The following is a 72,089-nucleotide window of genomic DNA, read 5'->3' on the forward strand; positions in this document are numbered from 1 at the left end:
GACCGAACTGGAGCAGTGCGAGAATAGGCCATGTAGATCACACCAGCCAGATCTTACCCTGGGAGTTGGAAGGCTTTTTGTTTACCAATGTCAAAGCAGGATGCCGAAGCCAGTGAGGGTCCCTCTAACTTTGATGCCTCTTTATTGAGGTCATGTTAAAACTTTTCAGGTTTGATGCCAAAAGCTCTGAGCAGGTCATAGCACAAGTACACAGTTGCCAAACTTTGTTTGCATCTAGGGTAGATTTTCCCTTGGACTTTCTCACTTTTTTAGTTTTCAGATGGAATCTTTAGCTGAGCAGGGGTTGTGGCAAAACATATTTGAACAAGATGAACCAGGATAACTTGTTCATTCAGCATGTATCCTCTAGTATGGAATATTCGGCGTGCATTGTCCCACAAAGTTTCTTGTTAGTTGGAGGTTTTCTCCTGGTTACGCCGACAGTGCTCACATACCGGGTCTCTCTCTAGCCAGGCTCTCTCAAGATCCAATCGACAGTGGCCTTCTTCACTTTAGGAAGCCCTTACCTCTTCGTATCCCTGTAGCTGCAACAGGAGGCCAACTTGCCACCCCTGGAAAACAGTTCCCAACCCTTGATGCCAGTAGGAGTTAGGTTCTTCTTTCCCTGGCAATTAGATAAAGTATTATTATTTCCTGATATTTCTTTCCAGGTCATTGAATGTTATAAGAAAGTGGTAGAGGGGAGCCACGTGTATGTTGTGTAGTAACCATTGATGGGAGAATTAACTAAATCCACCCCTGGCCACTTTGCCATCAAACCACACCTCCTTTTTGAGCTATTTCTCAGTTTACTGTAAACCTTCAAATTGTCCCTCATGCAAGAAGGCCCCTATCCTCCCTTGATCCCTGACACAAAGTTTAGGGTGGTTCTGGGTATGGATGGACAGTTTTAGTTTGTTAGATTTATAATTCCCTTTCCCGTGATGCCTCTGCCGTTCTGTTTTAGATTAGCAGTGTGTGGCTAAAATACATGCATTTGTATTCACGTTATGCAACCTACTGAGTTATCCTCACAGCATGTAAGCTTTAGTTAGCCAGTGTGCATCCATTTTGTATTTTGCAATCCATATTAGACTGTGCCTGGGCTAGGCCTCAGTGCTCATATTGCTTGCCTCAGCAGAACACTGTTTTGGTATTATTTCTTCTGCTGTCCAAGGCAATTTCCTTGACTTGCTAATGAATAAGGTATTCTGCCATCACATGACTAGCTGAATGTGTAGCTTCTTCCCCCACCTTAAGAGATGCAGTGTACCCAGCACTGTGGCCTTGTATCCCTGATAACATCTTGCCATCTGGCATGTGTTAGCCCATCTCTCTGTGATCCATTGTTCACGTCCGGCTCAAGCCAGTACTTTTCCACGGTGGGCAGGGTTTGGGATGGCTGGAAAGCCCTTTTTCCCTTCAGTAACCTGTTGGGAAGTCAGTTTTCTCAGTGTCCATCTTAGGGTGTAGGTCTGATCGGGGCTCTCTCTGCAGAGATTTACTAATAAAGCCTGTTCATATTCTCTACTGTCAGACCGATCCTTCACTTGGTAAGGCATAGCAGGTGGTTGTACTTATAACCTGCGGGGTCCTAGGGGGACCGTCCTCCAGATGGCGCCCGGACAGGGACCCCACGAAGTGTGGCCCCCTCGCCCATAAGCAGGACGCAGGGGCCGGAGTGGTGTCTGGTCGGTAGGCCGGACCTGGGCCCCACATCTACAAGACCGAGCTTGGTTCTCACAGCTGCCCTGCCCTTCTGATCGGGCAGATCCTTGTCTAGTGGTCACAGGCTGGGGTCCCGGGAAGGCAAACCTCGACAGTGGAGAATAGCTTGACTTAAACATGAGTGCACCAGATGAGTGATTTGATTCTTGGAAAAAGGCGCCTTGCTTGCACGACACAAGCCTGTGGGCCGTGCCTGGTACAGTCTGCGGACTGTCTTGTCTGTCTTGTCTTGGACTTGGTGGGTCTGCGGACCCTTGAGAAACACAGAGCACTTGTGAGCTGTCTAGCAATTACCAGTTGGCCCGGTAGACTGCCTGTCCTTGAAAAGGTGCGGGACTGTTCACAGGTAATTTGCCAGACCAATTGGTAATTGGATTTGCTCTTGAATAGGCCTGGGGATGAGGCCTATCCTCTTGTAGTGGTACTGTCTTTGGACTGTCTTGGGTGCAGTTTACGGACTGCCATTTTTGGATGACACCGGCCTGCAGGCGGTGCCTTGGTACAGTCTTCAGACTGTCTTGGACGACACCAGCTGACGAGCTGTGTCTTGTTGCGGTCTTTCGGGCCGTCTTGATTTGTACTTGGTGGGTTTGCGGACCCCTAGGAAAGACACAGAGTGTTCATGAACAGCCTGCCGGCCACTTGGTAATTTGGCTCGCGCTCTGAAAGGTCTGGGGCTGTTTGCAGGCAATATGCCAGGCCAATTGGTAATTCGGTCTATGCTTGAAAAGGTCTGGGGCTAGAGCCTGTCTACTTGAACTTGGTACAGTCTCTTGGCTGTCTACTTGTCTTGATGCAGCTTTGACTGTGGTGTTTGGGTGCTATGAGGTGTGTGGACTGATGCCGGTGGTGGTGCTTGTGAATTGCTTGTTTGAGTGAGTAGCGACTGTGCTCTTCATGTGGAGGTAAGGATGCCTTGCCTCAGCAAGCTGTGTTGTGTGTTTATACTACTTAATGGCGGCTGCTGCAGGGCAGGCGAACAAGACCACTGACTCATTGTCAGTAAAATTGCTCTCCCCCCTCGCAGCTCCACCATCAAGTGTGGCCTTCCTCTGAGCCCCTGCACTCTTAATTGCTGGTGTTTGAGGAACTTCTCCTACCGCAGGTTCTACCAGCGCCTCATCCCTGGTAGTCCAGTAGACCTCTATCTCCTTTCTCTCGCTCTGCTCTTTCTCTCCATTTTCACTTGTTTTTCACTGATTTCAATCTTCCCCTTTTACTCTCCTTCTGTATCTTTCCTCTGTTTTCTTACGTTTTTTATGATTTCAATCTCCCCCTTTCACTCCCCTCTCTGTGTCTCTCCTCCGTTGTCACTATATTTTTTACAGATTTCAATCTCCCCCTGTCAATCCCCCTCTGTGTCTTTCCTCTGTTTAAACTCGTTTTTTACTGATTTCAATCTCTCCCTTTCACTCCCCCTCTGTCTTTGCTCTGTTTCCACTTGTTTTTCACTGATTTAATCTTCTCCTCTAACTCTCCTTCTGTGTCTTTCCCCCACTTTTCTTGCACCTTTCACTGCCTCATTTCCACACTTTCTTCTCTTTTGCTTTTCTGCCTGTTTTTTTTCCTGCTGCTGCTGTCCTTGCAACCCTCCCCCCAGCAGGACCAACATGACCGGCCCAATCCAGCTCCCCTCCCCGCTCCCGCCTCCCAACTGTCCAGCCCTCCCCGACCCCTACTTATTGGCGGCCGCTGGCAGCGGGCGTGCCGCTGGTAAGCCGAAGGTGTGCCAAAGGCAAGCCCGTCTGCGCCCGACCTCGACCAGCAGCATGAAACCTGGACCTTCTCAACACCAACGCTACGACCCAGCGGCACTCCACGCTCTCAACCCAGGATACAACAACAACTGGAAGCTAGCTTCACCAACGGACACCCACGGACCCTTCAGATGTCACCGCTGCCGGCACACCAGCAGCACCGCCAAGACCATGGACCCAGCGCAACCCGCCCGCAAGACCACAACCCAACCAAAGACCCTGCAATGCATCCTCCTCAAGGTCCTCAACATCTTATCCCTCCACAAACACACCACCCAAATCTTGGACCTCTCCGACAGCACCACCCCGGATGTAGCGTTCTGCACAGAAACATGGACCAACACCACTCATGACCGGACATTGGCATCGCCATTCCCCAAGGATACAAGATCTCCAGGAAGGACCGCCCCACCTGCCCGGGAGGAGGAATCGACATTGTCCACAAATCCAAACTCTGCCTGAGCACACTCCCTGACGAGCCCACAGACCTGATGGAACACCTTCACTTCAAGATACTGGCCAGCCCTACCACCACCCTCCGAGGAACCCTCATCTACTGACCCCCTGCACCCCACAGAATTATTGTCAACTCCATCACGGACATCAACTTCCACCTCGACAACCAACTGGACCCCAGCACCACATCCCTCCTGGACAACCTCCACAACATTGGACTCCACCAGATCCCATGGACTGGCCATTAATGCGTCCACTTCACCCTCAGAAAACCCACCATCCACAGACACCTGCACCTGCTCCCACGAAGAAACTGGACCAGAATCACCGACAACCAGCTAACCTCATCACTTAGCAACTCTACCCCAACCATCGTGGAACACGACAACCCCAACACCGCAGCCAGAACCCTGCACAGATGGATCTCCGACTGCACCAACATCATAGCCCCCTCAAAAAAAACAACAACACCAACACCAAGAAAGCCAGATGGTTTACCATCGAACTTCGAGAGTCCAGACGCACTTGCCGCCGCCTCAAAAAGGCCTGGAGGAACACCACAGAAGCCTACAACAACTTCAGAGCCACCACCAACGCCCACCACCAACTTGTCAGAAAAATGAGGAAAAAAGCGATTGAAACAGAATCTCCACTCATGCGTACAACAGCAAAGAACTCTTCCACATCATCAAGGAGCTCGCCCAACCCACCAGCGAGTCCACCAACATCCCTCCCTCACAAGACCTCTGCGACAAACTCAGCACCTTTTTCCACCACCAAATCAAGAGCATCTATGACAACTTCGATGAAGACAACCAACAGACTGAGCCCTCACCAACCACCCCGACACCCTGAAGAAACCCTTGGCGGACCCCATCTCCCTGCTCCCGTTCCCAGCGGAAGTCATTGAGAAAGCCATCAACAGCCAACTCGCCACATTAATTGAAGAGCACAACATCCTTGACTCCTCCCAATCCAGCTTCAGAAAAAAACACAATACGGAAACCGCCCTCCTCGCTGCAATAGACGGCATAAGCACCCTACTGGACAAAGGAGAAACGGCAGCCCTCATCCTCCTCGACCTCTCAGCGGCATTCAACACAGTCTCTCACCGCAACCTAATACACAGGCTCCAAGACGCAGGGATCCAAGACAAGGCCCTCAACTGGATCTGCTCCTTTCTCTCCAGCAGAATGCAGTGGGTCAGACTCCCCCTTTCCTCTCCGACCCTACTTCTACCACCTGCCGAGTCCCCCAGTGGTTCTCCCTCAGCCCTACACTGTATATGGCTCCGCTTGCCCCTATCATCAGAACCTATAGACTCAACATTGTGTCATACGCAGATGACACCCAACTCATCCTCTCCCTATCCAACGTACCCAATACCGCCAGACACAATTTTCAAGAAGGCATGGATGAAAAACAGCTGACTACAACTAAATACCAACAAAACAGAAGTACTCTTCAGGGGCCCAAACACCAACGCATGGAACTACACCTAGTGGCCCCCGCCCTCACAAGCCCACCCACCCCCATGGACAATTCACACAACCTGGGAATCATCATGACTCCGAGCTCCAAATGGACCGCCAGATCAACCCCCGTCTCCTCCTCCTGCTTCCACACCCTCCGCCTCCTATGAAAGACCTTCAAATGGATCCCTCTCGAACACAGAAAGATCTTCACTCACGCCCTGGTCACCAGCAGACTTGACTACGCTGGAATAAACAAAAACCTCACCCTCAAGCAACAGAACATCCAGAACGCTGCCGCAAGACTGGTCCTCGGCCTGCCAAGACACTGCCACATCTCCCAGCATCTGTGCACACTCCACTAGCTCCCCATCAAAGCTAGTGTCACCTTCAAGATGCTCACCTACGCCCACAGGGCCCTCCATGACACCGGACCAGCATACCTAAACAGCCGACTCAAATTCCACGCACCCCAGAAGACCCTACGATCTGCCCAGCTGTCCTACGCTGTGGTCCCCTGCACCAGAAAGACCAGATCGGGAGGCTGCTCCTTCTCCTTCCTCGCAGTCCAAGCCTGGAAAGTACTGTTGCTCCACCTCAGACAGAAACCTGGCTTTTCGACAGACCCCTCCCCCTCTTGATGGACTGGAGCCTGATGGACTGAAACCCCTCCCAGCACCTTGAGTCCCTTACGGGAGAATAGGCACGCTTAACAAATGCCTGATTGATTGATTGATTGATTTATTGGTTGATTTTTTATGAGTGAGGCCCCTTCTTGAAAATGTCTGGAATGAGCTTCATTTGGTCTTTTGTTCTCATTGTGTTCTGCAGATGCCCATTTGAAGGATAACACTTTAAATTTTGAAGAATATAAAAAAATAATAATAGTACACAAATAAAAATATGGTTTGATCAGATATACTAGCAAGAATGTACATTTGTTTTAACATAGGAAGAGTGCAAAATGAGAAAAATGTAAAAAAGGGATGCAGATTTAAATTGAGACAGTGCTGTGAGGATTCACAGTAATGTATCTTTGTGAGACAAGAGAGATGAAATACACGCTCTATTTAGCTTTGCGATAGGAATGTGTTCTGTCTCTCCACGATAGGAGGGGGAAGGGGAGTTCTGGAAAGGGAATAGTGTGTTTGTGTTTAGAGCTTTCCAGCTTCAGACATGAACTGCTAAGTGGGAGTGTTGCAATGGAACGTGTATTAATTTGGAAAAAGTATTTCAAGCTCTGGGCTGTGAGTGTTTAGCTGAATAAAAAGGACTTTCAAAGTTGAAAGATATAGCATGTGAATTCAGTTTGTGGCTGGCTTGCCATGACCTTGTGATAAGGAAGGCATTCCGAAAGAGGGGGCTCATCGTGCAGGAGGACTGAAAGCAGCAGACAGGACAGGAGAGAGGCTGGGAAGAGTGCTCTTGTGAAGGGAGGGCTCATTCAATGAGCAGCTTCTGTGTTCTTCTGAAGGGAGGGCTCATTCAAGGAGCAGCTCCTGTGTCAGACAGGCTAAGCTGCATAGCGCAGAGCCAAGTTTTTTGTCTGAAAGGCAGAATGCCAGTAAAAGATGTTAATGGGGAATGGACTACAGGAACAACACAGGAGCTAAACGATTTGGTTCATGAGTCTTGTGAAAGTGTGTATGAAGTGTTCCCACATCATGAGAGTCTTTGTGCATTGGATTAATGCTTTCTGATCAGACTCGTGTGCACCTACAGTAAATATTGGTTTGTTTTCAAGAGGTATTCTGAAGGAATGAAGCAGAAAATAGTTTAAAGGAAAGCTATGATGGTATAGAGATGGTTTGCACAGAAAAAGTTTTCAGAATAAGTTGTTTGCACAGACAGAAAGTGATTTGCAAGGTGTTGTTTCACAGGATGGAAGTAAAGGTGTTTTGGTTTGTGCAAATTCAGGTATGGATGCTGCACTGCTGGAAAAAGTGCCCCTTTGCATCCTTATAACAGATTTCAGCATTGGAAGAAGAAATGTAGATTTAAAATGGATACATCAAATAGAAATGCGCAAACACAGAAAGAAATGCAGGTGCAAACTGTCCCAGTTCAGCAAATGCTAATATCAATTCAGAAACAGGTACCACTGACAGGAGTTTTTCAAGCCCAGATGCTCCCACAAAACATGGAAAATGCTAGAATTAATTTAAGTAAGTTGTCCAGAGCAAATGACAGGAGTTTGTCAAGCCCAGATGCTCCCTCAAAACATGGAAGTGCTAAAATTAAATTAAGTAAGTTGTCCAGAGCAAATGTGAATTATTTCCAGAAACAAAATAAGAACTCATTTCAACAGGTTACTATATTTGAAAATGAGCATTTTAACACTAACAATTCTTTACTTACCAAGTCCATTGTAGAAAAGGTGGAGACACCAGACTTTGTTGTAGGACTTTTAAACAGAGAAATTACAAACACAGTTTTAGAGGAAGTGGCAGCAGAAATAGGCCCATTTGAGAAAAAGTTGACAATTTGTTGTTTGTGATACAGGCCTAGCAGGAAAACAATTAGTTTGCAAATCAAACAGCACATATTACCGTACACCAGATGATGTTAATTATCAGATTCCTGATTAAGATGCACATTTTAAAATGGCCCAGCCTGAGATAGCTGTGGCAGTGTTTTCAGAAAAGTCAATTTGCAAATTCAGTTCTTTCTTTCTGCTGTCGTTCTGGTTGTTGCTGGCAGAAGAAAGATGAGGGAGCGAAAGTGTCATTTAGATATTAGTGGGCAGGACTTGTGTCTCAAAAGAGGAATTTTGTGTGTTTGCAAAAGCGACTTGGCTGTAGATATTGGGAAGTGATTGGTCTGTATTGTTTCCTTCTGTATTGTATTAGATATAGTACAGTGCTATGTGTGTAATGGTGGGTGTTTCACACACATTAGTTTAGCACATGTTTTATGCTCTCTTGCTCGGATAATTGGATTTTTTATTGTCAATTTTTCATTTCAGTTAATGCCTTGTTGTGGTAAGCATGCAATGAGTTTACTATTCTGTTATCCCTGTTCCCAGGCAGGTGAACGTTATGATAGGCTTTGATGTAAGGTGTTGGTGAGATGAAGGCTGGTACATTATAATAGTCCCGCTATTTTGATTGTGTTCAAAATATGTGACTGACCTGTGTGCAGTTCACAGGAAAAATAGCATGTGGTACTCCAGTTGTACGTTGCTCTGGCTATTTTTATGTTTCTCCTTCTATCGCTGATCTAAATGTGCATTCTTCTGCAGTATTGCTTGTAGAATATATGTTAGGTTTTTGTTTGGAATAGCATTGGCTGGTAAGAGATATAGGCTCTGCTGACTTTTTTAGGACCATGCAGAATGGCAGGGCATCTACCCACTGTTTTAAAATACAAGGTAGTTACTTGCTCATCGTTTGAGATATCGCAAACATTGCAGGGCAGTACAGTCAAATAGTATTAAACATGGCATCCTTGCTGTGGTTTCCCCTGACTTTTTACCTCCACCCCCTGAATGTTGGTGTTGTGCTGGTTTTTGTGTTTTTTTGCTACGTTCTGATGCTTTGGGTATTTTGCCACTGCAGATCAATGTCACAGTGCAAGTGCTTTCTTTGTAAATTGATATTGATATTGTGCTAGGTCCTCCCTGATTGGCATAGTGATTTTACTAGTAGATCCCTAGTGAAGTGCACAGATTGTGCCAGAGCTGTTAAATAAATAGCTACTAGTAGACTAGCAGTGTTGATTGTGCCACCCACAGTGGCCCGAAAAATATATATAAGTATATACCAAGAATTCAGTGCCTTCGTGCAGTTTGTCTATAGAACATCCATGAGGTGGGTCCAGGGCCAACCCGCTGGGTGGGGTGCAGTATGTGTATTCTGAGCTGATGTGCTCTTGTGTGTGCTGATGTGTGCTGGTGTGTTTGGCGTGTCCTGGTGGTGAAAGCTGCTATTTTTCCTTTTTCCCTATTGCGGGGCTGTGCTGCTGATAAGATAGAATGGGGTAAGTATATCCTTCATGGGGATAACATAGAAAATAGGAATGAGCTCAAAATTTGCTAATACATCTTTTTAGTGAGGATGGGTTTTAAAGTATGTGTTTGCAGAAGGCACTTTTAGTAAGTGGCTAGCTTCTTGTCCAACATTTCTGTGCGTTTGTGTCCTTTTGTGGATTCAATAGTCTTGTTTCACTGTGATAGAGGAAGAGGATGTCAATTTGGTGTAGTGTCCTGTGGTGTTCTCTTCACTGTGTTATTATCAGTATTGGTACATGTCTGCTTGTGCCCAGCTGCTAAAAGGGGTAAGTATTGTCGACATGAGGTCACCTGCCTAGGTCACCTACTGTCGAAGGGGAGGAAGGAGACTAGCTCCTGGGCAAATTAAGTGCATTAACAACGCATGTGATATATGACGTACATGAAAAAGGCTTCTTGAGCAACTAACACACTGCGTTCTTCTTTGGCTTCTGTGCTTGGTACGCATATTGCTGTGTTCTGTTTGTTTTCCTTGACTTATATGCTTATTATGTGTATTGTTGTTTGCTATTTTGCGTGGTAAGTACGCAAGACAGTTTGTTGTTGCATGCTTTTTCTCTCTTTTGAGTCTACCGAGCTGTCTAGGAATGGTCATGCAGGTGGCCATTTCCATAAGACAATTGGTTGGCCTCGCTTTAGTTACTCATTTCACAGGATGCTGTGAACATGCCCTTGAATAAACAGAGACACAGCACCTCAGCCGTGCATGTCTAACTGGCTATAAAAAAATAAAAAATACACTGTTTGCAAAATTGTCATGATTAGAAAAATGTGTCACCTTGAAGTTGGCCATGTTACTGCCCCTCCCTTCTGTAAATTGATGGAATAGGAATTGAAGAGGAGATGAAAGGACGGGTAGACTACACTGATATTCCCTTATCTGACACTTAAAGGGAACTATAAGTCAGTGTTTTTTGCTTAAATTCAGAGGTGGCAGCACCACTATTGTTCATGTTATCGCAACACTACATACAGTCGCAGAGGCATCACGAGTCCCTTATCAGTTAGCCTGTGTAATTGAGCTGACAGCCCTTATTAGAGCTGGTGAATCTGTTTTTCCTCTGAATATGATGCAACATGGTCCAGATCGAGTTCTGTGTGAAGCATGCGCAGCACACATTTTTAGTGGTTAGCAGTTTTTGAAGACAATATAGCTCCTCAGGAGTTTGTTTGCAACAAAAAGTTTTGCTGGAGATGTCATGTAATTTCTACACTATGCTTAATTTGTCAGTTATTTATATAATAAGGATCTCTGTTAAACTAGCCGTTTATATGACATGAGAACATGGTCATAACCGCAATATTTCTGTTGGCTTTCTGGAGACAAAATGTATTTCTATAGGTGTCGGGAGTCCTGCACAGTAGCAAAGGTTCACAAAGTAGAAGTGTTGTGATCTCTATGACTTATTGTACACAAGCTTGCTAAGACAAGAAACACAGAGCAGTTGCTTTGAAATTCCTTTTCTGAGGTTCTTCAGATAAATGATGTATGGATATGCAAACACAATGATTCAGAGTATGTTTGTATCATTTTTATTTTTTCTCTCAGAGCTTAGTAAAGAAATAAAGGCCTATCTGGCTCCTTGGGATTGGGAGAGAAAAATAAATTGTGTAACGTTTTACCTTGCCAGTTCACTAAAAGTTCATTTCATACTCAATAGGTCCGGGATGCCCATCAGCCATTGGGATAGAGAGGGGTCGGACGTGATGCACAGCCTGCATGTTCTTTATGGAACACCTATGAATATGACCAAGGCAGAGCTACAGAGCAAAGACGTGCTGGACGAGGCAGTACCTCCGAGAAGGAAAAAGAGAAAGACGGGCTATCTAGGAGCCTCAACCTGTTGGTCTGCTTGTGCCTCAGTCCCAGCCCACTGAGAAGAGCCAGCGGGCTCACCTGTGTGTGAGCCTCTGCCCTTTGGTCCATCTTCATTCTGACCCCCTTCTTCCTTTGATCCCGTTTGTGTAGGGTATGACATCTGTCCTACGGGGGAACAGTGCACCGAGGTAGAATAGGGTTAGTAGGGATGGACTTCATGGATGAAGAATAGGGTGTGAGTACCCTGTCTAAGGTACCAGAGATAGAGTTGAGGAAGAGAGTGTGGTGCATTGTTTGGGCAGTCATCGAACGGGGCAAAGGGACTGTGATAGAGATACCTTGCCCTGAAACGTGGGATCTGGATACGACCTGGACGCACAGCTCCACCGCCTGTGCTCAATAAAGCCTACGCTAGATGAATAATGGGAGCCTACCAGTGATGGCTCTCTGAAAAGACACTGGACAGAAGAGTTTTGCCCATCCTCTCGTCCCTGGTTACCAATTCCATTCTGTTGTGTTTCTCGTCCAATCAAAATGTATTTGTTTTGCGGCCCAGTTGACAAGGAAAGAGCTTTTCTTTGCCTCTCCCTTGTCAGAGCAAAGTTAGTACATAGAAATATCAGTTGCATCCATAGTTGTTATTGTGTTGATAATAGCATAGGAATATCATGCCCTGGACGAAAAGTATCCTGTGTATTCCAAGGATTATACAACACTAGTTGCCCTTCTGAACATGCTTATTACTTTGGCTCGTCACACAGGAGACCATTGGAGGACACAACGTGATAATATAGGTGCTCAGATTGGTGTACTTTCGATTCAGTTCTCCAGTCCTCAATAATGCATTTGGTGATTCATACCATAAAAAAGAATGTGTATATTAGGCAGAGACCTTCCATGATAGTTAGGTTAATTTTGTATCCCACTGTATTTGCTGCCTTATCTACGAATGTGCCCATCCTCAGTTATAATATAAAATATGTGACACGACAAATAGACCTTTGTATACAACATCTTCTAGTTTATTACATTTCTTGCATAAAGTACATGAACTGCTAAGGAAAGGGGAAAAATTACAGTATTGGTGTTGAGATCATGTTGCAGAAAGAGATAGAAGAATTGTTGAGCGTGGCATCGATCTATCTTAGGTCAATATGTCTTTTATAGTTTCCCTGCTTCATAATAATGAACATCTGAAGAGTTTTTGATACAGTCTGACTATTACACAGTGTTGAAGAACATAGTAGTACACCAAAGGAATACACCTAGAACCGCTGAAAAGGAGGGTGTCTTATATCCAGTAGATTATATGCAGGTTGATATACCTGTGCTGTCTTGTTTCCCTTTTCGATTTGAGTGACCATGTGTTTTATTTCTCCCCACTTAGAATTGTAAAGACCCTGCTGGATAGGAATGAAGGCTTTAGCCAACACTGCTAAAAGGAGGGTATGTTAGATTTATAATTCTCTTTACTATGATGCCTCTGCTGTTTTAGGATGGGAGTGTGTGGCTAAAATACATGCTTTTGTGCGCATGTTATGCAACCCACTGACTTATCCTCACAGCATGTAAGCTTTAGTTAGCCAGTGTGCATCCATTTTGTATTTTGCAATCCATATTAGACTGTGCATGGGTTAGGCCCCAGGGCTCATATAGCTTGCCATAGGAGAACACTGTGTTTTGTTATTATTTCTTCTGCTGTCCAAGGCTATTTCCTTGACTTGCTAATGAATAAGGTATTCTGCCATCACATGAACAGCTGAATGTGTTGCTTCTGCCCACACCTTAGGAGATGTGGAGTACCCAGCACTGTGGCCTTCAATTCCTGATAACATGTTCCCATCTGGCATGTGTTAGCTCATTTCTCTGTGCTCCGTTGTTCATGTCCAGTTCAGCCAGTACTTTTCCAGGGTGGGTGGGGTTGGAGATGGCTGGGAAGCTCTTTTATCCTACAGTAGCCTGTTAGGAAGTTGGTCCCCTCAGCATCCATCTTAGGGTGTAGGTCTGACCGGGGCTCTCTCAGCAGAGATTTACTAATAAAGCCTGTTCATATTCTCTACTGTCTCACCGTCTCTTCACTTGGGAAGGCATAGCAGGTGGTTGTATGTATAACCCGCAGGGCTCTAGGGGCCCATCCTCCAAGTTCCAGAGATCTTGGTTTGGGATCTGCACTTTAAAAGGAATAACTGTCTAGGCTCTCCTATCTATTGCCATCTGTTCCTGTTCCCCTCCCAGAAGACAGATCCCACAGTTGACATCACTTCAGTCATTCTGCTCACATGGGCAGCCCTTTGTCCTCCAGGAAGACAGTTGTTAACAGGCAGTCCGACATGTATATTCAAATCTCCCGAGCATGGTGAGTGAGCATCCCAGGTCTTAAGCAATTTGCTCCAGGCAGCAAACAATGCAGGTTTTATAGTTGCCCTTCGGCTTAACTTATGCAGAAGCTACTTTCTCCTGGAAATCTTCAATTGTTTTTATTGAGCTTGGTCCCGTATGAAGATGGAAGAAAGGCATACTGCAGCATATATATGAGATTTATCTTTCGCCCCTGATCAAATTCCGGCAAAAAATTACCATAGCCTCTCTTATAAATTAATTTGGTGAAACAAATTTACCCTTTGAAGCAGATGTATATTATGTCACACAAGTGATGCAAAGTGTTGCAAACTGTTGATTTGAGAATTACATTTCAGCATTACATTTTATTTGCACTGGAAAGTGTCCCATAAAGTAACACAAAGTGGCACTACCAATGCTTTGTGTTACTTTGCTTCAAAGGGTTGTACAATCCGTAGGATATTTCCAGGCATCCACCCATAGATTTTGAGCCCTAACGACTAATCGTTAGGGCTTTGCTCAACAAATGATGCCCCTTTGAGGCAAATGTTAACTTGAACATATGTTTTTATTTCTCCAAACTTCTCCAATTTTGCTTCTGTGCTGCAATGCACTGTATTCATACAAAGTTGAAAAAGTGTTTAACTATATCTGAGTATAGCATATTGTACTGGAATTGTACCCTTATTATTTAACCTAATTGAAAAATTTAAACCTGTGTTTGTATTAGGTACTCACATTTGAACTATGATGCAAGGATGTGTGTGTTGTCACATGGTAGCCTAAGTGTAGCAGCTCTAACAGAGAGAAACACAGCACCATATCTTAATAGATATGGGGCTGTTCTGCTCTCACTCTTTCACACAAAGCAGCATAGAAACTTTGGTTGATGTGCTGCTTCGTATGAAAAGTTAGTAAATGTGCCCCAAAATGTCTTAGGGGAAAACCACATGAGCCTTGACACTGTTTGCTATTGTCATACCACAAAAAATCTGTAAGCCAGTAAAAGAAAACAGGAAAAAGTGTCTGGGGCACTACAACCACTACCTAATGTGATATTGCCCCCAAAGTATTAGGGTCACAACCTAGAGATTACCCAAGACCCAAAAGGAAACTGTGACTTTGTCAGGAGAATAGGAAAACTGGCAGGTATCTCTCCCACCTCTCCTACCGAGTTATTCCTGAATTAGTGGGCGTGATTGTTGTCAGACAGAGAATCTCCCATTTGCAGGTGGTATGGATGGAGCCACACCTTGTACCCTGAAATCAATACATACAAAAAATGATTGTTATCTAAACGTATATGATTATATGTTATATGCTATCCATCTACAAATTGTGTGCATTAGAGTGATTGTGATTATAAACAATGCAGCAAATACAAAGGTTGGTTTGCACCCAACCATATTTTATCACACATCTCCATCCTAATAGTTCAAAAATGGTCTAAATTATCATCAGCTGTAGAACAACGTGGCTATGTTTGCTTTTTACAATATGCCAATCCGTGTAAAACCTCCCGGAGTTCAATATTGATCCTTCATGCACGAAATAGGAACTTCATATTTCATGATCTCCTCTTTGGACCATTGGCCATATGTATCAACAAAAAGGAGTTTTGCAATTCTTAAATTGCGATTTTTACCGAATCGCAATTAGAGAATTGCAAAATACAAGTATGTAGGATTTGCTAACAATTTTGCAAATACTACAAATTCCTTATTTGCGAATTGCAAATTGAGAGTCGCAAATAAGGAATACCTTCCAATTCAGTCCTACGGGCTAGAAGGCCCATAGGAATGAATGGGAAGACATTCTCAATTTGCAATTACCAATTAGAGAATCGCAAATTGAAAATGCAATTTCAAGGTTGCAAGGGGGCCAAAAGGACACCCTGTTGCACCCCTGAAATATGCATATGCTCACATTTTGCGCACATACATGCCCTGAGGGTGTGTATTTGCAACATATGGCATTTTAAAAAAATCTAAAAAGTGCCTTTTTAATGGAAAACGGAAATTACCACCAACTTGAAGTTGGTGGTAATTTGCTATTCCTTAAGGCCAAATAGCAAATTTCTGGTGCTTCCTGAATTGCATTTAAGGAATCGCAATTTGCAATTCCTTAATTGCATTCGCAAAATAGAGAATCACAAATTTTGCAATTCTTTATTTTGCCATTGCCTTTTGAGATTATACATCCCAAAACGCTTTTTCCAATTCGCAAACGAGCCGATTTTGAGAATCTGCCCATTTGCAAATGGGAAAAAGGCAAGATACATATGGCCCCTAGTCTCTAATTTTGCCCTAAACTGCTATTTTATATACTTTAGTTATTCATGTTGTTCTGTGGAGAGATGAGTGGTTATGACATACTCAACTCCAATGTCATTACATGGGATATTGAGCAATGCATCTTGTTCAAAATATAGTAATACACAGAAGCCTACTGATACTTTTCTTCCTTTTTCTTACAAGCAGAACACAGAAGGTAATTTTTCCTTATAACCATAGTTCAGCTGCTGTGCTCATGCACAATGTGTGCATTAGAGAATGGAAGTTTCTGTTCTATGCTATAATAGTGTTCATTTTAATAAAACACAGAGCTGAAGAGAAAATCACAGCAATCAAGAGCCATGATTTTACAGCTAGTACCATTCAAACGATTTAGACTGCTTTTAGGCCCTGCACTTGCTCCTCGCACTCTAGCAGTTAAACACTCATTAATAAAGCATATAGAAGCCTTGCCACACACATTATTAATTCATGAAAAAACAATGGCTGAACATAAGGTGAAAGAAACTTTCACGGTCACCATCCAAATTCTAAAAGACATAAGGAGTGATTTAAAATGTATGCGAGCAGGGTATTCCATCGCAAACACGTCAGAGTACTCTGTCTGGCGAGTCCACGGTCCGTCTGCCCACTTTAGAGTTGAGCAGATAGTCAGTACTCTGTGGATGGAGCCCCAGTCGACTACGCTGATGGATACATTCTCTGAAGATCCGGCAAAGTCTGTGCCATTGGAGGAAACAAATAATACTGTCTGCAACATGTAAGGTGGACAGTGCTATGTGCATTTGTTTCTGTCACCACCAGGTAAAAAATATAATAATGACACCGACATCCTTCAACTCCAGGAGTTCGTTTTTGAAAAACAAAAAACTTCTGGTAAAGTTTGACGTTACTGTCCATCAACATTTTCCTACATTGAGAGGAAATGCCATGACGGCTAACTCGTAAATGTTGAGAGATATTCGTGGAGCTGATAGATATCTCTAAATTTGGTGGATGAGATATCCATCAAGGTGACAGTGTAAAGTATTCTTTTACCCTGACACACATTAAGCCTCTAAATGTGGCCCAAAATAAACAATTTATCAGCTTGCATTCTCGGGATCCTCCCATCTCAGCAAAACTAAAGCAAACTATTTGCACTATTTGACAGTTGCAAATTGCCCACAACATTTTAATCATCTTTACGCTATTCATGCATTAATCACCAATGGTACTTCCACCAATCTATTCCATTCCAAAATTTAATAAAAACTGTCACCAACAAACAACCTCAATAGTATCAATGGACTTTGAAAGCAAAGAGCTTAAATTGATGAAAACAGTCAACCTCAAAACTGAACACACAGTGATGTGACTTTTTTTAATGGTGGTTGCTTGACAGAATTTGGAATGGCTCAAACTCTAATCAAAATACTCATAAGACCCTGACCTTGCTTTCCAAAGAAAACTCATGTTTCTTAGCTTTTTTACCTCTAGTACATACAAGTTGCTTTCACTAATCTGCAAAAAATACCTACTTCTCAAACAACTACCCTTAAGTAAGCCCCTTGTGCAATACATTGAAAACACTAGATTGGATTCTACACAAAATCTGGAATTCCACATCCAAGTGTTGCACCTGCCAGCCTTAGAGTGGGCTTCCCCCAAACATTTTGCTTCACCTCATACATTTTGCTGAACCTATGTTTATTGGCCTTAGAACTCTGTGCACTTTACTACTGCTAACCATTGCTAAAGTGCTTGTGATCACTCTTCTAAAACATGGTGAGATTGGATTATACCTAATTTGCACATTTAATTTACTTATACGTCCCTTGTAGAATGATACACCATATACTCTGGGCATGTAAATTAAATGACACCAGTGGGTCTGTAGAGCCTAATGAGTCACCCACTTACAAAACATGTCCCAGGCCTACCATTGCAGCCTGAATGCAGTGTTAAACTGCCATGTCGATTTGGCATTTAAACCACCTTGCCAAGCCTTAAACTCCGCTTTTATTATATTTAAGTCACATCTTATGTGGGCCGTAGGTAGACCATAGGCCAGGATGCTGTGTAATTACAAGGTTGGATATGTATTTTAAGGTTAGATGTCCTGGTAGTTTAAAACTCCCAAACTCGTTTTTCAGTACTAGGAGGCCTACCTCTCCCATGGGATTACATTGGATTTATCTTATTAGATAATATAAGTGGAAATTCCAGATGGGACCAGGTAATCATTTCATGTTTGCTGTCTCTGGAATTGGAATTTAAAATTCTAATTTATGGTAAAGTCAGATTTTAAATTACAATTTTGAAAATGCAACTTTTAGATAGTTGACATTTTCCTGCCTATTTGTGCCTCTGTCTTGGGTCACATGAATGGATGTAAGACAGACTTTGTGAATTCCTCCCAGAGAGTCACACAATTGAGGGACTAGATTTTCCTGGATGGACCATCTGCTGACAGGATGGAGGGGCTACGCTGAGCACAGTCCCACTTAAAACTGAATAGCCTGTGCTCTTCTTTCACACAAATGGCCTAATAACCTCAAATAGTTACTGCAGCCAGCTTGGAGCCGGACAGGGGAAGCAGGGAATTCCATGTACTTTAGGGCCACTTTCTAAAAGCTTCTCCCACCTTCCACATTCAGGGCACCAGGCTATACACCAGCACTTCAGTACACTTCTGGGCCTGAGGATACTCTGCCAGGAAGGACTGTTGTGCTGGCACAGGGACTCCCAGTCTGCTGGGCTGCTGCTCTGAAGGAACTGCTGCTCTGCTGTGCTTACCTGCTGACCGTTTTCCCGGGTGAGAATGACTGGACTTGAATCTCTTGAACCCAGGACACAGAGTACCTTCAAGGGCTTTTTTGATCTCAAGCCTCAGGGACATAACAGGCTTCCAACAACCTTGCACCTGCACCTGGACTCTGCCATCTGTGAGTCTACCTTGTCAAGTTGTGCCACTCTAGTCCTGGACCCTTAGAAGTGGGCTCAAAGTACTCTACCAGCCTCTAGCAAAACTGACAAATCTCCTCTGCTGTGCACCACAAACCCGAGCAGAACTGATGTATCTCCACTACTGCATGGATCAAACCCGTCACAAAGATCTGCATCGTAGTTCTTAAGGAACTGCTGCATTGCCCTGCCTGTTAAACGCATCCTTGATGCAGGCCCTCGTCAACTGCAGTTTCGATGACGATGCCGGACTCTGCATCACAGCTTTGCAGCTCCTCTGAACCTACACTTCGCCCTGACTGTGCGCTGCATCCACAGCGCAAGCCCTGTTGACAGGATCCTTTGCAACAATCCAGGCCCTCGCATGGTTGTTTCTCTGCACCTTGGAACCAACACATCGCTTTGTCTGCATGACATTAGATGAGGATGCAAGCAAAGCTCCGCACACCAGGATTTAAGGTACTTTCTTCAGGGGGCCTAGCTCAGTCCATGTAGCCAGTCTGCGTTTTATCAAGATCTGCCTGAATGTGAGACTGTGTCCTGGTCCTGCACGACCAGATTTCCACAGCTAGATCTTTTTGACGCTATTTTGACCTAAATCTTTAAAATGTAATATCTCCAATACTACTATTTGTATTTTTGCCATTTTTGTTTTAGTTATATTTATTAAAAGAAGTTCTATTTTCCTAGCTTGGTGTGGGATCCTTTTTGTGAGGTGTTTCACTGTACTCATGTTTGAAGTGAGGCACAAATACTTTACACATTGCCTCTTAGTTAAGCCTGACTGCTCTGTGTCAAGCTAACAGAGGGATGAGCAAAGGTTAATTTAGGGTTGGCTTGTACCTCACCCTGGCCAAGATTGTATTGGCTGCTTGACCATGGCTTACATGGCAGTCAATGAACAACCCAATTTCTCTCCCTTGAAGTTTGGACACAAGACTAATGGAACTGCTGACGGAAACACCAAAAACAAACAAGAAACATGAAGAGTGTCATAACATAACGTGTTTAGAAAGTCAAAACCCAAATTCATTTTAATGTATACAAACCCTCAAACAAGACTAAGCCGTTCAAGAAATTAAAATAACACAGAGCCCATTGGGAGAACACAAATTGTGCTGCAGGAAAAATAATCTAAAAGAAAAAGTGAATACCAGACATTGTATACTTTCAAGCCTTTGCAATCCAAATGGAATTATAATGCTACTAAGAACACATACTACAAATTAAACGAATTTTCTGGAATACAGAAGCCAAGCATCAAAATGATTCAATATGTCATTCCCAAAAAAAGGCTTGCAGCCAAAAAACAAAGAAAAACGATTGTGAAGCATCTCCAACAAATTTCTCAGACCCACCTAAGAAACTCTAGCATCGCCGAGCTGTAGCTCCCCACCGAAGCTCCGGGGCTTGGGATCACAATTTTGTGAAAATCCCTGTCCATGACCCACACTCCATCATCTTGCTCGACAGCCCTACTCAGATGAAGCCCTCCGCTACGCAACGCAACTATCCTCTACTATCAGAGATTTTGCAACCTGCTGTAAACGACTCTGAGACCGAGCTGCAGCCCCTTTTTGAGAGCAACACCATCGGGCTAAAATGGCTAACGCAAGCCTTTTTCAACTGCCGTGCCTTCTCCTGCTGAGCCTAATCCTAATAACTCACTCTCACCATAAAAACCTGGCGATCTACAGCCTGAGCCCTGCAAGCAACAACCGCCCTCCAAGCCAAGTGCCTTGTGACTCGGTACCAGTGCTTACCTGCCTGACGAGCTGCGCTCCTCTGGTTTCGCGGCGCACAAAAGCCTACCGCCACTGCTCCTGTTCCTGGGGGGGGAGCCGGTCCGCACTATACCCGAGTTGAGAACTCACCAGCGGATCGTGGAAATCGACCTTCTGCAGCCGCGACGAGAGTGCAATCATCCGGACCCGGACCTTTACAGTGCTGCTCCCGCTCCTACCGCACCATGAATACCTAAATCCCTGATGCCAAGTCAGCGTGATCGAGCAATCCAGGTCAAATTGGTCTCCTAGATATGAGGTAAAATGTATCTAAAATTTTCCTCTGTTAAGGTAAAATCCTGTTTGCAGTAGTTCAAACAATCCCTGAAGTTGCGAGGGAAGTTATCATTGCAGCCAGACCTTAAGATGGCGGCCGTTTGGCGGAATACTGCAAACGCCTCAACCTGCACCTAGAGAGTCTTTTCCGTTGATTTATGAAACGTATCACTGACTTTTAAAGTGGCAACCGCTGGGGGACACAGAGCATTCTCATTAACAACTTGTTTTGTCAGCAGGCGTCCTCTCACTGCGTGTGGCCTGACCCTAATATGGCGCCCAAGTTCACTCGTAACTGTAGCCTGTTTTTGCATTGTTCGGGAGCCCACTGCAAGTCAATAACACCCGAGTCAGTCTCCAACCGCTGTTAACTGAACCTATCCACCAGATAGCCTGCATTATATGAGGGTCTTTACTGCCTTTTGTTTTGGCGAGCACAACCCCGCAATACCACATAAATCTTGGACAGCCAATTCAAACACCTGAGCACAGGATTCCTCATACATACATACAGCAGGTGCGCAGTGGATTCGGGGAGTGGGGGAGGAGAGGGGGGCCTCTAATGATCACGATGATAACTTGGAGGACTTGCTGGCGCCTAGTTAGGTCCCTTTCAGTTTTGGCGACCGGCCCTGAATGTAACATCAAGGTCAGAATTCCCTTGCCTGACCACAAGATGGCTGCCACAGTGGTCCATACCATGTTGTGCTATTACTCTAGGACAAAAACTGGACATCTAACTGAGCTTCACCTTTCCCCCATCAAGACGTAGAATGTGATGAACTTACCTATGATCGCGGAGACCTAGCTATCTGGCCGATGCCCGGTGGAGCTACCTGATAGCTGTAGAGGAGATGGGTTGTGGACTTCCCCCTCGACCTTCACTTACCCAGCTGGACTTTGGACAGTCTTACTTCGTCTCTCCGTCGTACCTCCCTCTCACCTCTTTACCCTAACCCATACCACTTTACGCTCCTTTCATCTCATCTTCTATGCTCTTTAACTGTTTTTCTGTTGAGACCTAGCCATTTGGCCGATGCCCGGTGGAGCTACGGGATAGCTATAGAGGAGATGGGCTGCGGACTTCTCCCTCGGCCTTCACCTACCCAGACCTTGGGCAGACTTTCCCTTCGTCTCCGTCATATCTCCCTCCTACCCCTTTTACCATACCCCTTTCCCTTTCTTCCACTGCATTTCGGAGTCTTCTATGCTCCTTAAATATTTGTATCTGCAACTAATATAATTGTAACTGAATGTAACTCTGTAACATTGTTGAATCTCATGTAAAGCGCTCTGATACCCTCGGGTCTAGCTAGCGCTACATAAAACTCTTTAAATTAATAAAATAAATAATTCAGTCGTGCCCTACTTTTCAAATGAAATTACTAAAAAATCCATAATAACAAGAGTCAATTTCAAAACAGAAACAGTTAGGGGACTGTCTCTTAACAACAGCAAATTAACTCCTTTAATCAGCATCTCCAATGAAATCCTGTGAAAAATTGTGTGATAGTTTCAGACGAGTGGAATAGTACTCAAGCAAAAACCACAATCCTTGTCAAGATGTACTACAAAAGTCACTAAATTAACTTGTGCTTAACCTCCTGGTAGCTTAGCACATAAGCAGTCAGCCTTAACTTAGAGACAATGTGCAAAGCATTTATGCAGCACTTAAACAAGAATAAAGTAAAAACACCACACAAGAACATCTCCACACCAATTTAGAAAAAATAGAGTAAAACCTTTTAATAGGAGGACACCAAAATGACAAAATTCCAATTAGTATAACTGGAGTCATGCAGTTTCAACGCTTTTAGTGGAATCCGCACCTAGAAGCAAATAGTGGCATTTACAGTTATCTGGTTGCGCTGGACTGGGAGAAAGTGACAAGATCAGGCCAACTGTGATTACCTGAAGGCTGTGCTCAAGGCCAAGTTTGGCCCACTGAGAAATTGCCTTGTGTCCTTCAAATCAGGATGCAAAGTACGTGATGACATGCACCATGCTGTGTCGCAGAGCCATCAAGCACGAACTGTGATATGTGGTCTTGTGTTGAGATGTGTCACTCTGTCAAACCTGCAGGTCAGGAGTCTGATGTGTCCCTGTAGCCCAGAACAGAAAGCTACATGACTGACCCTTGGAGACATTCTGGTAGGGCTGGGCTCAAGCAGAAAGGTTGTCTCTGGCAGCAGGGCAGTCCTCAAAAGCTGGCCAGTCATTCTTCTTGTAGAGTCCGCTGATCCAGGAGTGTTCTGAAGAGTGGGTCTGAGGGCCCTATGTTTATGCTGGGTGCTAACTTTGAAGTGGGAGGAACGCCCCCCCCCCCCCACACACACACATATGGTTCTGGAGTTTTCTTCCTTACTCCCCTGGTCCCAGGATATTGTGGTGACAAAAGGCTAGTGTGAAGTCCTTAGTGATTAGGCTGAGGCAGCTCCTTTGAAATGTAAGTGGGGCTGCGCAAAGCTTTACCCTTCACATCTTGTAGGATGGCACATCCTGCCAACACCTACTACTCCTTTTCTTCACTGTCTGGTAGGAATATATAAAGGCCAAATGCCAACTATACCTAGTCATGTGACCCAGTATACAGGCTGCATTTAGAAAATGGTAAAGAAAGAAAATGGCAACTTTCTAAAAGTGGCAATTCAGAATTGTGACTTGATATCTTATTTAAAGAGGGTTTTACTTTACAATTCATTTGAGCTTAATCATGACATTCCTACCTGCTCACTTTTATAAATTAATACGATAACCCAATGTTATCCTATGGGAGAGGTAGGCCCGGTCCCTGTTGAACCTACATGTGAATGCCCAACTTTTAAATACAATACACCATGCACTCTGGGCTCTTTAGGACCTGCTCTAAGGGTGACTTGTAGATACTGAAAGGGAAGGTTTAGGCTTGGCAAAGGGTGTATTTTGCTAGGTTGAAATGGAAGCTAAGCAATTGCTCTAAAGGCTGCAGTGACAGGCCTGAGATGTTTTAAACAGCTACTTTAGTGGGTGGCACAATGACAGCTGCAGGCCTACTAGTATGATTTAATTTACAGGCCCCGGGTACATGTAGTACAACTCTACTAGGGACTTTTAATTAAAACAAACATGACAATTGGATGTAAATCAACTTTACACAGTAATTGATGAGTTAACAAAATAAATGCAACCATGAAATCCACAAATGGAAAAAAAAGAGAAATCTTGGAGAAAAAGAAGTTTACATTTGAAGATTAAAACATCAATTCAAACACTTTGGAATCACATGAGGCTATTACAAATGTGGTGGACTTTAGTAAAACAGTTTAGTATGATGAGCAGGATTAAACTTCCTTCTGTGCGAAAATTATTAACATGAGTCGTGAAATTAACTGAGAAGAATATTAACATGGGGTATTTGGAATGGGAATCAAAAAACATGCAGGAGAAAATGACAAATGATTTCTATAGGCCGCAAATGATTTCTGCACAAAATATAGCAGAGAAATAATGTTAAGAGGTTTGAGCTTTCATGTGCAAAATAAATGAAACACGGGAATGAAAAAGCTTTATGTGAGGGATATTAATTGCATAAAATAGTTAGTGAGAATATTGCATAATAGAAGACTAAAATGAATAATGTAATGGAGATTTAATGTGAACAAATAACTTAGGGGTCCATTAGGATGGCAGCAGACTTTGCCCGCCTGCCATACCCTTGCAAAACGGGACCGCCCGCCATCGGAGCGGCTGTCCCGCCTTGGCCATTAGGATGCGCCCGCCACACTGGCGGGCGCATCCTGTATTTTTGGTGTATACCCAACTCTTAATTGTGTTTTCAAACTATATACATCATTGTTCAGACTAATTAACCCTCTTAGTTGGAACCATTTTACAATTCGACACAAACAAAAATATCTTTACATGAAAGTTCGTATTTACTTTGCAATGTTTTTTTGAAAAGTTAAACACCTGAATACATCAAAGCATAATATTCAAATAATCATAAATGCATTTAAGCAAACAATATATCAAAGTAATTGTCTTTTCCAGTTGTCTGTTGCTGGCTCAATGCATTTCGGGCCGAAGATTGGCCCTTTATCAGGAGCCTATTGAATCTACAAAAATAATACATAAACAGTGTTCAGCATCTAATATAACTTACACTGATCAAACAACACAAGAAATCTCTCAAGGTCTAGTCAAAAACGTATCATAATTGATCATTAGTGCAGTTGTCTTTCAAGAGTTAAATTAGAAAAAGACCCATCACCTCACCCCTTTGTGTATCGTCACACTCAAAAAACTGAATCACTAACTTACAGATACCAGAATCTTGGAGAGCGACCTCTGATGCTGGAATTGTAAAATAAAAGAATAGAATGAAATCCCATTGTATTGTCAACTTTGATGTGTGCACAAACCTATTGCTCTAAAATGAATTCCAACTTCTAACCTACGCCGTAGTGTGTGAACACGAAAGCGTCCCTTGTTTCCTAATATTGGCTCCTACTATTACATTATTACAATGTACATTGCAATAATGTAATAGTAGGAGCCAATATCCATCACCCACAAACTGGAGAAGACATCAAACTATTTCACAACTCAGACTGAAATTCGATGAATTTGATCTACTACATAAAGTGCCCATGCGGTAAATTGATTGTAGGTAAGACAGAGAGAAAATTAAAAATTAGAATCTCTGGACATAAAAGTGCAATTCGTAATCTAAACACCAAGAGTAGTTTAGCTACACATTGGATGGAAGCAAGGCACAGCATAGCACAGCTGCAGTTCTCAGTGCTAGAACAAGTCAAACTCTTTGATGGTACGGATCTCACCAGATCCCTCCTACAAAGAGAGATATATTGGATAAAAAGGCTTCAAACTCAGGATCCTACGGGGTTACATGAACGAATAGATTTGGCATGTTTTTTGTAATGATGTTGCTTACAACGCTCTGTGACTGTTGATACGTGTAATACTGGAAAAGTTTATATTGGTGCTTGAGCAGATTGTCATGTTTTTATCAGTCAGTAGACTTTTTATTACTGTGTATTTTCCTTCTATAATTTTTCACTTCTTCTACCACTTCTGGTTTCTTTTTCAATTCACAGTTGTTGTTATGTTTGCGTTGGCAACTAAGTTTTGTTGATGAGATCAAGATTGTACAGTACATCGGATGTAGCGTGTTGAACTCGAGGGTTGATGCTGTATGGAATACCATTATTCCCGATAATACTGTCCGTCATGACTTTACCATGTCCAGCACAAGGGTTTTTAGCATTTCAGCCCCTTTCAAGATGGCGTTTGAGCATGATACTGGTCCCAGTATTTTACTTGTAGTCATTGTCGTATTTACCCCTTCCAAGATGGCGCCCATATTAGTAACTGGTTAGTCCGTCTGTGTTGTCGACTCCAGGGTCGTGTTGTTTAAGGACACGAGAATAGAGCATCATCGCAGAATCATTGCCGACGAGTCAGAACTAATGGGAGAAGACGTTGCGGTATATGATTGAACAAGCGATTAGTCTTTATATACAGGTAGGAGCGGGATGAATGTTTGAGGCTGGTATATAACGTCCAGAAAGCCGGTGTTTTACTCGCTAGTGACGTGAGTTGTTTGTCCACAGATTAATCTCGGAGCATTTCGTGTTTCGAGTCAAAAGATTAGGAAACAAGGGACCCTTTCGTGTTCACACACTACGGCGTAGGTAAGAAGTTGGAATTAAATTTAGAGAAATAGCGCGTTTGTGCTATTGAAAATGGTACGGAAAGAAAATGGCAACTTTCTAAAAGTGGCAATTCAGAATTGTGACTTGATATCTTATTTAAAGAGGGTTTTACTTTACAATTCATTTGAGCTTAATCATGACATTCCTACCTGCTCACTTTTATAATTTAATACGATAACCCAATGTTATCCTACGGGAGAGGTAGGCCGGTCCCTGTTGAACCTACATGTGAATGCCCAACTTTTAAATACAATACACCCTGCACTCTGGGCTCTTTAGGACCTGCTCTAAGGGTGACTGGTAGATACTGAAAGGGAAGGTTTAGGCTTGGCAAAGGGTGTATTTTGCTAGGTTGAAATGGAAGCTAAACAATTGCTCTAAAGGCTGCAGTGACAGGCCTGAGATGTTTTAAAAAGCTACTTTAGTGGGTGGCACAATGACAGCTGCAGGCGTACTAGTATGATTTAATTTACAGGCTCTGGGTACATGTAGTACAACTCTACTAGGGACTTTTAATTAAAAGAAACATGACAATTGGATGTAAGTCAACTTTACACAGTAATTGATGAGTTAACAAAATAAATGCAACCATGAAATCCACAAATGGAAAAAAAGAGAAATCTTGGAGAAAAAGAAGTGTGCACTTGAAGATTAAAACATCTAAGTTCTATAAATTCAAACACTTTGGAATCACATGAGGCTATTAGAAATTTGGTGGATTTTAGTAAAACAGTTTAGTATGATGAGCAGGATTTTTGCAAACCTGCTAAGATTAAACTTCCTTCTGTGCGAAAATTATTAACAAGAGTCGTGAAATTAACTGAGAAGAATATTAACATGGGGTATTTGGAAAGGGAATCAAAAAACGTGCAGGAGAAAATGACAAATGATTTCTATAGGCCGCAAATGATTTCTGCACAAAATATAGCAGAGAAATAATGTTAAGAGGTTTGAGCTTTCATGTGCAAAATAAATGAAACACGTTAATGAAAAAGCTTTATGTGAGGGATATTAATTGAATGAAATAGTTATTGAGAATATTGCATAATAGAAGACTAAAATGAATAATGTAATGGAGATTTAATGTGAACAAATAACTTAGGGGTCCATTAGGATGGCGGCGGACTTTGCCCGCCCGCCATCCCCGTGCAAAACGGGACCGCCCACCATCGGAGCGGCGGTCCCGCCTTGGCCATTAGGATGCGCCCGCCACACTGGCTGGTGAATCCTGTATTTTTGGTATATACCCAACTCTTAATTGTGTTTTCAAACTATATACATCATTGCTCAGACTAATTAACCCTCTTTTTACAATTCGACACAAACAAAAATATCTTTACATGAAAGTTCGTATTTACTTTGCAATGTTTTTTTGAAAAGTTAAACACCTGAATACATCAAAGCATAATATTCAAATAATCATAAATGCATTTAAGCAAACAATATATCAATGCAATTGTCTTTTCCAGTTGTCTGTTGCTGGCTCAATGCATTTCGGGCCGAAGATTGGCCCTTTATCAGGAGCCTATTGAATCTACAAAAATAATACATAAACAGTGTTCAGCATCTAATATAACTTACACTGATCAAACAACACAAGAAATCTCTCAAGGTCTAGTCAAAAACGTAATTGATCATTGGTGCAGTTGTCTTTCAAGAGTTAAAATAGAAAAACACCCTTCACCTCACCCCTTTGTGTATCGTCACACTCAAAAAACAGAATCACTAACTTACAGATACCAGAATCTTGGAGAGCGACCTCCGATGCTGGAATTGTAAAATAAAAGAATAGAATGAAATCCCATTGTATTGTCATCTTTGAGGTGCGCACAAACGCGCTATTGCTCTAAAATGAATTCCAAATTCTTACCTACGCCGTAGTGTGTGAACACGAAAGCGTCCCTTGTTTCCTAATCTTATTCGCAACACGAAATGCTCCAAGATGAATCTGTGGACAAACAACTCACGTCACTAGCGAGTAAAACACGTGGCTTTCTGGCTAATGGGCCCCTAAGTTTGTTTATTTTTCCTAGAGAAAATGCCGCACATTACAGAGGAGGCTCCAAACCACTGTTAGGATTAGTTTGTTTTTTAAACATAGGCTGCAAAGAATTGTATTTTGTCCTATGTAATGACTGGTATGTTATTTTTTTTGTCGACAGCTACGTGGAAGATATATCAACGGTACTTCCTTACTGTCCGAAGTGGCTAACTGTTCTAGTTAAATGCTGCAAATGGTCAGAAAATGTGCGTGAGCCTAGGTAGAAGAATATCATGATTTCCTCTGCTGAAGGAGGATGATGACAGCCTGGCTCTAATAAAGAACTTTTAAAAGTTAGGTGCAATGGAACTGTTGTGACTGAACACCCTATGTTCCTCGACCAATGCGAACTGTGAAATGCCTGGACATTTGATACAAGTTAGGGATGGACTTTAACATTTAGGGTATAACTACTGGTGTTAGAATTTTTAATGTGTGTGAGAGCATTTTTGGAAGAGTATTTACGTTGAGGCGAGAGTGAAGCTGTTTCCTTTGAGGAGAGAGCTGTGTTGCTGTTTCCTTAAGCTTCTCTTTTGCCTGCCTGACTCTTTAACTTTGCTCCTCATACCTTTGTGAGGTTGGCCCAGCTTTCCCATCCGGCCTGAGGGTTAGCTCTTCAGACAATTAGCACGCTGTGCTATAGTTTCTCTATGTTTGTATGTAATTCTGTAAATGCATTGATCTTATTACAATGCTCTTTTGTCTCTTTTCCTATCCACTCACTCATGCTTGTTAAATGAGATGTTATTGTGAATTATATACTTTCTTTTGTGATGATGTCTGATTCAATGCTGTGTCATTTGATTGACCATTCATTTACTTAAGAAATAGATGAAAGAAAAGTGATAAGTAAATCATAGTCTGTCATTATTGATGATTTAGGTTAATGTGATTTGTACATTGTAATAGTTAGCTGGTTCGCAGAATATTCCCTTTGTTGTAGGTCCTCGTAAGGGGGATATTATCCCTCTTGACAATAGTCAGTCCCTAACGACTCTCAAAAGGATCGTCGGAGGACCCAGTTATTATAGGTATAGGCCAAATTTAGTTTATGCAGGGAAAAAGACAGATGGTTATTGAAATTGGTTATTGATGGTAACATTTTTGACCCCACTTCCTCTGCATCAAGTATAACAACCTTCAATGCAATAGCACTGTTTCAATTCTATTCCACTATAATATCGATATGTATATAAATACAGATAATGAACAATTGACAACTGTATATTGTACTTTTTGAATTTGAGATGGTTAGCACTTCACTTATATTGTTTACGCATGCAAGGGGTAAAGAGAAGTAAATGGCTTGTCAGACAGCACTTATTGTGCAGCTTAATGTGTCACAGGACTTTCAACAGCAGGGAACAGGAACGGCGTGAAAAGTTTGTCATTCACACATTCGTTCTAGAACTCCCATATGGGGTGATCTTGTTGGGAGATAGATAATTAGTAACCATGAGGCAATGTGGTTGCACAGTGTTTTAATACATTTATAAATGTTTATAAATGTCCCTAGAAATCCATAATATGTTACCTTGTGGCTTATTTATATGACAAGTTTTCAGAAACAGGGCAACGTGTATTGAGAACAGGAATACAACATTTTTCTGTAGACTGTGATTTACTACACTACTTTCCTGTTTTCTCATTCAGTAACTCACGGGTATGCCATTTCTGTAAATTAAGAAAATAAATAACTCATAGGTATATGATGTAATTACTATGAACCATGGATTAGTACCACTCTTGAAAGGCCATTACAATTAAGATTCAAAACTTTAACACATTGATTTCCACTATTTATATTTACCTATGGTATCTTAGCACCCCAAAATGGATAGCTTATGTACTTCAGGCAAGTCCTGTATCCATGATGTTCCTTTTGGCAATAATCGCTGGACCTACTATGCCTAGGGGAGACAACCAGGGAATTGCAAGTCCTGGATACCAAATGTGTCTTACTAGTGATAAGGCTGGACCTGCTATGCCTAGTGAGAACTGGAAACAGGGCACAGAAATTACTCGAACCCACACCCTGTCCTGAACCCCATGATCCCAATGCCCATTAGCCGGGGACTGGAGCAGTGCCCAGAGGGCATTGGGCGCTGGGCACAGCTGCACCCACTCCCTAGGAGTACTGGTCCTGCTTACAGTAAAAACTGGCCAAGAAGTTGAGGTCATCGTTAATGGACATCTCCACCAGATGCATCAATGCTACTGATATATAAGTTCTCCTTCCTTGACATGTCATTATTTGACAGCTGCGAAGGTCATTTACAGCAGATCCCCTGAAACCTTGTGTTGTTTTTGTCGCCCTCCCCTCTGCTCCTTCATGGGGTCTATCCTTGCTTCTTCATTACAGCTAAAGTCTTGCAGTACTTGGCAGCTGGTATAGGCTTGCGGTCTTTGGGTTTCCTTTTTGCTCTGTAATATGAACAATATTACCTGGGCCCCACATTGATCAGAGTTTGAGAAAGAGCTGGAAAATATTGATAAGAAATTACTTTTGTTATTAAGAAATCCCATCACTTCATTTTATTCTCTTAATTTCTCTGTTTTCATCCCTTCATAACATTTCTTCCCCTTGCTCTACAATGCCCAGTGACGAGACGAGAAAGAACATGTCAAAGATTCTTTTGATTAATATATGCAGACTGCCATGTGCTGCCTCTTTGTAACTCTGCTTTCCCCTGATTCCTGTCATATCTGGCAAGGGAAGAAGACACAGCCACTAGAAAGAGAATAGGCGTTACTCTGATTTATATTTATAAACATCTTTTAAATCCACAGAACCTGTGGGAAATGCATGATACATGCTTTGAGGAACCTGAGCAAGATAGCTATGTAAAATAGGAAACTGTAAATTAGATGCCTGGAAAAAATGAATATCTTTTAAGAGTAAAAAATGCAATCCTGTTTGAATACATCTTGTTTTGCAATTACATTCAATTCGAAGAAAAAAGTAAAATTCTGGGCAGTGGAAAATAAACACATTATAACTGTCAAACCAGTGTACCACTACTTTTATTATTGTAAAAGCTAGACTGTATTAAAAAGATGGAGTGCTGATGGATGTGTAAAAAAAAAGTCGGGTTAACAATACAGCTAAAAGAGCAAACATTGTTAAAAGTTTAAAAAGTTAGCCAGATCACAACTCTATTATGAAGGCTGGTGGTGTGATAGAATTATATGATTCTGCTGTTCTTGCATTTTATTCACAGTTGTTCTTAACACCATCCACAACTCCACCAGATACTCCATGATTTAGAATATACAGCAAAAGAAATTGCTCAAAAGTTACCAAAAATGCATTACTCCCGGTTCAGCTCAGTGTCAAACCACTTGCAAAGGTTTGCTGGTCTCCTTTCAGTTGCTGATTCCTGTATTCAGGTGTTTGTTTAATGTTGCTTTCCTGGCGGTAACATTTAGTCAGTACTGCTGAGTAGTTTAGTACAACACTGCCACATAATTTTCATTGCCTTAACTATATACTACTTTCTTCATTCAACATTCAGTCCTATTCCTGTCTTTTTCTTCTTTATGATGTAATTGCCTGTCCACTCTTTACCACTAAACTTCCCAAAAGACCAGATTTTTCTACATTTTAAAATACTTTCCTGCCTATAACAATAACTTTTTTACAGCTCTTGACATTAGTAACAGCTCAGTTTCTTGCATCTTCAACTACGGCTGAAGCCATTTTTTTTCTGATGGAATTAATTTTGACTACTGTTTATATGCACTAAGGTTAGAAACCTAGGGACATATTTATCGAAATTTCATGCAATGCACAGCAGGTCACCTTGCTATGCTGTACTGCGTGAAAGGGAGAGGGAAGGAACGCGCCATATTTAACATTACAAAGCGCATTTCTGCTCTCTGCCTGCACTGGTACACAATGTTGTCTCTACCACCAATCCAGGCATCTGCATTGTAGGCAGGATTGTTTTTGTGCAGGGAGGGTCACCTTCATGTACAAAAATAATAATCCTTAAAGGTATTTTCTCTTTCTTTGTGAGTTTCAGAATGCAGTACAAGTAGAAATAGAAAAAATTAGGAGATATAAATATATTTCTCCAGGTTGCAGTCCTACCACTGCACTCATAATATGGCAGTTGGACTGTCGAGGTCGCGTAGGTCAGACTGCAACCATGGTTTTGGAAGTCGCAAAAAATAAGGCCCTCAGTGTGGGTCTGAGAATTATTTAGCCTGCCAAGCATATAAAGCTGCCATTCAGTATCAAGCTATTTGGCCAAATTTTAAACAATCAAATACTTCATATTTGAACCTTATTATTTTTTAATTTATAGAACACCATGCCAGGGATCAATATTCTCCTACCACAAGCCAGTAGTATGTTAGAAAGTGAATAGTTGTTGGGTTTGTAGGGGAGTATAGCTGGAAGTGTTTTTAACATGTATTTTATGTTTGTTTATATACATTTTGCATTGTCATTATTCTATTGATAAATTATTTAAACAATATATGCTTTATTCTGTTATATAACATTTTTGAATTTTAATTTGATTATTAATTAGATAAGCTGATTGTTTACATTATTTGATTTATTTCGTTTCAATGTTTCAAGTATTTATTATCATGTGTATTTTAATTTGTTGTGATCTATTATTTTTTTGTATTATTTCAGCACTTTTTGTGGGTTTTTGGGCTAGGAGTGGAAATATATATATTATGTTTTAATTGGTAAACAATTCTTAATTGGTTATTTAGCTTTTATACTTAGCACAGATTGAAATACATTTTTAAAAATAATCCTGAGAAATTGAGATATTGGTTGAGGGAGGTGAAGCATATGTGCATATATGTGTACAAATGTTTGTATATACAGCCACATATATGTATGGTTGATTTTTGTAAAGTATGTAAAGTGGATATTTTGTCCATTATATTTTTGCCACTATATTATTGTGTAGCAATATTTTTGATAGCTTTGGAGGCTTGAATAGTCCGAATTGTCACACTTGTAGGAGTGAGATGGTTAGTAGTTGTGTTGTTACTATTATTGGCAGCATGGCAAGGGCAATGTGTGGTGCAAGCTGCAGCGTCCTCCTGACGAGAGCCTTGGCACTTCATCAGTCATTTGCATTGATCTCATAGTATCACCTACATTGTCTTGTTTGTTACCCTCTCCTCTTTCCATGGCTGTAAGCCTCACACAAGTCTTGATCAATGGACATGTTCAACCTGTCACCATGTGTAATGTGACACACTATGGTTCCTGTGTAACCTTAAGTCTCCATTCACTTCAACACTGTCAAAGTGCATCTCTCCATTGCTTATCTTACTTAGCAGCGTGTTTCTTTCAAGGCCTATTGCTTCAACCCTCCAATGCCTGTTTTGTTGTACAGACAGTCAAAACAAAGTTCATAACAACATGACCAATGTTGCTGTGCAACACCCACACTCCTTCCCAGTTTATGTCATCCTCTCTCTAGGGCCATTTTACTCAATTTAATTTCTCTTTCATAGATCATGTAATCCCTGCCTTCCTGTGCTGCCAAACAATACTTTCACAACAATTACATGTTGTTTATTTCTTGCAGTACCTGTGGAACAACTACCTGACCCTCTGGCCCACATCATCCTTTGGAGATATTACACATTTATGGAAGTCAGTTCACCCTTCCTTTAGGCCAAAATTAGTATACAACATTGAGCCCAGCACGATAAGAAGATTCTAAAAATGTTCATGGTCATGGAAGAATGTTATAACAATACTCTAGAATCAGCCAATATCCAAACACCCCTGAGGTCCTTGGATGAGAACTTTGTGGATACAAATTCTCCCTGCTGTTGAGACCAACTTCTCAGGTCTTAGTACTAGTTATCCAGGACTCGCCTGATGACTACACACACCCATAGGAAATGGCATGACATAGGATGCTTCTCTGCACCCTGCAAGTATCAACTGTCTTTGTTGTGCACTGTGGCTCATTATGGGTTCCCATGCACAGGTCTGGGCATTATCAGAGTTGGATTCCCCACACCATCCTGCCTCTCTTGGCATCTTATTACTACTGCCCCATAATGATCATGGGAGAGTCAATCACACATGCATTGTGGGAGAGTTGAGGAGGTCCTGCATCACTGAAGTAAGCCATCTTTCAATAGTAAGAGGCTGTGAGACTTGGCCAAGTGTCCATGGAGCCATGCCACATCAATATTAAGCAAGTACAACTGTATGCATCTACAGAATGACATTAAGGCCAGCACTGCAGGTCTACCTGACTCTGATGCTGTTGTCCTCTTGCCACCCTCTGCAGGCCACCTGTAGCATTGCACTGCTTGTGCAAATGGGAGTTGCTATTTGCTGTTGTCTGAGTTCATCCCTCATCCCCACCCCTACATAATACCTCTTGTTGACATCGCCAAAACCCCACTAACTCAACATCATATCCTTTGCCGAAGACACCCAGCTTATTATCTCACTCTCAGCAGACCCCACCACCATGAAGGCCACCTTCATTTCCACAACTGCATTAAGAACATCGCTGACTGGATGAAGACCAACTGCTAAAGCCCAACACTGAAAAGACCAAAGGGCCGGTCTTTGACAAAAGTCTCTCCTTTCATCAACCATCCAGAGACCTTCACTCCTCCGCCCTTTCTCGTGCACAGACAGCATCCAACGAAATCACAGCGGAGATCGTACCTTCTCCTACCTCAACCCAAGTTCTGGAACGACCTTCCCCTTCGCCTCCGGACATCACACTCTCTGGCAGAATTCAGTTAGAGACTCAAGCCCTGGGTCTTCGGCTATCTCCTGCAACCTCACACTTGGATGCCCTCAAGGGTAATTAATAGTGCTATACAAATATAGTTTGATTGATTGAAATAACTTTAGATAGAGCAATACGTGCCTGCAGCTGTTTATACTTAATTGAACGCAAAGGCTGCAGTTGACATCTACCAGTAAGAGTCAATCAACAGAGGCATCTTTTCTAAACCATTCATCCCAATCTTCTGCCAACTTTTAGTCATCAGCAAACAATGAATTTATAGCCAGAGATCTTTGTTTTGTCCTGAAGAGCAGAGCTGGCTGAGGGTGCCATTAGCAATGACATGGACATCAGCTCCCTAACCCCTTGTCAGGTTGCACTTCCCTTATGTGTATGATCCTACGGAAGTATTGCCCTTTTCTGGTTTTCAGCACCCCAGCCAATGAGCACATACACAAAGATATTAAAGCCCAAGGTAGATTTAGGGAAAGGGGAATGGGGCTACAGTTCTTTGCCTCTTCCGGGGGTTCAAGAAGGTCTGCAGGCTGTAGTGGTTCTCTAAAAAATTGGTGTTTTTCAGAATAATAAATGTAACTACAACTACAAAGCAAAATATAGTCACAAAATACGTAAACATATTGATTTTTTTATATTAAACAACATGTTAACTTTAAATAATAATTACTTTAAAATATTACATTTAGAAAATACATGCATGTGTCGACCTGGGACAAGATGGCATCCACGCTGGACATGTGAGCAAGCTGCTCCTGCCGGACCTCACGGGACGTTATGCTGCTCGAGTAAGGAGCGGGCTGAGGAGGCTTATCTGAACATTGTCTCGTTGTTTAACTGAGCGGTGAAAATTACCTGAGCTTCGCTAGATTTTGCTCTTAACATCTGGCTCAATAAAACATTCTCACAGGTGCAAATGCGGTGGATGCGGGAAGCAGCAGCAAGCGGAGCCGGATTACGGAGCTTGCGGTGGTATCAGTGGGCGGTGCTTTGGAGGCAGTTCACTCGGCTCACCTGGTCAGGAGTTGTCGGCGCTGCCCCTGGGATCGGCGGTGTGGCCATTGGAGACGCGAGTGCAGTGGAGGGAGTGCGGGAAGGAGCAATGGCTCCTAAAGGTCGGAGAGGACGCGGACAGGGAAATGCTCCACCCGAAGCACAGTGTGGCCAAGAGGCCCCGAGCGCTGTGAAGGCTGCTGCTGGCTTGCACCGATACACGTAGCAAGGACTCTGAGAAAACAGTGAAAGCGGCTGCTCGATGCAAAGAAAGTTCGGAATTAAATGTTGTAAAACATGCAAAAGGGATTCCGGAATTATTCTCATCTATGAACAATAAGGAAAAACAAGTTGTATTAAATTCTGATAAACCTGTGGAGAGTGCTGCTGAAATGACTTTATCATTGAATGGGGGGGCTGACGCTGGGCAGACAAGTGAGAGTGGAGAATTGGCAGGAGATGGAGTCCAGGGAACCGAGACAGCGAGTGGTTTGGAGAGTGGCTTGGAGAATGTGAAGGACTCTGTTACTGCTCGTAGTAATACAGAAGTAATAAGTGATATAACTCTACATGAGAGCGAACTAGAACTGCTGCCAGACCCTGAGCTAATTACCAACCCGGTTACCCAGGCTATTCGGACCTCGCCTAACATTGGGAGCACCTCGACAGTGGGGGGCCTACAAGGGGAGACCTCACATGATTCACTGGTCCCTAATGTTATTGAATCTGACTGCTGATTTCTATTCTCTTTCGGAGCAATCTATGTCTTCCTCCGAAGACCTTGCACAGCAATATGCTGCCTACATGAGTATGGAGGACGGCAGCATTCATAGCAGTTTTGACTTGGAAGGCTTCGATCTTCCTACTATTCGTAGACTCCAATTGAATCAGACTGGAGACACAAAAATAGGAGAAACTGAAAAGGAAGCAGTCACTATAGCAGCCCCTTCTGGTGTGGAGGAGCCGACAGAAGAGATATCTTTAGGGCTGATTTATAAGACCATGATGCAGCATAGGCACAAAACTCGTGAAGATAGTCTGAGAGTGCAGAATTCGTGCAAGAAGCTCCAAAATTCAGTCAGGCGCCTCGTCAAGTCACATTCTGAGTTTGTTGAAAGAGCTAATGAAGCCGAGGCACGCATATCTACCCTTGAGGATGAACTTGTGCAACAAAAGAAAGTAATGGAACTACAACTTGCTCATAAGGAGGATATTAACTGGAAACTGATTGACCTAGAAAATCGGTCACGTAGAAATAACTCAAGGTTTTTGCAGATTCCGGAGGGCAAGGAGGGGTCAGATCCTAGAGGATTTATAATTGAATTTTTAAAAAAAGCCTTTTCAGAATCTACTAGGTGGGACTGGGACAGGGAGGTGGAGCGGGCACACCGGTTTCCATTTAACATCAGAGCTAATCAACGGGACCAGAAACCTAGAGCTATATTTGTAGCATTTAATAGCTTCTTGGCCCGTGAGGAAATCTTTATGAAAGCACAGCCAGATAAAAAGAGAAGTGGGCTTTGGTATGATTTTTTTGTCCGCCCCGATCTCTGTAAGCAGTCAGATGATTTACGATGGCAGGTCCGACAAATTATACCAGACTTCCAAGCCAAGGGTGCACAGGCTTTCTTGCTGTTTCCAGCTAAGATGAAAGTTATTTTTAAGGAGCGCACCCATTACTTTATGACTGCTTTAGCCGCTAAAGAATTTTTGGGTAAAATGTAACTAATATAGATTCTTAAACCTGTAGGTCATTTGTTTAAGTTCAGGTACTCTCTTGCTTGTGCTCTGCTTCTCCTTGAGTAGCACTGGATACTTATTTTTTTTGGTTTCTTTAATTTTGAAGTAAAATGCCCCCTGTGGAAAAGCAGGAGGTTGGGGGTAGGCTTGCATCTAAAGGACCATAAGTCCTAAAGCCTCTATTCAGGGTTGGGGGGGTGCTAGCTCGGTAGGGGGAGGGGCGTACTGGGGGTTAGGTACAGGAAGGGTAGGGGTTGGGGGGAAGCACGAGGGGGGTGTGGGAAAAAGGGGAAAAAATGTTCACAGCAAATTGCGCATAAACTGTTTGTTAATTGTTATCATCAGATCGAACTGGGACCCACTTGAACCCTTTTCTGAATTTAGTAAAAAGATGATATCAGAAGAAGTCTCTGTATTTCTATGTCTGTTTTTTCATTTTTGGTTATAAGTAAAAAATTGCAACAAAAGGGTTAAGGATTTGTTCCCTAAATGTTTCTGGTTTGAATAATGTTACAAAGAGACAGACGGTTGCAGCGGAGCTTAGATATATATCACCACATTTACTTTGTGTACAGGAAACTCATATTCCATGGTCGAAACGGGAGGTGTTAAAGGAACTTGGATTTTCGCTAGCGGTTGCAACAGGGCAATCTAGTATGATAAGGGGAGTGGCCATTCTTACTAAAGGAAATCATGTTAAAAATGGGCGCAAATTAATGGATACGAAAGGACGATGGGCAATAGTAGAATGCAGTTTTGAGGGAAAAACGCTGACGCTATGTACGGTCTATGGAGCTAATTTAGACAACCCTGAACCTCTAATTGAGGTAAATTCGGAATTGGCAACTTGGCCCCAGCCGGTGGTAGTTTGTGGAGATATGAACATCAACCTGACTAATAGTGCATTACAGGAAGGGGTGGCTACATACAGGGGGCGTAAGCCAAAAGTATATAAAGCTTTGCATAATTTGGTTCAGGATCATGGGCTGTTGGATGTTTGGGGTAATTTGAGGGTACAAGATAGTGGGTATACATTTTATTCTTACCCTCACAAGAAATTGGTCAGACTGGACTATTTTTTTTACCCCAGCTTCATTATTGGAAGGTGCAACAGTCAGTGTTTATCCTAGAATCACTTCAGATCATGTACCCATCGTATTAGAGATACCAGGGGGTTTAATTAAACCAAAAGGCTTAAATTTAAAATTTGAACGGAAGTTGGGATTAAATAATGATTTTGAAGCCCATATGGGAAAGTGGATTCAACTATTTTTTCAGGAAAATAAGGGGACGGCTATCCCAGGCATACTCTGTGATACTTTTAAAGCCGGCTTTCGTGGTGAATGTATGAGTTTCACGTTTCAGCAGCAAAAGAAAGCTAGACAAGAGCTAGGTATCTTATATCAGCGCTCAGTACAGGCTGAAACTTTACTAATGAATGGGGTAGTTAACGGTTTGAAGGATTTAAGCAACCTTGAGGACAAAGTAGCAAAATATAGAGCTAAAGTTGTGGGCTACTGGAGTGTAGAGAATGCAAGGAAGTTTTTAACATCAAGGATGGAAAAACATGAGTATTCTGAAACAATTGGTAAAAGGTTGGCGGTACAGCTTCGGATGAAGGAGTGGGCCAGAAATATCGTTGCAATGAGGGATGATATGGGTGTGTCTCACTCTGACCCACATGAAATCCTTCGGATTTTTCAGCAGTTTTATATTGATCTATATGCAGGGACCGACTGTAATGGGTTGGACTGGCTAGAAATGTTTGAAGGGGCTTTAAAAAAGCTGGATCCTATAGTGGCGCAGAGTCTGGAAGCTCCAATTACAGAGGAGGAGTTGGAGAGGGCTGTAAAGGGCCTTCGTATTGGTAAGGCTGCTGGCCCTGATAGTATACCCAGTGAGGTTTATAGGCAATTTTACAATATTATTAAAAATTAGCTGCTATTGGTAATACAGAAGGCCCAGCAGGGAGATCCTCCTAGATTTTGGTCAGACGCTATCATAGCGGTTTTTTGTAAGAAGGGGAAACAGCCGGATCTAGTAGGATCCTATAGACCAATATCGCTATTAAATGCGGACAATAACATTTATTCGAAAATACTAGCCAACTGACTGTCTGACTGTATGGTCTCCTTAGTCTCATATCAACAGCATGGTTTTATACCAAAAAGAGGGACTGTAGAGCATGTTAACAAAGTCATTACATTATTTGATATTGCTGCTGTGAAAAAAAATTATCTTGCGCTTATTTTATTAGACGCAGAAAAAGCGTTTGACCGGGTGCAATGGGGGTATATGTGGAAATTAATGCAGAAAATGGGGTTTGGACCTAAGTACATTTCTGCAATTCAGTCTTTATATCAAACACCGACGGCCAGGATCTCTGCTATGGGCCTACTTTCAGACTCTGTCAATATTACACGTGGTACACGTCAGGGGTGCCCGTGCTCCCCTCTTTTGTTTGCTTTATACATTAATTCTTTTTTGGAACAATTAACTGGTAATATCCTGATCCCGCCATATCAAGTGTCTGAGTATTATTTTTCTGTGTTTGCCTATGCGGACGATATTGCGGTGACAACATTTAACCCTGGGACCGCCATTAAAGAAATCGAGAGGTTGGCAAATGAGTTTGGGCGAGTAGCAGGATATAAATGAAATGTGTTAAAAACACAGATCTTGTGCTCTGAGTCCGTAGTATGGCAAGATAGTAGAGTGGTGAAGGAGGCCACAGATCTAGGTATTCAACTGTGGCCTAATATGACAGAATTAGTTGAGGTCAATTGGATCACTTTGATGACTAAAATCAGGAACTCCTTGGATAGATGGGAACGACTATATTTAACTATTATTGGACGGTCGAATGTTATAAAAATGAATGTGCTACCAAAAGTTTTATATTTATTTAGGTCAATACCCTTAGAAATTGCAAAAGAAAACATACAGGCTCTACAGTCAAGATGTGGTAAATGTATTTGGAGTCCAGGGAGGCCTAGACGGGCAATGAAGTTTATGACTTTACCAATTGCTAGGGGAGCGATGGGGGTGCCAGATTTTTTTTTGTATTATGTAACTTGTTTTTTATTGAAGCTGAGGTTTCTGATAACTGGGGAGACTGAGCAGGATAAGGCTTCTGCTCCAACTATTTTTGAAATGCAATTAGGGTCTGATGGGAGTTATTACAAGCGGACTCGCTTTAAGGTAGTGATGGGCGCCTTTAAGGTATGGAAGTGGGTGGCTAAGACAATTGCGATAGGGAAAATATCTTATTATCCAAACCCCTTCCCCTTGACAGCCTGCAATGTGAGGAACTGGCAAAATACTTCACTTCCAAGATCGAGACCATTCATCAAGACATAACTATACAACAGCAAGCCCAGGCTACAAGTACGCAAAACCTCACATCCTACACAGATGTCACCCTGACCCAACCTCATCTATCTCACATGCCTCTCAATTCGTGGCCCGAGATAGACGTCCAAGGTCTACGGGACATCCTAGGAAAGGTCAAATCCGGGTCGCCAGTCGACCCTCTCCCGATCTCCATTCTTAGACTCTTGGACACTCCTCTCCTTGCCGTGCTAAGCCAAACCCTAAACTTATCCCTTACCACGGCCACAGTCCCGTCATCTTGGAAACACGCCATGGTCTCCCCCCTCCTTAAGAAACCAACGGCTGACCCCAAGATCTTTTCGTCCAATATCCCTCCTGCCTGCACTCTCCAAAATTCTGGAAAAGCATGTCCATGAACATCTCTCCAAGTTTACTGAGACTAACAACATCTTGCACCCCTCCCAATCTGGCTTCCGCACAGGATTCTCGACGGAAACCACACTACTTGGAGTTGTGGAAAACCTCCGACATCTGGTCGACTCGGGCAACACTCCTTTTAGACCTCAGCGCGGCGTTTGACACCATCTCCCATCAAACACTGCTCGCGTCCCTTTCCAAGATAGGCATAAGAGGTAAGGCATTAGAATGGATAGCATCCTTTCTGGCGCTTAGGACATTCCAAGTCTCCTCCAGCAATGCGACATCTAAGGTCCATTTTTCCCCACACGGGGTTCCACAAGGATCAATATTAAGCCCCCTGCTTTTTAACCTATATGCAGTCCCGTTGGCCCGGATTGCTGAAGCCGCTGGTCTCAGCATGTACACATATGCTGACGACTCCCAAATAGTTTTCTCTCTGTCAAATGACAACCAAGATACTCCCTCACGCCTTCAGGCAGGCCTTAGGGACATCTCATCTTGGATGAACAAAAACATGCTCAAACTCAACGGCAGCAAAACCGAGGTTCTGATAGTAGGCCCCGATCAGAACCTCTGGAATTCCAGACATTGGCCATCTGAAATGGGCCCGCTGCCAACACCATCACGCCAGGTCCGCAACTTGGGCTTTATCATTGACAGAGAATTGACCATGGAGCCCCAGGTGAACGCCCTCTCAGCCACCTGTTTCACAATCTTAAGATGGCTCAGAAAGATCATATGGATGCTCCCTGGTGACACTCAAAAGACGGTGATAAATGCATTAATTACCTCCCGCTTGGACTACGGGAATGTCCTTTATTTAGGAGCATCTCAGGCAATTACAAAACGTATCCAACTGGTCCAGAATGTGGCAGCTAGGCTGCTTTGCAAATGCAACAGGAGAGACCGCATGTCCAGCCACCTTAAGGCACTCCACTGGCTCAAAATCGAAAATAGGGTCAAATTTAAGACACTCAGCCTCATGCACAGAATAAAGTGGGGCAAGGCTCCCAAATATCTCCAGACCCTGGTGCACACATATATGCCAGCCCGTTGCCTGAGATCTGCCACCCAAGGTCTCTTCTGCGTCCCTAAAACACGTCGGGCAAGGATGGGAGGTAGATCCTTCTCCCTCCTCGGCCCAAAACTCTGGAACTCCCTTCCCCAACCGCTCCGTCTCGAAAGCAGGTATTCGTACTTTCGTAAAGCCATTAAGACCTGGCTCTTTAACCAGTGACCTCATTTGTCCTCCCTTACTCAACCAACTCCTTTCCCTCGAGTTAAATATTATGCTTAGCGCCGGGAAGCCCTTTTTGGGTATCTGTCGCGCTCTATAAGCCAAATAAATAAATAAATAAATAAAAATAAAATATTATACCCCCTTGAACACTTACAGACTTTTACCTGGTATATTTTTTGATGATATGGCAACAAGATGGCACCGGAAAGGGGTTAGATGGCTCGGAGACATGTATAAGGATGAAGGGATTTGTAAATCTTTTGATGAGTTAAAAGACCAGTTTTCTTTTCCTAGAATTTTTTTTTTTTAATTTCTGCAAATACGAGATTACTTATCTAATCGAAAAGCTGTGCTTCAGCCAAATAAAGTTGTGGAGGGAATTAGGAGGCTAGTAAAAATTGGAACGCTTTACCAATTGCTACTTAGTGGTCGGAGTGATGATTTAGAAAAAGTAAGGATAAAATGGGTGGGCGCATTAGAAGATCAAGAATTAGATTTAGATCCCAGGATAGGAAGTCCTCATCCTGGGATCCTCACCCTCCGCCTGGGACGACTCCTGGTGGCCCCCCGCCCTGGGCAGCGCACCCAAACCAACAGACCACGCACGCAACCTGGGCTTCATCCTGGACTCCTCCATCTCCATGACCAGACAAGTCAATGCCGTCTCCTCGTCGTGCTTCAACATCCTGCGCATGCTACGTAAGATCTTCCGATGGATCCCCACCGAGACCAGGAAGACGGTCACCCAGGCCCTCGTCACCAGCCGTCTGGACTATGGCAACTCCCTCTACGCCGGAACCACCGCCAAACTCCAGAAGAGACTCCAGCGGATCCAGAACACCTCAGCACGACTCATCCTGGACATCCCCCGCCGCAGCCACATCTCCGGACACCTGAGAGACCTGCACTGGCTCCCGGTCAACAAGAGAATCACCTTCCGGCTCCTCACCCACGCACACAAAGCCCTACACAACCAAGGACCAGGATACCTCAACAGCCGCCTCAACTTCTACGCTCCCAAACGCCAGCTTCGATCGACCAGCCACGCCCTCGCCGCCGTCCCCCGCATCCGAAGAGCCACCACAGGAGGAAGGTCCTTCTCCTACCTGGCCGCCAAGACTTGGAACTCCCTTCCTACCCACCTCCGCCTGACCCAGGACCACCTCGCCTTCAGGAAGCAGCTCAAGACCTGGCTGTTCGAGCAGTAGCGGACCCCCTCACCCCAGCGCCTTGAGACCCTCCGGGTGAGTAGTGCGCTATATAAATACATTGATTGATTGATTGATTGATAGATGACCTACTATTAGTATCCAAGGAGGCACTAATGTCGGCAAATTTAAAAGCTCAATTTTTTAAGACTTTGTTTGATTTATACTACCCCCGATCCGAATGGCAAAATGGGGTGGAGTGTTTTCGGTGTAGTACGGATGATGTGGATAGTGTCCATATCTTTTAAAGCTGTGCCAAACTCCAATGTTTTATTACTGTTCTTGAAAAGTTCCTATCCCTTGTATTCGGAATGCCTTTAGTTATCCCTCCGACTATGTTGTTACTGGGGAAAATACCAAAGGACAGAGTAGCTGAGCCTCTATATCAACATCGGTATTTTATTTTATTTGCAATGACTGTAGCACGTTTATGCATAGCCACTGAGTGGCTTCAGGAACAACCACCTGTTTTTCATCAATGGCGTGCTAAAAGGCTTAGTATGTACAATTTGGAGTGGGGACTCTTTTCTATCAAGGGTGTTAGGAAAAAAAGATTGGGCATAAAAATATGGAGTGCGTTCCGAGATTACTATGAGGATTAAGAATGGAAGATGAAATGTTTATGGATTTTGATGAAAAAACATTTTGGTTATATAACTGTTGTAATGTATTGGTAATGTATTCGTACTTTGAACCTGTCAATTTTGATTTGCAATTTTGCTGTGAACGCTTAAATAAAATAAAAATTAAAAATAGAAAATACATGCAATATAAAAAAGATAAAAATTATATGTTACAACTTACAAACATAAACTATAAATATGTTTTAAAATAAATGTTAAGAAAATAATAAAAACAAACTACTGAAAATAAAATTATAATATAAACATGAACAAAATACAAAATACTCATAATAAGCAATAATGAAAACACAATAATATAAAACATTTTAGAAATATTTTTAAGTATAGAATAAAATGTTAAAACTCAATAATTATATAATCAAAGCAATAATACTTAAAAAATAAATAAACATAATAGAAAAATTAATGAATATATTGTAATATGGAGTTCCCGCTAGTGGAGAACTCCAAAATGGCTCCCAGCATACGACCGACAACTGAAGCAGTCGGCGGACGAGACGCACCACAACAGCAAGCGGTGACGTTAGACGCCAAGATGATGGACGAGAAGAAAACGAAGGCAAGGAACAGCAGGGAGGTTGAATTCAGGAAAGAAGACCGGAGTAAGAATGACCAGCGAGGAGGAGGAAACATTAAAAGCAGCGCAGAGCAGTCCAGAGGAAGAAGAAAGCCAGAGAGAAATTGAGACCTGCCCTAGAGAGAACGCTAGAGTATCCGGACGTCCCGGAGGAGCTCAGGACGCTGTTATACTCCTGAGGACCGTGGCTCTAGGCAAGTGGCTTTTTATGCTACCTCAAAAGATTGAAGGGAAGGCGGGCGAAGGGGGACACAGCTTGACTGAGGGCACTGTCAATGTATGAAGTTCCTCACCCGATTGCCCTCACATTTGGTGACGGTGTGGCGTATGGTGACGGGTAGCACCCTGGAGAAGTAAAACCAGAGATTGACCCCTGCTTTGTTCTTGTTTTCTTTTGGCCCTCCCCCATTTCTTTGGATGACTGGAGAATCTCCGGAGTAAGGGATGTGAAAAGCCAGCAACTGGAAAGAGGACCAGACGAGAAGGCCCACTAAGCAGGAACTGGGAATCTAGAGACTCTTATGCTACACCTTTCACTCCGCAGAGACAGAATCTCAGAGACTTTTTCTTGTTTTTCGTTTTCCCCTTTGATATTTTTCTTTATGTGAGCCAACAGGATCGGTTGACTGTTGTTCCACCATCTCAATTAAACAAGTTAGGCCTGAAAGAGCCTCTAATCCCTGACCTGGGGTTTCATGGTATTTTCGTTCCCAGACTTGTAAGACCCTTGCCACCCCGTTCTAGGGCCGAAACTTACAACATATAGCTTCTAAAATTAAATCATAAACAATTTTTAAAAAAAAGAAAAACAAAAATGCACCTAAAGTATTAAATTTGTAGTGTTCAAATTTGCCATTTCCACTTCAAAGTAAGCGACAATAGGAAAAGACTTGGACTTTAGAGGTGTCAGATTTACTATTCCCATTACAACCTTAGCAACAGGAGGGAAAGTGTTGGTCTTTGGAGGTATGAAACTTACTATTCTCATTATAACTTAAGCAGCAGTAGGGAAAGTGCTGGGCACTGGGAAGCTTAAATTTACTATTCCAAGTCCTATTTAAATAAAATGTACGTAAATAAAACAATTACCAAAATGTACATTTTAACAGCTATGTACAAATATATATTTTTTTACATCATAAAATCTATAATAAATAATTACAAATAAAATGTAATCTACTAACACTTAACAATACAAAATACAAAACGTAATATTAACCAATTAACACCATTACAACATATATAAATTTAAAACACTTCCCAACTTACATCAGCAAAAATAGAAAAGTAAAAAAACACAATTTAAATAATCCTTGAAAAAAACTGCTACTAAATAAATAATGAATGTAGACATATTCCAACCGAAAAATAACACAATAATTAAAAAAAATATTATAATTTATCAAATTAATAATCTGATTAGCCAACTAAAAATTACAACAACTATTTACCATTTATTTGAAATTATTTATTAAAGAATTTACAATTGACATAATTTGCATAGTTAATAATTAAATCAACACCTGAAAGTAGAAGTACTTTTTAAACAATCAAAAAGAAATTTGAAAAGCTTCCCACTCTATTTCCCTAAAAACCCAACAACCCATCAATGAATACATTTTAACAAATTATAAAATCTTTAAATATATTACCAAATCAAAAATAAAATACACTATACTATATAACAATAAACATAACAAAATAAATAAAGAACAATATTATGTACGACTATTAAACAGAGTTATAAAGTGCCTTAAAAAAAGAATTTTTACTTTCAATTTCTTGACCAACTATATTTTTGACATCACTTTTTTTTATAAACAAATTTTATTGTGTCAAAGATCAAGCACAATGCAGAGCTCCTTAACACAGGAAACATCTGCAATATTATACATGCTGATAAGATTCCACGCAGACAACTTTGCACAGATCAGGTGGGGAGTTCAGGGACAAAAAACACTGCGAATTCCTGTAAATAGAGGTGTCCGCCAGGGCTGTGTTTTGGCCCCCACTCTGTTCTCACTATATGTTAACGGAGTGGTAGAGCATCTGCTACAACATCCAGCAGATGCACCATCCCTGGCGGGCAAGAAAATAGCTACACTCTTATTTGCAGACGACACCCTCCTGATCTCTAAGTCACCAGTGGGCCTGCAGAGTCTCTTAAACAGCTTTAAGACCTTCTGCGACTCAAGAGGCCTAGTCATAAACACGGGGAAAATGAAGTTCCTGGTCTTAAATCCCCCGAAGAAGTCAGTCAATTCACCTACACTTGACTTAGTCCCACTCGAGAGGGTTAGGGAGTTCGACTATCTTGGCATCCGTCTCTGCGACTCCATGAGTTGGAAATCCCATCTCCAAAAGATGTTGCTGTCCCATAAGAGAGTGACAGGTGCCCTTCTCAAGAAACATCGTGGCTCCTCCTATAAACCAATTGCACCGGCTCTTGATATCTACAGGGCACGGGGTGTTAGTGCAGCTCTCTATGGGGCAGAATTATGGGGTGTGCAGAATGTGGACCAGCTGACACGCTCTGAAAATAAATTTCTTAAAGATTTAATGGCCCTTCCTCACAGTACCCCAACCCTCCCTCTCCTTCTAGATACGGGCACTCGTCCTATTAGCGATCAAGTGAGGCTGCGTCCGCTCCTCCTATGGGCCCGTATTTGGAGAGTCCCTGAATTGTCCAGCTATGCAGATGGCCTTAAGGAGATTCTCGCATCGCCTGGCTGGGCTAAGATTCAATGGCTAAGGGAAGTTAAACACCTTTTAATAGACCTGGGTCTTGAGGATGATTGGGCCAACGGGTCGGCCCAGCCAAAGTCAATTTTAAAAAAACTATTTTGGTCCTGGGTGGCTGAGGGCAGAAATAGGGATGTTAATTTGTGTAGGTCATCGACAGAATTTCTTTTGGTAAAAGATGTGCACTTTTGTGAGCCATATTTGGATTTCATTACAGCTCCTTGGGATAGGGCCCTTTATTTCAAGTTCAGGGTAGGTGTTCTTCCAGTGGGAACTGTGACTGCCAACTGGAAGGTCCTGGCACAGACCTCCCCCTTCTGCCCTTGTTGTCTACATAGATTAGAGACAGTTCCCCATCTACTGTTTGAATGCCTTGCCTATGCAGCCCCCCGCTGCAGATGGCTGAAGCCACTCTGTAGAAAACGTGGGACTAGGTCGCATAGGGAGGCCCTAGGAATTCTCAGATCGGACCCCCGTCCCTTGTTCGCCACTGGAATGGCTACATTTTTAGGCTGGGTATGGCGTATTAGACTTAACAGATTAGCCTACCTTGTTTGAGAGCACTTTATGCTGTTTTACTGAAGTCAAATAAGCAAAGTGTTGTACAGAGGCTATGTTATTTTAATGTCTGCTGTTTTTTAAACTGTTTTTCAATGCACATGTAACGCTTTTTATGATATTAATTATGTATCGAAATAAAGGTATTCACAACAACATATTATACATTACAGAGCATTGTCAATGCCTTTCACAAGTCTGCGATATCCCTTTTAGCCAATGTCAGCCCCAACAGTAACAGGTGCCTTTTATACATATTACCCCAATACCCTTCATGATGTGTAGGATTACCAATCTTGGTGAGGGAGGGAGCTCCCACCCCAACACCTCTGCAAGACAAGCCAGAACCCTTCGCCAAAATCTTGTAAGTGTTGTGCAATGCCAAATCGTATGTATGAGGGATCCCTTCGCCCGACCACACCGTAGGCATATCGGGGATGACACTAGACCCACCCTCCACAACCTTAGCCTGGTATAGTAAACCCGATGTAGGTATGTAAATTGGATAAGATGCAGCTGTGTTTCTAGCGCAGGCCCCTGAGGGTAGGCCAGTGCATCCATCCAATCATCTCCATCTATTTGGCCAAGATCACCCACCCATGCTTCTCTAAGTTTGTCTGATGTGGCAGAGCTGTTTGTCACCAGTGACTGACACATTTTTAAGATTGTATGGTCCTGCAAATCACTCATAAACACCTTGGCTTCAATAGGACTAAATTCCGGGAGAGCCTCTATCCCTGAAATGCTAGGATAAATGGCGTGCCGAAATTGGAGGTATTGATAAAATTGAGTTTTTAACATCTGATATTCTTGTTTGAGGTCTTGGAAAAATTTCAGGGCAGAGCCTCGCATCACATCTCCTAATTTAGAGATTCCTACGTTGTCCCACCCACAAAATCCGGATAGGGCAGCCAGCTGTGGAAGTCGACCATTATGCCACAGAGGGGTTTGCACGGTCAGCTTGTGCCACCACCCCGTCTTACGGAGGGACTGTTTCCACACCTGGAATACCACCCGCGTGGCCGGCGGTAGAGAGTTGCGCAAGGGCGCCAAGTACAATATGGTATGGAGGGTAGACTCTCTCATACACCTTCGCTCGACAGCATATGCAGGGTCTGTGTGCAGAGGTCTGAAGTTATTTCTGAGAAGAGATTGTTAAAGCGTGGGGTTGACTTCGGGGGGCGATACACTGTCAAAAGGGCGTGGCAGGAGTTTTGAAGGCGGTTTTTACTCCGAGTAGATCGGCTAAATTGATGTTTTCAGCTAGTATTTTAGTGACTGTTAACTGTTTTTTATAAAAGATGGCTACTCCTCCCCCTCTGGTGTTTTCACTCCGGTTGTGCCATAACACATCATAGTCGCCTGGTAGAGAGGCGATGACATCTGGGACAGAAGTCTCTCCCAACCAAGTTTCAGTGAGTGTCAGGATGTCAGTATCCCCATCCTGCAGAAGTGAAAAGACTTCAAGGTGATGTTTATGTAGGGAATGTGTGTTCAGAAGTGTTACTTTCAGTTTAGTCTGACTTTTGGCGGCCGGTTTTGTTTTAGGCGTAGGTGGGGTTGGGAGAGGTGGAAGAGGGCTGTTTCCTCCATTTCATCTTAGGATATTTTCCTCTTTTAATTTGGACAGTGTGGGTTTGCTGATGGCATAGTTCTTAGAGCTAAGGGCTTGTAGGTCATTTGCTGATTAAAACTGATGTTGGCCAGGGTTCCTGGCCCCTGAGCCCGGTCGGGCGCGGACGGGCGCAGACGGGCTTGCCTTTGTTGCGCCTTCGGACCGGAAGTGCGCTGCGTGAGGTTTGTCTGCCGAGAACTCGCCCTCCACTCAAACAGCTAAGGCTGCGGGGATCGAGGCGAATGACCGGCAGACTGATCAATGAGGAAAGTGCATGTACAGGTAAAAAGCTTTTTTTTAAGATTGAGTGAAGCTTACATTAAAAAGGCTTTCAAGAACGTATTTGGCAGTATTTCCAATATTTAGCACCACAACACAAATAGCCCACAGTGACCGCGAGTGAGATCAGGCAGCCGCCTACTCACCCCAATCAAGGAGAACCCCTCAATCAAAGTTATCAAAGTTAATCAATAACACAACAAGTGTTACAATGACAGGGGACATTGAAGTGCAATAATCATATAACACACAAATAACAAATAGTGGCACAAGGTAACTGACCAGTCCTAACTTTGGAGTTAAACACGAGGTGGACAATTTCTCTTGTTCAGGCAATTGCCTGCTATCCTGCCTGTGAATGAGAGGTGGGGTTACATTCATTAGCGGGGTGTTGCATGGAAGGGGGAAGATTCAGTTGATTCCTTCATGGCACACCCATCAAAGATACCCTATACTCAGAAGTCAATGCGTTTCGAACCCATAATTGTTTCAGGGTTCTCCTCAGGACTTGGACCTGGTTGTGGACTCCTCTACAATTAAAAAAAAACAATAATATAATGTCTGTCCCAACCCTGTTTTTAGTTTGCAGAGAACGTTCAATGTCAATTGGTATGTTTGTGTACCTGAATGCTGCGTTGGATTAATCTGCTGGATATAAACGACACACTTCCTCTAGCGGTGGGGATTACAGTGGGTCAAAGAGATTAAAAAACACGATTTCAGGGTTTTTTCTGGTTGTGGGGCCAACACAGTTTTTAAACATTGTGAAAAATACATATTCTTACCCTGCGGACACTTAGGTTTGGGCAGACTCTCTGTGTGTTAATTACTTGTGCCTCTTCAGTTACTCGATTTCTGAAAATGCAAGTTCAAAATGTACTGTGTTTAATGAGACAGAGTGTGCGAAGGATAGACTCGCAAGTCGCAAACATATGGAAATTGAATCATTTGGTACCTTTAGGGCTGCCTAAGCGTCACTCTATTTCTGTAGATATGGCCTCGCTGGACTCCGTGAACATAAATCTGCTCTGCCTCCCTGTGGGTACCAATTAAACTCTTTCTGTTATATCCGGACAAACACAGTAGTCCGGCTTGAAATTCAGTGGGCATCTGTGCATGAAGACACAGGTTCACGAGAAAGCGTGTTTTACTCCATCGCACTGGAAATCGTTCCTGAAACTTACATGTGGCGTTCCTAGCACCAGCTGGCTTATTAGCCCTGCTGGCGCCAAAGGTCATGTGACCTAATGGATTGTGGGCCCTGTAGTTTAAATATCAGACATCCCAACTACAGTTTCGTGATTTCGGAGAATTCATTTAAGCCGTGAAGCGCTGTGTCGAATTTCATACTAAGAAACGCTTCTCTCAAGGGCTAGCAGAATTTCAGGGTCACCTCCTCTTTGATTGTTTCTCTTTATCAGTGACAGAACAGTCCAGGTAAAATCCTTGTATGCATGCTTTAGGGTAAAAAAGTGTTCAGCCATAGGGACAGTCATGATGTTATTCTTAAGGTGTGAGCGATGGTGCACTATGCGCTGACGTACTTCTTGGCTAGTTATTCCAATGTAAGTCTTTTTACATGGACATGTAATAGGATACATCACGTTCTTAGATGTACAGTTCATGAACTCATTGTGGCGCCAATGTATTTGTCCATCCGTGAACAAGGTTCTTTCCACAGTAGAATCGCAGACCGAACATGTCTCACATTTATGGTGACCTTGTATGGGTTGAAGATTTAACATTTTTCGTAACGTGGATGGTTTTTTCGGAGTTCCTGCTGAGTTGATGATTTGTTGCCCAATATTCCGGTTCTTTTTAAGGGCCCTCTATATCCAGCGGATTAATCCAACGCATCGGAAAAACTAGCAAAGAAGTACATCAGTGCATAGTGCAACATCGCTCAAGCCTTAAGAATAACATTATGACTGCCCCATTGCTGAACACTTTGTGTCCCTAAAGCATACATTGGAGGATTTTACCTGGACTGTTCTGTCACTGATAAAGAGAATGATACCATTTTTAAAATACCTGATCTGCCATAAATGGAGAGGGACATGTGCGACTAAACCTTCATCTACTTACGTACCCGTGCCCATATCGGGATAAAACTTCTGTTCCATGCCATGCTTGGCAAATCAGACAGGAAAACTCCTAGAGGACTCCCAAAAGATTTGCCTGATGCGGAGCAGCCTCGGTCCCGTCTTGTTGATGTCAGTTAAAAAGAATAGGACATCATCGGCATATAATGCAATGTGATCCGAGAACACATGAGCCCACTCAAAGCCTGCTACTGTGCATCCATCTGCACCCTCGCAGCCAATGGCTCCATTGTCAAGGCAAAAAGATATGGCGACAAGGGACACCTCTGACGGGTGCCCCTTCCAATTGGAGATGTGAAGGAGGTGGATCCCACAACATGACCTGACACTGTAAGGTCCTTACACAGCAATTTTAAATATGACAAAAATCGCGTATTCATGTTAAGGTGGTCTAGGAGTGCGAACAGGTACACCCAACTGAGGGAGTCAAACGCCCTACCCATATCTGCCAACAAGAGGGTGGCCTGTTCTCCTATTCCCTGGATGGTGGCTATGGCAGTGTGCGCTTGTCGTATCTTATGAAGCGTAGCTCTCTGGGTAAGGATGAATCAAATTGGTTATATGGGGTTGGAGGCGATTGGCCAATGCTTTGGCCAAAGTTTTGGCCTCGACATTCAACAGTGAAATGTGGCAGTATGAAGCATGTTGTTCCGAGTGTCGGCCCGGTTTATGAAACACAACCACTTCCGCATGTCTCCAGTCTCCTGGAAGGCGACCTCGCTTTGTCTACAACTCGGAGGAAATGGTGCCCCAATTTAGAGAAGTATTTCTTAAAACATTCGCATGGGAATCCATTAGGACCCACCGCCTTTCCAGAATTCAAATCCCCCAGAACTGTGAATAGCACCTCCTTGGTGAGTGGGAGGTCTAGGTTTGCCCGTGCCTCATCTGAGAGGGCCCAGGCGGTAAGTAATCTATAACGCGGTGTATCATGCCTTCCTGTAGAAGTTCCTTAGGGGTGTACAGCTCTGCAAAGTAACTTGCGAAGCTCTCTGCTTTTAGGGAGGGGTCACTGAGAACCCTTACATTCAGGCACGGTATGCTGGAAAGAAGCTGGGGGTGCAAGGCCCCCTGACACAGTCTATGCAGTAATTTACTGGACTTGTCACCCCATTGGTAAATTCTGCTGCGGGATGTCAGCCATGCTAGACAGGCCTCATCCATCAAAATATTGGCAAGAGTCTGCTGCGCCAACACCAGCTGTCGGGGCACCAGACTCCCTCTCTCCACCCTACTGCTCTGCTCAAGTTCCATCATATGGGCCTCTGATCTAAGAAGCGATTCCTGACGAGTTTGCCGCGCTGCCACACAGAAGGAAGTGTCCACTCCCCGTATGGTTTACTTCATGGCCTTCCACAGGATTTCAGCCTCTGCTACCGACCCTACGTTTATGTCCAGGTATTTCTCGATTGCCTGCCCTATACGCTCCCGATATTTCTCATACTGCAGATGCCAAGGGGAGGGACGCCAATGAAAGGGCTGTTTCTCAGGACCCAACTGTGCCATAAGGATGACTGGGGCGCGATCTGACAAATCTCAATGACCCTCACTCTACTGGCGGCACCTGATGGTACGAATATATAATCAAGGCAGAAGTAAGAAGCATGCGTCATCGAGAGATAAGTGTACTCCTGCTCCTCACTATGTAGCTACCGCCATGGATCCGCCCAGCCAACCCCGTCGCCAGGGAGTTCAGTTTGGTAGCTTGATGAGCATTAGAGTATCCCCCTGCTCTCCATCTATCTTTGGCCATGTCCATCACGCCATTCCAGTCCCCCCCCTACTATTTACAACCCTTCCGGTATGTCCACCCACAGGGTTGTAAGGCGCTCAACTAGGGCCCACGACAGTGGCAGGGGGCATTTACGCAGCCCAATACAACCTGTTGCTCATAAATGGTGCCCCTAACAAATATGTATCTCTCCTGAGTGTCTGTCCATGCCTTAGTGTGTTTGTATGGGACCCTACGATGGATTAGAATCGCAACCCCACGAGACCCCCTGTTAAAGCCAGAGTGGAAGACTTGAATATAGCTATATCTGAGGAGACACAACGCTTTGGTTCACATTAAGTGCGTCTCCTGAAGCATCAGGATGTCTACATGATACGGTTTGGCCTGTTGGAGTATAGCCCCCCTTTATTTTGTCTAGTGCTCCTCTGATGTTCCAACTCACTGTTCGGAGATCCCCCGCCTGGATTCGCACCCTATCTATTGGAACCGCAATCAATGGATCCCGGGACTTTGGGAAGTGGGACAATTATCATCCAATGTGCGAGTAGTGGCCATGTATAGCAGTGATGCAGTGCAAACATACAACCCATGTACCCCAACTTCCCCTCACTCCCACTCCCTATACCTCAATGGGAGCACTCCGCTCTCACCCGCCAATGGTTCCCCAATAACCAGCCCATATTCAGCGGGCATTCCCCTCGACTATTGAGAGTCTATCAAAGGTACTAGCCCCCCCTCGTGCTTCATCGGTCTGAGCAAGTGTCACCAAGAGTCCCCCGTCCCGAAGTGGCTATGAGGTCGAACTTCCCTCCTGGGGCAACGATGTAGATCTGTTAGGGTCGCTACAGGATTTAGATCGGCATCTAGATCTCAACCTTCTGTTTCCTTTAATTTTGGGCTTGGGTGGTTTGCGGACAACATCACTGGACGAGGAGTCGAATTCCATCCTGGGTGGCGTGTGAAGCCGAATCTTCACTTTCTCCTCGGTCCAGCTGAAGACGTCCTCAGGTGACTTGAAGAATAGCGTGAATGATTGGAATACCACCCTCAGTCTGGCGGGGTACAGCAAGGCATATGGAAGTTTCAGTTTACGGAGGCGGGCCTTGGCTGCCATGAATGACTGTCGGTTCTGTTGGACTAGTCCCGTATAGTCTGGAAATACAAGGATGAGGGTGTTTTTATAAGTTAGCTTTAGCTCTTGCTTGTTTTAAGATCGAGTCCCTGTCATGATAATTTAAGATATTTGCGATGACAGGCCTTGGTCTGGCTCCCGGAGGTGGCTTTTGCATCAAGGCCCTATGTGCGGTTTCAACAATGAAACAGCAGGACAGTGATTCCAGGGAAGACAGTTTGTGAGCCACTGAGTCAGGAACCGATCAATATCCCCCCTTCACATCCTTCAGGGAATCCCACAAAACGTAGATTGTTTCTCCTGGCCCTGCTCTCTGCATCTTCCACCCGCGATGCCAGACCTCTGGTGACAGTCTCCAATGACGCAACTTTTTTCTGTAGGGTAGTGACCGGGTCTTCCACCTTCGAAATCCTGGTGTCGGTCTCTGTAATACTCTCCACCGCGTTCCGCAGTTCTTGCCTAATGAGCATGAAGCCAGAGCCCACCGCTCCAATCGTCGCATCCAGGGCGTCCCTAGACTGCATGATGGTAAATAAAAAAAAATGTAAATGTCGGAATTTGTAAAGCGCACAGCTACCTCCACCGGAGGTGTCCCGGCGCTGTCCGTATACCGCTTAGGAACCCTTCCTGGCTTTCCTGGGAAATGTCCACTCCTGGGCACCCCCCAGGTGCAGACCAGGCATCCCAGCGCTTTTGGGGCCGTTGTGGAGACTAAGCAAGCTATTGCCCAGAGTTGCAGCGTGGGACCCATGATTAGAACAGGCACTGAGGCGAGAATATCCAGTCAGGGGAATTAATGAGCCAGAGACCCGCCGAGGCGGGAATCGAACCCTGGTCCCTGGCCAGAGCTCTGCATCAAGGTCTGCCTGCTCTAACCATTGAGCCACACTTCTCCACAGTCTCCATGAGTGCGGCATTTTCCGGCATGCCCTCTGTTGCGCCTCCTTATTCGAATGCCAAGGCCCCTGCTCTGGTGTACCAGTACAATGTACTTTGTTTAGCGGAACCTCCAGCCATTTTATCTTTCGTCATGTTGCAATCCGGATACTAGTCCCTCAAAATGGCGGCTCTGTAACACCCGAGTCGGGCCCCCAGGACAGACCGCTCTTATAAATCCTGTGGCGTGGGGATCTTCCCTTCTTGCCTTTTCGTCTTTTAATATTAATTTCTGCACTAGATCGCCTAGGATATCGGGACTGGGGCTGAGATCTCCTGCCCCCCAACCGCACCGAGTTCTAACCCCACCGCTTCCGCAGACAGTCGTGTCTCCTCCCCCCTAATGGGTGTCCCGCTATCCGCCTGTTTGCTGCCCCCAGCTGTCAAGAGTAGTAGGTCTCAAGGCGTGCACTTGGTTCCTGGACAGTGTATGTTGTCATGGCCTGGCCCTTCACCAAGCAGGTGTCAATTTCCTGCGGGGTCCAGCTGTCACTAAACCAGCCCCCACACCGCAGGCCCACGATCTGTAACAGCCAAGGGGGGTATGATAATGCGTACAGATCTGTTCATGGCTGACCGGGGCTCTGTTCAACCCCCGGGTCTCACAACAGCCAGTGGCCCAGTACCCGACTCCGCTCCTTAGTGCATCTGTTGGTCCTCCACCCGTGACGTTGAGGGCAGTATGACACAGGCCTGAACCTAATGCCAGTAGGGTGTATGTTGTCAAGGGCGTTCCTCCACTGAGCAGATTTCAATGACTTTGCTGGGCCCAACCGCTATTAAGCCGTCCCTCACGCAGCAGGCCTATGAGTCATAGCAGCAGAGGGGTATGGTCCTACGTGCTGGCCTGTGTACAACTGGCCAGGTTTCTGCGCAGTCCCTGGGGCCTCACAACAGTCATCCCGGACTCCATCGGCCCAGCACCCGACTTCGTCCCATGATGTGTCCACCGGACCTCCCCACGCGGACCGATCTGACCGCTGGTTTGAAGCAATGGAGGAGGGGAGGAGGGGAGAACGAAGAGCACTCACCGGGCCGCCGCTGGAATTCTCCCGGCCACACAGATGCCGTCTTTGCCACTGCACACGCTCTGCCAGGAACTGATACGACCCTTGGCCAGCCCTTCATCACGTGGAGCACTTTGGCGCTACCGCGTCCGTCGTTCACTACTGCGGCTGCTGTCCAGGAGGCTCCACCACAGTTTCACTCACCAGGTCGCCAAGTCCGCATGCCACTGCTGCCGCTTCAAGCTCTCCTGCCCCAGCACGCCTGTGTGTCGCAATCGCTACTGCCCAACTTCACCACTACAGCGGGAGGCTTTTCGGGAAGAATATATATGACGAAACAGGATAAATTCAGGAGATGTGGCATGGGCTGAGCGTAGCTCGCCTAACACGCGCCCACCATGATGGATCACTAGGACATCACATTTTTGACGTGATGTTTGTGTCCTATGAGATTTTTGATTCAATACTATGGTGGAACACTCTTCCATCATTTAACTGGATTAAAGTGAAGGCTTTAAATATGATTTTGCATATATAATGGTGACTGCAGTTAGTATTGCTGGGTCTGTATAGGACTGCTTCACGGGAAACAACCATTACAATGCAGTCATTACAACGCACTACCTTTACAATGCAGGTGTTACAACGTGTCTGCATTTACATCACATGCCATTACAACGCAGGCATTACAACGCATGTCACTAAACCGCATGCCATTACATTGCATAACATTCCAACTCATGCCATTACAATGCATTATAAGGTAAGTAATTGAGTTATTTTTAGTTTTAGGGTGGGTATTGGTTTGGGGGTACATGGGAATAGTAATTTTTACCCCTACACTATCCAACACTTACCCTACTGTAGCACTCACTGAAGTGGGAATAGTAATTTTTACCCCTACACTATCCAACACTTACCATACTGTTGCACTCACTGGAGTGGGAATAGCAATTTTACCCCTACACTATCCAACACTTACCCCATTGTTACACTAAAAGTATTATGCATTGTAATGGTATACGTTGTAATGGAATGTGTTGTAAAGGTAGTTTCTAAAAATTAGTTGTAATAGCATGCGTTGTAAAATCATTCATTGTAAACGTAGCTGCGATGTAAAACCTGTGTTGTAAAGGAATGTGTTGTAATTGTTTGCATTGTAACGTCATATATTCCTGCTTCACCTGCAACTTTGGACCAAGTTGCCAAGGTTCCCCTTGGATTTAAGCAGGTTGGTGGGGTTGGAGAGGCTGCTGCATATCACTCAATGAGTTTTAAAAACTCTGGGCTATGCCTATGTCATTGGAGAGCATGAGCCATTCGGTGAAGTACCATTGGGGTTCAACACTTGCACCCAAAGCTTTCCAATTCTGGTGTGACTCCTTCAGTGGATTTTAGTACTGTGGCTCAGACTTCATGGAGAGCCTTAAAGGGCATGGCATGCATAAGAGCATGTAGGTAAAAGGACATGCTCCTGGTCTGTAGGAAATGCGGGTTCCGATTGAGCGGGGTGAAACCCTACTCCAGCAGTTTCCATATTTCCTCTCAGGTTGAAGTAACAAGAAACCCCTAATTAACATGTGCTTAACCCTAAGGTAGTGTGGCACAAAAAGAGTCAAGTTTAACTTAGAGGAAATCTGTAAAGTATTTATACAGCACTTAAAAAAAAATAACGTGAAAACCCAAGGAAAAATCCCACACCAACTTAGAAAAATAGAGTAAAATGTAATAAATTAAATGAGACCAAAAACAACAAAATAGGAGAGGGCACAAGAACTTTTAGCACTGGTTACCATACTTGCTAAGTTGCCCACCACCACTGCATCAATACACAAGTAGGATTGTCATGTTAGCCCAGTGCTGTCATGGAAGTTCTAGACTAAGCCCATTGCTCAGAGTGCTGTTTACTCATTCACCGACTGCTATGTAGCATGAGCCTGACAGTATGTTATTTTTACTACAGTTTCAAAATGTACTTATATTGTTATCCTCACATAATTTGTCACCTCATCAGCAACCACATTTGCACCCACTCTTTGAAGGGCATGCCTCATCACATTAAAGGGTCACATGTTAAGTACTCGAGCCAACCATGATAAGCAGGTTTACACTCCTCGGATTGGAAACCCATGCAGCACAGAGGAAACAGAGGTGCACAGTGTATTCTGCATTACAGTTTTTTTGTCCAGTCCTGGGGAATAAGTCAAATTTATCTTTGTCTGCATTGCATTGGCTATTTTGCCTCCCACAGTGTATACCCTGGCCTATGGTTGCTTCTTCACTGATCTCAGATGCCTATAGTTGCCAATAGCTCCTCTCTCTTGCATCACAGCGCTTTCTCTTCTTGATGGTAGGAAGGTACACACATCTCACTCATGTCCATGGAGGGTCCCTTTTCAAACAATCTCTGCACCCTGATCCCTCCCTGGGTACCTCCTCCTGTTGATGCAGAAGGTACCACTGATGCCCCTATTTAATAAGTGCCTAGACACCAGCAACCACCTTTTATAGATATATATCCATTCGGTAATCCAGTATGATGGCGCAGTATTCAGTGAACATGAGCTTGACACAGAGCTTTGCTTCACCTCCATTAGGAGCTTATGGGACCGATACACAAAGACACTTTGGAGTACATACAGTACTACACCTGCATTACCCTGTTACATTTTCTTACCTGTCCCCAAAGCCCCAAAGTATCTACAATTGAAATAAAACGCGAATATTCGGGAAATATTCATACTCAGTTGGTATAAAAAGAAAGAAATATGCCCTCTTTGCACTTTTACTAATAGGAAGTTAGACGTTTCAGACCTGATTCACAAAGGCATGTAAGAATACGTGAAAGAGTATGCCCATAGAACTGCTTCTGGTGCTCATAAATGTTTTTGGGAATCACCCTGGATATCTGTATTGTTACTTATAATAACGTTCCATTGCATTCACTTTCACTGTATTATGTTTCAGAAGAATCATAAATCCACTCAATTCAATTTCAGTACTTAATTTGAATAAAATAATTAAGAGCATGGTAAATGCAAATCTTCAAACAGGAAGCAAGATGAAAGTTATTTTTAATTACATGTTATGCTACATTAAAGTCATTTAATCACATGGAACTTTTTAAAATACATTTTAATTTGATTATGATAACAAATTAATTGAGGTAGAGTATTACTAAAACATCTGTGAGGATCATTTATTGTTGTAAAATGGAACCCTCCATACTCATCTGTTGAGTGGTTTTTAATACACAACTGGTGAGTTTGGAAAAGCACTAAGGCCTTCATTATGAGTCACTGGATAATGGGCTGGATTTTCCCCACCCTCAGAGTTAGTGGTAACTAAAGGATGGAGAAAATCCAGCCCATAACGAGTTGGACCCTGAGGATCCACTAAGAAATGAAAGATTTTCAGGGAAGTCAGTAATTCTGAGTCCGATTCCCCCTGTAATTCTTCATTTTGGGTTGAACTTTAATAATCCACAGTGTTCACACGGATCGTACAAATCTGATTGATGTGCAGTAGTTAACAGCAGAGAAAATTAAAAAGCTAGTAGTTTCTGTCCACATGCTCATGTACACAGTACCCACGCACACACATAAACTTTCTTATAAATAAAGTATGGCAAAAATGTATATTCCCTCCCACATCAATTTTTTTTCATTTAACAATTAACTGCTAAAAACTGTTGTTTACCAAAAAGAACCTATACAAATGTTTAAACTGGCTTTTCAATAGGTAGACCGCCCACACAGCTGGCAATTAAGTCTGCTTCTCCATCCCTGTCATAACTGCAGCTGTAGCCCCACCCACAGTTCATTACTCTATCTTAAGCCACACCTAGAGATCATAACTCCTGCTTTAGCCCAATCCACTGTTTGTACTTGTTGCTTTAACCCCACCCACAGTTTGAAGTTGTAGCTTTTATCATCAGAATTAAGAGGCCACTCTTAAGTAAGGCCTAGGAGTCCCACTAAATAACAAGCAGTAGTAATACCATCACTATTAATTAGTTATTACCTCTGGAGTTAAATAATACCCATTGTTATAGGAGGAAATAACACCTGTCTATAAATTCTACTCCGCTCGGTTACCACCAGTGATACAATTGGAGTAGAGAAAGCTTTAGTACCACACATAAATGTAATACTCCAGCAATACCCATTGTAGAAAGAAATTACTAAATAGACCTCATTTAACTTTTGTCCACAAGATAACCTTTGAGCTTATTTTAAAACGAGTGCAACTGGTCCTGGCTTCCACAACTTGTAGTTTTGGATGAGTGTGATCAGGCTATAATGGTGAGTCTTGCAAAATCTCTATCCCCGATTCTGAAATTTAAATATTTGTTGGGAGCAGTATTTGTACCCTTCGCAATGCTTTTAAACACCTCAGTCTTTGTTTGACTACTGAACGTTTTCAAATATATTTGATTGCCCTATTTTATGTTGCTGTTCATAATTAAACCTGGTGCCATTTTCCACAGCAGTATTTACAATATTGCTGATCGCAATGCATATTTACAACATCAATGAGTGGAAATCTCTGTTGATGTGTAATTTTTAATCTATTGTAATTTTTATGTAATGAAGGCATGCTACTTTTACCTCTTCGGTTTGGGGCTTAGCTTCCTATGTTACCTACACAAATGGACTTAGTACTCTTAGAAAGAGGAGACAATACCTTCATGGTTACTACACTAAATCTGTTTAAATATAATATCATACTTTTGCAAACTAATAGTAATGTGGAAATGAACCCTGGGCACTTATAGCCACTCACAAACATGAAAATAAAATATAAAACAACAGTTCCACTATTAAATCATCTTCTCACCTGAGGCACCCTGATACGCCTGCCTATCATGAATAGCATTGTTCTTTGTGATTTCTTGTTTCCCAACTGGTTAATGGACACAACAGTCTCACACAAAAACTTATATATGGACCATCCTCAAACTGTATAGAGCCAAAACTCTGGCCCTGGCTAGATATGGGGCTGGGATTTGGGAATTCAGGGACTTGGCACTGATTCAGAAGGAAGAGAATAGGTCCATGCGCTCACTATTAGGCTTACCACAGTCTACACCCATATTCTCTGTCTTGACAGAATTAGGGCAAGGATACATTGAGGATGCCCTTAACCTGGCCCCACTACTTCTTTGGGTGAAAATGTGGTTGAACCCGAACCTGATGCTAAACCGACAAATTATTACAGACTGCATGGGGAGAGACAGAGTTAAAGATATAAAATGGCTAAGCTATATTAAGTCTGTTGCTACTCATTTGGGTCGCCCTGATTTGTATAGTAATCCCGAGAGGCTATGTAAAGAGGATGTCACATGGATTAAAACACATTTTATAGAGTCTAGGGACATGCTTCGTGAAGCCCAAGAAATAGAGAAAACAACTGTTAGGGCTCACTACACTGTTGTTTCAACCATGACCATCCAGCCTTATTTGAGGGTAGTGAATAGACCATACCACCGGTGGCTTCTCACAAAATTTCGATTCAATCAGATGCACCTCCTTCTGGGTGATTATCCGAAATGGAACAAGCCAATGGATCATGTCCCATGTAAATGCGATTCTTTCTCTGACCAAGACCAGATCCACTTTGTATTTTTTTGCTCTTTTTTTGTAGAGGGGAGAGAAAAATATTTACTACCGCTTTTGAGAAACAGGGGATTTATGCAAGTGAAACCCGCATTGCTGTTTTTACAAATTATGGAGACCCCTATTGTAATGTTTGGGGTTGCTAGCTTTCTGGTTGCAGCCATGAGAGCTAAACGACTTAGATCACTGAATACCTCAACAGCTGAATGAACTATGTAAATATTGAGATGCAGCATACTATAAAACATGTTCCTTATGATTTGCATAATTAAATTTGCTCAGTATAGTTTTAATTGTTTTAAATATGGTAATGAATTACCATTAGAATATAAAGTGCTGTTTTAAATCAAGGGGTTTGATTTATCTACAAGTTAAAGTAACACCTGAACCCGATCCATCCTGCATAACTGTTCTTTTTAAACGTTCTTTTTAACATCTTTTTAATGTATACTACATAATGTATTGTCTTGGTGAAAAATGAAAAGTGAAAAATGAATGAAATGTACGCCTACTACATTGTTATATGTGTTTTTGTGCTTGTAGTATACTTTTATGATTTTAATTAATCGAATAAAGTATTTTTGACTTTGACTTTGACTTTATATATGGACAATAAATATTTAACTGCACACAAGGGATACCACATCTAGAAAGGTCACTGGAAAATACCATGCAATGCTTCCTTCTTTCCTTTTTTCTTTAGGGTTCCAGGTCAGGGATTGCCTGGTGGTGATTGAGGCAGGCTTGCAGGGGGTGTGACCTATCCAGCCGCACCATCTTTTCATGATTTCTTCATTAGCAGGGAGCTGCTGTTATAGGTTGTTGTTGTTGATTGGTGGATTTGGAAGATGTTCCTCAGACAGGTGTTGATGAAGGTCAGATGGTCACTGTTGGTTCCAAGTTTCTGCTTCATAGAAAATGATCGATTTTACATTTGTATTATGAAGCCTGATCTTGGTTTGTAGTGTTAGGTCTTTGGAGCTCCAGATCATCTTTAGCTGAATGAAGGCAGCACTTGTTTTGCCATTCTAGCCTTGACTTTGGCGTCCTGCTTGTCTAAAACACTGCCCACATAGGTGAAGGTCTCAACTTCTTACAGGGCATCTCCTGCAAGAGTGACTGCAGTTTTGCTGCTTTTGTTAGCCTTCCGCATCTTGGATTTCATTACAAGACAGGAGGCTACATTATGCATAAATCCTTTTAATGCAGCTCACAAACAGCCGCTTACATCACAAAGACTAGAATAAGAATAAGTGACATCACAGTATCCATAAAAGGCATGTGCCAGGGAAGATCAGCCTCTTTTAAATGCGGCTCTCAAACAGATAAGTTGCCTTTACTGAAGTCTCCTTATATCTTCTTTGATATTGATATTCTTTGATATTGTTTATTGAAACCTCTTGTTTATACAATATGTTTAAGCCTTGTGATATTTTCTCTACTTATGAGCTCTATGTTTGCCATACCTGATTCTTTGAACCCTTTGTGGTCGCGTTACCCTCACTGTAACCCCCCTCCTTAAGACTTCCAATTTACGGTCGTCTTCCCCTCACCTTCTCGACGTTCTTGTGCGTCTTTCTTTGTCTTTCCTAACCACACTCGTTTTTCGTCCCCGTTTATATGCGCGTTCTGCTCGCAACTTATGTTGAATATTAAATACTCTAGCAATTTGCCGTCATGTGTCTAATTTCGTTTTACTCACATTCCGCTGTAAAACGCCATTCTTTACCCCTCGCGCTCTGATGCCGATGCTTCAATACCGATGTCTTGATGCTCTGGCTGTCAATGCTTTTCTCCAGCCTTGGGCTCCTCTTCACCCTTACGCTTTTCCCCCGTTCGCAATGATTCAAAGGGTTCTACAGAAAGTGAGACAGGAACAGTGCTCTCTTGTCCTGATAACTCCTTTCTGGCCTTCTTAAGCCTGGTTCCCCACAGCTCTGGAACTTTCTTGCGACGTTCCCTTCCTGATTCCCCCAACTCAGGGCCTCCTCCTAAACGCAAACGGAGAAGATCACCACCTGGTTCTTTCAGGGAGTTTGAACCTTCTTGCTTGGAAAGTGTCAGGCAATCTAACCAATTGTCTGGACTTTCGTCATCTGCTCTCACTCTCCTAGGTGAATCATGGGCACCAGGAACCCACTACAGATATAATAACATCTGGAAGAAATGGTCTGGTTGGTGCATGGAGAGGAACTTGGATCCCGTGGAAGCTCCTATAGTTAACATAGTTAACTTTTTGGTAGAACTCTTCGACAATGGTCTCTCCTATAGATCAATAAATTGCTTTAGATCTGCAATCTCAGCTGGACATTCTCTCGTCAATGGTAAGACGGTAGGTAAGAATGTTATCATTTGTAGAGTACTCAAAAGTATTAGACTTAAAAGGCCTCCTCGCCCTAAATATCAATCTGTTTGGGATGTTAAACTTCTGCTTGACCTTTTTTGTTCATGGCCCGACAATTCTCTACTTAACAGGAAATGTCTTTCTATTAAACTTGCCTCTCTTCTTTGTTTAGTCTCTTGTCGCAGAGTTTCAGATGTTAAAGCTCTAGACATCTCTAATAGATGTTATGACATGTTTGGTGTTAAATTTGAAATTTTTAGGAGAACTAAAACCATTTCTGACTTTATCTTCTATCCACGTTTTGATTTTTGCAAAAAACTCTGTGTGGTTGATTGTATGAAGCAATACGACTCCAGGATGTCTAATCTTCGACCCCCTGATGCAAATCAACTTCTTGTTTCCTATGTCAAACCCTTTAAACCCATTTCATCCTGCTCAATCGCAAGATGGGTTAAATTGACTATGAACTTCGCTGGTATTGACCTTTCAAAATTCCAAGCTCATTCTCTAAGAAGCGCAATGGCCAGCAAGTCATACTGGTCGGGTGGTAGGTTGGATGCTATCCTCAAGGCTGCTGATTGGTCTAATGCTTCTACCTTTGCCCATCATTATTGTAAACCAATTGAACATGTTTCTGACGTTGTGATTCAAGGCTACCAACATGCATAATGTAGCCTCCTGTCTTGTAATGAAATTGCGATTCTCCTATTAACATGACCAGAGAATCTGGATTTCATTAAAGACACGGAGGCTAACATTATCCCTCCCGTCCCTCCCTGGAGGGAAATTGAGGATTGATGTGGTTTACAATGTTTTCAATGCTTCATACCCTTTTAACCTTATGTTATGTTTTTAGGTCTCCTGGCGTTTAACAGCGCGTCAGCGCTGTGTCCGCCAGGAGATCTTTTGTTACTGACTCTGCTTCCCAGGAGACAGCACCTGGCCGTGCGCATTTCGCAAAAGGCGATCAGGCGCAGGCCACGCGCGCGCGAACGCGCTCGCCGTGGCTGTCTCCTGGGAAGCGCAAACATACCCAGGCACACCTCCCCCTGCACGCATGCGCACACACATACACAAGCACACATACACGCACGGAGAGACATCCCCCCCACCCCTCCGCCGTCGCACAAACAGACACACATACACGCACACATACAGGCATCCCCCCCTTCCCCGCTCACCGGCACTCCGTTCTGTTGCAGCCTCCGACCGACCGCGGGGCTCTCCCATGCCCCGCGTCACCACTGCTCCTCCAGGGACTCCGTGGGCGCGGGCTTCACAAAACGGAAGTCCCGCCCCATGATAGGTTTCGTTTTGCGCGCACGTCTTGTTTTTGTACTCGTGCGTGGTGACGTGAATCCTCCCGTTTTGTTTTTTCAGTCGCATGTACTATGAGATTGACTTTAACGTACCACATTTTGTATGATGTTTTTTTATTGCGGCAGAGCTCCTGACGGATTTAATTGTGCTTACAGTTTTGACGATAATCATATGCGGCATCTCAGGAGCACCATACTAAACTGGTGGGGACTCGGTGATGTAGTTATTCACGTAAATCATGGTACAATTTTTGAATGCCTCTGTGGCAAATGTACAGATCGCTCGTTTGTATGGCATCGACAGACTGGATTAAATTGGCTGACTGGATAGGCCTTTCGGTCAGTCCGAATCCCCATTTGTGAGGAGTGTATTCTTTTGTACAATAAATGCCCAAGCGCATGTCTGTAGAGTGTGGCAAGCATAGTGGCCGTGTCGCTAAAGATGTGAAGGAGCAAAAGGACGGACTGGAGGGACCCGGTTTTCATTGAATTGTCAGGCTGCATACAACTGGGCTTTCTGCCCTTCGGTCTAGGAATTTGACTGCTGCATAGTACTGAAGATGTTTTCCTGTTAACTGTTCGTATTTTCGTTTGCTTGAAACGCCCTCTGCGTTTTTTATATAGCTCAAGCAGGCTGTGTATCCGGATCAAGGATCTGGCAAATACTATTGTACTAGGTGGTTGTCAGAGCTTGGCACCCAGCCGGTCTCCTGCGAACTGGCATGACCCTGCCTTTGGGTGGGACGGGCAGGACCAAGATCTGACAAGGAACCATACACACTGAGTTGGTGTAATGTGGGCCAAGTCCAGCCAGCTTTCTATCTTATACACCTTGTACGACACCCGAGGTGAACTTGAACTTTGGAAGATAGGCCTGCTTGCTGTGTTTCAAGTCAGCAGCTTTAGTTTAGAATCAGAGGATAAGAGCTGTGTGGTAGTCTGATTCAGCTCAATTGATACAGAGTAAGAGATAATGGTTAAACAAAGCTGCTTGCATTTTAAAGGTCTAACAGATACAGGTGCGATCTCAGAATGCTCATTGTCTGATTACAAATTGATGGAAACCACTGATCCAATAGGCGATACAGAGTTGGCTAGAGTTGCAGGACTAAATGGTCAATGTGTAGTAAAAGAGCAGGCAGTGTCAGTGGAAGAGGGTAGGAGCAGGACAATTTCATAATTCTGTTCCTACTCCCTGCGGCGTCGTCAGTCATTAGCCTCCAAATCAGCCAGGACTGTAAATCTGTTAGCAGTTAAGAATTGATTGGCTTGTTAAAAGAACAAACTATTAAATGCATTATATTGCTTTCTGAAGGCATCCAAGTGACTGTAGAAAAAACCTAGCTGTATTAACTTAATTAAGCCAAGGCTTAACATTCCTCATTTTACTTGAGACATTATCTCACTCGCAACATAGGGCCAACAAATGATAACAATAATACAATCGGGCAATGGCTGCCTTACTGCGCTAATCATATTAGGGCGTTTAGGAGACTGCCCCTGTCATGCTCCCACGAGTCTGGCAGTCTGTCGACTGCCAGACTTGTAATTAAGCCATAACACTAGATGGCTGGCTAGCCAGCCTTAATGCACACCTCTCCCCAAGTTTACTCAAATATTTTTAACGGAGGGTAGGCGGTCAATAATGAGGTGCAGCTTTTCTACAGAAAGAATGCTACGCCTATTACTTAAATAATCCAATAGAGCAGGGTCTAAAGGGCCATAGCACCACTCTAGCTGGCCTGGTCTAAACACATTAAACTTTCAGATCATCTGAACTTCTACATCCTTTTTCTGCACTTAGCAGCAGGGCCTGCCACTGTATTAATTGCCCCCTCCGTTAGGGCCTCCGTTGCGTTCTCTGGTGCATTACCTGGGGTAAAGGGTACAGGGCAGGCCCGTTGAGTGAGGATCTACTCTGCGGTTGAGTGCCCGGAAAGGGTCAAGTACTGTCTGCACTTCAATTATTAGTAGATGTTAAAATAGGTGTTACATTTCTGGCGCCTTTTTGTACTTAAACTGTGCAACAAGAGAGCTCTCCGAAATTGGGAGCAAAGCTTTCATCTCTTAACAGTCTCTAAATGAAAGTCAATTTTTCTTTCCTTTAATAGGTTTGCATTGATTCTTTTAAAGTACTTTGTCACACAAAGGCTCCTGTTTTTCCCTATTGCACCAAGCTATATAAAGCATGTGATATTTATTTTTGGATTGGGAATCAGCAATTGTTATGCAAAAAAATGTGATACATGTCAGTGCAGTTTGAGATGTCCAGCTGTTTGTTGCAAAGGCGCTGCGTACTGACTTACTACTATACATTTTAGGTCTGGCGTTAGCCAAGTGCAGCTGACTTTACTACCTTGAGACATATTATATATATTTATTCTGGCCAGCCCTCTTCACCCAATGCTCTGTTATTATGGTAGTGAGTGCAGAGTAGTGAGTGCAGAGTATTGAGTAGTGAGTGCAGAGTAGTGAGTAGTGAGTGCAGAGTAGTGAATGCAGAGTAGTGAGTGCAGAGTAGTGAGTGCAGAGTAGTGAGTGCAGAGTAGTGAGTAGTGAATGCAGAGTAGTGAGTGCAGAGTAGTGAGTGCAGAGTAGTGAGTGCAGAGTAGTGAGTAGTGAGTGCAAAGTAGTGAGTAGTGAGTGCAGCGTAGTGAGTAGTGAGTGCAGAGTAGTGAGTAGAGAGTGCAAAGTAGTGAGTAGTGAGTGCAAAGTAGTGAATAGTGAGAGCAAAGTAGTGAGTGCAGAGTAGTGAGTGCAGAGTAGTGAGTGCAGAGTAGTGAGTGCAGAGTAGTGAGTGCAGAGTACTGAGTGCAGAGTAGTGAGTGCAGAGTACTGAGTGCAGAGTACTGAGTAGTGAGTGCAGAGTAGTGAGTGCAGAGTAGTGAGCTGCCTCAAGTGAAGTACTCTGGTACCCAAGGATGACTAGCAAACAATATTATTCACAACATTGCTTACTATTCAGCAACATTTGACAGTTTGCAAATCATCTTTATACAACAATTCAGAGTTTGATAACAAATTAATGTAACACATTGTAATGTACAATGCCAATAGCTCAAACTTTAAAGCTGGGAGACCTATTGCATTGTAAATGCTTGTTTCTTATTGCTTCTTCTGAAGGTTACTTCGTGCCTTTCTTGATTTGCTTTATTTTCTTCCAGACATTTCAAATTGATGAATCTCCAAGGATTTTCCAAGTTTCGACAATTCTTCCTTCAAGTTTTAAGATGTACTCTTCGTTTGCAGCTTGACCTGTCGTTCGAGGCATTTAAAAGAGGCTGATCTTCCCTGGCACATGCCTTTTATGGATACTGTGATGTCACTTATTCTTATTCTAGTCTTTGTGATGTAAGCGGCTGTTTGTGAGCTGCATTAAAAGGATTTATGCATAATGTTACCCTCCGTGTCTTTAATGAAATCCAGATTCTCTGGTCATGTTAATAGGAGAATCACAATTTTCCCCTGTGGAATTTGATGCCAATTTGTGCAAACGCAGCGGCCAATTTGTCAGAGAGCTAACCACACCATTTTCCCTATTAGACCTTGTTGCATTTGGCTAAAACAAATAGCCTTAATGTTCCTCTCAAAACTACGTTCCAGTTACTTTAGGCTCACCTTACTCCTGCTGCAACATAGATAGAACATCTCTCTGGTCCTCACAGACTTCATCAAACTCTCTAAATATTGGCCATGCAGACCAACACCAGGCCAATCCAAAACCCATCTATGCTTTCCAAAGGCAAGAAATAGTGCTTTGGGGCCAACCTAGAAGCAGTACTACATATATGTTAATGAAACTATCAGTTCACTTACCCTTTAGCATTGGGTAAATTACATCAAACAGTTCCTGGTTAGTGCACAATGACTTTGAAAATCTAAACAGAGAGAGCATTAGAGCTGTCATTGGCCCTTGTACCAATGTATCTCTTGTTGAAAACATACCAAAATAATATTTATCTTTATTTCCTTGCATCCTACAAATTTACCTTTAGCAGGAGTGTTAGTAAGTTTGGAACATAGAAATAATGGGGACTACATGGTTTTGGGCAACAATTTTCCTGGATGTTGCTCCTCAAATTCATCGTGAAACTGGTTCCTGCATGTTTTTCACCAAGAGGTTTAAGCTGCTTTCTTCTATTTGTAATTTTGATGGAGGGAGTAACTTATTCTCCCCATTAAGATTACCAGGGACACTTTTAATGAGAACCCCAGTTTGGAGATAGCTAGTTATTGTAGGTATGGAGACCACAACGTACTTAGGACAGTAGGGCCTATTAACAACAAAGGGTGCTGAGACAGATACTATTTAACCAGAGTTTTGAATACCAAAGGCCCAGTTTGCAGCATCTTCACTGTGAGTCAGTAAAAATACTGGCTGACATAAACATTCTGTCTTATGGTATACTTAAATCCAAGATGGCAATATTTTTGTAAACAATATTTAGGATACAATATTTCTGTCAGGCAGTACTTTGTTTATGATATTCTGGTGCTATACCATGAAAAGTCTGTGCATGGGCCAAATTTGTTTTATTTGCCCTCCTAGGGTGACTTCTCCCTCCGCACTTTTTTAAGAAAAATTGAAAAATTTCTTCTGATCAGCATAGGTTTCTAGGCAATAGGTCTCTCACCAGGCTCCTGCACAGTCTAGACCTCAGTGGTCAGCTTGATCTTCTTGGGGACACGCATCCTTCTGCTTTTTGTGTTCTTGTAGTAGGGAGCAAATTGGCAACCTCTTGACTCTTGTAGAGCAGTTCCAGTTCCCAGGTGCCAGCTGGAGTCAGGTGTCCTTGCATCTTTATTATTCCAGCTTTCAGCTAGAGTTATCGTCTTTCAAGATGTTGCCTTACTAGATCCAGCAGTGTTCTGAAGAGGTGGAGGTGAGGTGCCAGTATTATCATGTGCTATCATGTGAACTAGCTAGTGATTGGAGATTCCCTACTCACAATCCTGAATGTTGTCTCATAGAATCGCCACCCCTTTTTTCAGCAATTCCTCTCTTTGTTCATTCTAAGTCTACCCAGATTCCCTCAACTGATGTGGATCCTGCTATCCTCAGACTTCAGGAGCTCTGCTCTTGGAGATGGATTTTTCAAAAAGGGGTTCATTATTATTAATATTATTATACAGCTTATAGAACGCCTGGTTACTCCAAT

Source organism: Lissotriton helveticus, chromosome 4_1 (assembly GCF_964261635.1).
Source record: "Lissotriton helveticus chromosome 4_1, aLisHel1.1, whole genome shotgun sequence".
Lineage (NCBI taxonomy): Eukaryota > Metazoa > Chordata > Amphibia > Caudata > Salamandridae > Lissotriton > Lissotriton helveticus.